The following is a 71607-nucleotide window of genomic DNA, read 5'->3' on the forward strand; positions in this document are numbered from 1 at the left end:
GTTGCAAAAACCTCAGAGAGGTGGTATATCAAGTCCCCTTTCTCTTTCCCCTTATGACATCACAATATCAGAAGTGAGCCAAGTATCGGGCATTCAAGCCATTGTGACATCACTGATGAGGTTGGCTCTTATTGGTGGAATGAGTGGAGGAGTAGCCTAGTGGTTATTGCAGTGGACTCTGATCCTGGGGAACTGAGTTCAATTCCCACTGCAGCTCCTTGTGACTCTGGGCAAGTCACTTAACCCTCCGTTGCCCCTGGTACAAAATAAGTACCTGAATATATGTAAACCGCTTTGAATGTAGTTGCAAAAAACCTCAGAAAGGCGGTATATATCAAGTCCCATTAATATAAAATTAAGCAGTGTAACTCATTTATAGGGGGGGGAGGGGACATTTTCTCCTTAATACAAAGTGATACATTGTAACTGAACTGGAACTAAAGTATGGAGGAGGGTAGTAACAACAGGAGCAGATATTTTATCCTGAATATAGTTACAAAGTATGTTTTGCAGAAGACGAGACACTTTACCTTTAAGGTCAAAAACTTAGCATGAGCTGCCACAGAACAGGACATATAATGTCAATAATTACCCCAGCTCGGCACCCAGCTGCCTTGCAGAGACACGTTTCCGCTGCTGGTTCTGCTTAATTGGGTTGTTTTCTTTCCTGCTAGTTTCCCTCCTCCCTAGCCCTCTGTAGGATACAGTCATTAAAGAAAAATTGTTTGAGCTGCGTCCCATTTGCAGGCTGTGCTCTAGGGAAAGTACTGAATGACTCCTCCCAATGCAGCAATTTCAAGATTGCTGTGGTGTTAATTGGCTAAGTTGGGAAGCTGGACCCAGCTGCTGCAGACACATTCCCCTGAGCTGGGAAAATGAGAGGCACAAAGTGAGCAGCAGCCCGAGGCCCAGCATGAGAAAAAAGGGCTTTGCTGGGCGAACTGGCTGCATTCCCATGTCAATGTTCTCACTCACCGTCAGGTTTCCACTCTGCACAGTCTGACGACACATCTGTCCCACAGTATGAAGGATGCCTAATATTCAGCATGCCTATCTGGCGACCCTAAAGATGCTCCCAATTTAACATACCTGTCCCGTGGAGTCCAGACGAGGGAGCACTCATCCTGAAGTCTGAAGAACACCCCATATTCAGGACACCTCTCCCATACAATTCAAAGGAGACCTATATTCAACTTGCTTGTCCCATAGAATCTAGAGGAGTGTCTAAATTCAATACATCAGCTCTTTAGAGTCCATAGGAGGCCCACGTTCAGCACAGCTGTCCCATAGAGTCTGAAGAATGACCACATTCTACACATCTGTTCTAGAGAGTTTGACGATGGGCCAACATTCTACACCATTGTTCCATAGAGTCTGAGAAAGGGCCCACCTTCTGCACACCTGCTCCTTAGAATCTAAGACCTACTTTCTGCACACCTGTCCCTTAGATTCTGAAGAATGACCACATTCTACACATCTGTCCTACAGAGTTTGAAGATGGGCCAACATTCTACACACTTGTTCCATAGAGTCTGAAGGACGGTCCACATTCTACACACATGTCCCTGTAGAGTCCAAGGAAGGACTCCCCTTCTGCACAACTGTTCCTTAGAATCTAAGCCCCCCCCCCCCCCTTTCACAATCGCCCAATAGATTCTGAAGAGTAACCTCATTCTATACTTATCCCATAGAGTATGAGAAAGGGCCAACCTTATAAATACTTGCTCCTTAGATTCTGAATGAAGACATCATTCTACTTATCTGTTCCATAGAGTCTGAGGAAGGATGCACCTTCTGGACACCTGTCCCTTAGAACAAGGATCCTCAAATCCAGTCCCCAAGGTCCACAACCTAGCCTGGCCTTCAGCATTTCTACAATGAATATGTATGAGATCAATTTGCATGCAATGGAAGCCATGAATGCAAATGGATCTCATACATATTCATAGTGGAAATCCTGAAAATCAGGCTGGGTTGTGGACCTCGAGGACTGGATTTGAGGACCCCTGCCTTAGAATATGAGGCCTACTTTCTGCACAACTGTTCCTTAGATTCTGAAAGGAGACTTCATTCAACACACCTGCCCCATAGAGTCTTAGGAAGGACCAACCTTTTGCACATTTAGCCCTTAGAATCTGAGACCCACATTTGTCACACCTGTCCCCTAGATCCTGAAGGAGGGCCCACATTAGGTACACCTGCCCCATAGATTCTGAAAGAGGGCTCACATTTGGCACACCTGTCCCATGAAGTCTGAGGAAGGGGCAACCTTCTGCACGCCTAACCCTTAAAATATGAGGCCACATTTGACACGCTTATCTCATAGATTCTGAAGGAGGGCCCACATTCTTCACACCTGTCCCATAGAATCTGAAAAAGGGCTCCCCTTCTGCACACCTGCTCCTTAGAATCTGAGGGCCACTTTCTGCACATCTGTCGCTTAGAATCTGAAGAGAGACCACATTCTACACACCTGTCCCATAGACTTTAAGAGGGCCCAAGAGGGTTCACCTGTCTAATGGCTTTTGAAGGATGTTCCATGGAGAAAGGGAAAAGGAGTACTATAAATAAAAATAATACTAATGCAACAGAACTTTTCACGGAGAGAGTAGTGGATGCTTGGAATGCCCTCCCGCGGGAGGTGGTGGAAATGAAAACGGTAACGGAATTCAAACATGCGTGGGATAAGCATAAAGGAATCCTGTGCCGAAGGAATGGATCCTCAGGAGCTTAGTCAAGATCGGGAGGCGGGGCTGGTGGTTGGGAGGCGGGGATAGTGCTGGGCAGACTTATACGATCTGTGCCCTGAAGAGCACAGGTACAAATCAAAGTAGGGTATACACAAAAAGCAGCAAATATGAGTTATCTTGTTGGGCAGACTGGATGGACCGTGCAGGTCTTTTTCTGCCGTCATCTACTATGTTACTATGAGGTAAAGAAGAGGCATGTGGGTTGATCTATAAAGAGGGGATAAAACATCAGTGTGAAGTGCAAATTGTCTTTACAAGCAGAAAAAAATGGATAGATATTGTTTTGACTAGGAATCCTCAGGGCTGTACCAAGGGCTAGGGAATGGTGAGGTGGCACAGGGCACAAGGGAGGCAAGGGCACCAAAACTGTTCTTCATCCATATTTCATTTTCTTGGCCATGACGTAGTAGGCAAGGGGGGGAACCAGGGGGAGTGTCCTACAGGGCATGATGCCAGTTTGGTATGGCCCTGGGGATCCTGGATTCTTGACAGAGAGAACTGTTCTAGCAACTGGAAAGGAAACATCGAGGGGTGTAGTACTGGACCTGGCAATTATGTGCACAGAGTGACTGATGTCATGTTGAGTGATCAACACAGTAAAATAGTAGATGACGGCAGAGAAAGCCACACACGGTCCATCCAGTCTGCCCAACAAGATAAACTCATATGTGCTACTTTATGTGTATACCTGACCTTGATTTGTATCTGCCATTTCAGGGCACAGACCGTAGAAGTCTGCCCAGCACTAGCCCCGCCTCCCACCACCAGCTCTGCCACCCAATCTCCGCTAAGCTTCTGAGGATCCATTCCTTCTGAACAGCATTCCTTTACATTTACCCCACGCATTTTTTAATTCCATTACCGTTTTCATCTCCACCACCACCCGCGGGAGGGCATTCCAAGAATCCACCACTCTCTCCGTGAAAAAATACTTCCTGACATTTTTCTTGAGTCTGCCCCCCTTCAATCTCATTTCATGTCCTCTCGTTCTACCACCTTCCCAGCTCCGGAAAAGATTTGTTTGCGGATTAATACCTTTCAAATATTTGAACGTCTGTATCTTATCACCCCTGTTTCTCCTTTCCTCCAGGGTATACATGTTCAGGTCAGCAGATGAAGTGGTTCAGCACAAGTGGAGATGTTCATTCATAGGAGAGGTGCCTAGACTTCAGGAAAACTATGCTAAGATGGAGATGTGGAAGAGCAGAACAGTGGTTAGAGCAGCAGACTACAAACCAGGGTTCAAATCCCACTGAATATTCTTGTCAGTACAAAGATTGTGAGCCCTCCAGGGACAGGGAAATAGCTCCTGCTCCTAAATGTAAGTTACCTTGAATCACTAATGAAAAGGTGTGAGCTAAACCAAAACAAATAAATACCCAAAGGAATATGGGAAAATGCAAAAGACAAGGAAGAGATGTGATATTTCTTTGCAGAAAGGGTAGTGGACGTGTGGAAGAGATTCTAGTGAAGATGGTGGAAGCAAAGTCCATCTCAGTGTGGGACAATGCCGGGGATCTCCGCTAGGGAGGAAGAAATTGTGGAAGCTCAGCTGTTGATTTGGACTGCAGCTTGGAGATGCCAGCTGATCTCTTTTGCTATCCTTTTCTATGAGGGCAATATTAAACCCACGATAGTCAGAGTGTTTAAACACTGTCTGCCACAGTTTTCTCTGTTCCCAGATATCCAGGCACTGACCTCACTGGTCTGGAAACTTCTCTGGAGCCCAGTGGTGAATATCAGCCATAGCAGAATAGCTTCTGGATCCGCCCCCAGACCGGCCCCAGAACTACCTGGATACCACTTTATCTCTTATTCCGAATATGAACTCCTTATACTTGACTGCTTAATCTACCACGTCAATCATGACCTTAATGTAATAACACCTGTATCTCTCACTCCGGAATTGGCGATCGCCATGACGGAACAATGTAAGCCACATTGAGCCTGCAAATAGGTGGGAAAATGTGGGACACAAATGCAACAAATAAATAAATAAATAATGATGCTGAAATGGTCAGACTGGAATTCCAGAAGAAAGACTAAGGAGGCTAGGGCTGTTCAGCTTGGAGAAGAGACGGCTGAGGGGAGACATGATAGAGGTATATAAAATAATGTGTGGAGTGGAACAGGTGGATGTGAAGCGTCTGTTCACGCTTTCCAAAAATACTAGGACTAGGGGGCATGCGATGAAACTACAGTGTAGTAAATTTAAAACAAATCGGAGAAAATTTTTCTTCACCCAACGCGTAATTAAACTCTGGAGTTCGTTGCCGGAGAACGTGGTGAAGGCGGTTAGCTTGGCAGAGTTTAAAAGGGGGTTAGACGGTTTCCTAAAGGACAAGTCCATAAACCACTACTAAATGGACTAAAACCCACAATTCCGGGAATAACATGTATATAATGTTTGTACGTTTGGGAAGCTTGCCAGGTGCCCTTGGCCTGGATTGGCCGCGATGCTGGGCTCGATGGACCCTTGGTCTTTTCCCAGTATGGCATTACCTAATGTACACTGAAAATCCAGTTACGACCCACTGAACAGGATTTATCCAGGTAGGTGCCTTTCCTATCCTGATGCATCCTGCAGAATATTGGGCCCTGTGCTTCTGAGTTGCCCGTTCAGCACACCTGCCCCCCCACCCCAGTCTGAAGGAGGCCTTCCAGCCAGCATGACTGTCTCAAAGAAACCCAGAGAAAGGTCCTGTGTTTCTCACTCCTAGAGCACAGGCTCCAAGAGACACTCCAGACTTTGATGGTCCGGGAGGAACAAAGTTATGTGGCATGAAATTTGTGTTCTAGATATATTCTTGATTGCTTGGAATGCCCATGACCCTGGTGGCAGGGCCCTGCAATGCCCACAAAATACGTATTGTCACGAAAGAATTTCCAAATAAGTTGATGCCGCTGTTTCTGACACGGCTTTAATCCCATTTTGGAAAATGGATGGGCCGGTGCTGCGCTAGACCAGCATGTGCTGTTCTGCAACGCATTGTGCAAAACATTGCTCAATATTGTATCTGTATATAAACAATTAATCCCTAACTAGCTGTCTTTGCCGTGGTTCTATTGTAATCTCCGCCTGTGTATGAACTCGGAACAGTCACTGTAGCTTCTTGGACTTCAGTGCTACTCTGTGGTTCTGTCTCTAGCTCTGTGTGCCACCTCAGGGGCATCATTTTAACTCCCTCTGCTTCAGCTCTAATCCCTGTGTTTGTGACCTCAGTCACTTTTAGCTCTGTTTCCCAACTTGGTCACTGGTTCTGTGTATCACCTTGAGGGAAGTCACTTTTTCCCCTGTGCTTCAGTTCTAATCCACTCATCTTTCGGTCACTCATCTCTCGGTGCCTCAGTTCTAATCCCCAGCTCTGCCAGTGACTCTCTCAGTTTCTTTCCTTAACGTAGCAAATCAGTTTTCCTCTGCTCTTCTTTTCTTTTCTCTCAAATCATTGTTTTGATTGCATGGATCATTGTTATTCCTATCCCTGTACAATCAGCCTTGTGGAAAATGAAGCCCCTAAACAACACCAATTAATCAATTACTTTATAATTGCCACTGCAGGGTGGCAGCTGCATTGGTAAAGCGAGCTGTTCTGCTGCTCCCCAGCCCTTCCCTTGCTGCACTTCTCTGAGGTTTGTTTATATTTTGCCAGGGATCCTCTCTTGGGTCTGCCACTAACCTCATGCTCTGCCATTGAATCTCTGCCGCAGATTAATCCCAGCAGGGACCAGGGTAGGGATGCCTCAAATGAGGCCCGAATGCTTCTCTGAGCCCTTGCCAGGCATCACAGTCCTGCAGAATCCAGCCAAAGGCTCAGCTGTGGGAAGAGAACCTACTGCTTCAGGGACCTGGTACCCTTGGACAGAGGGGAATGTCTTACAGTACTCAGAATCGCAAGGCATTGAAATGTTATGTCAAATTAAAAGTCAATTGTTCCGCAGGGAACATAGGAATGGGAAAGGGAAGTATTTATTTATTTAGGAACATTTATACCCCACTTTTTTCCACATAAAGCAGACTCAAAGTGGCTTACAATGTACAGATTAATCAATTACATTGGATAGAGGGAAGGAACAGGGTAAGAAGGAAAAGGGAAGAGAGACTAAGATGGACGGTGGAAATCCAGATGCGGAGATGGCCCAGAGTGTTTCGAACAGTTCACGGCAAGGCAACCCACAATTGGGAGCTGTAGCCATACCCAGTAAGCGCAGGCGAAGCGCAGAAGAAACAGCAATATGCGGCCAGGAGAGCGGCAGTGGTCACCAGAGGCAGACAACAGCAGCTGGAGGCGGACAATGCCGGCGGGGATATACTGCCTTTCTGTGGTTAAAATCAAAGTGGATCACATATTAAAAACAGGTCCTAGTTTGTGTCTGGGGCAATGAAGGGTTAAGTGACTTGCCTAAAGACACAAGGAGCTGCAGTGGGAATTAAATCCAGCCCCCCTTGGTTCTCAGACCACTGCACTAACCACTAGGCTACTCCTCCACTCTTGAACTAACATTCCCAGAAACACTTGCTGATTGTCTATATACCCTGCAGCATGAAATACAGTGAGTTACGAGGGACAGAAAGGCTGGGACTGGTCTGTATTTGTCATACATTGAGATAAAGAGGTAAATTCTGAAAAGGACGCATAAAGTTAGGTGCAGGGACAGAACGCACTAAGCGGGAATTCTATAAGCGTATTTGCAAGAACGAATGCCTTCATAGGATACTGGGGAAAGTGTGCATTAATACATCTAAATTAAGGTGCTCCCCTTACATCTGCTCTAGGGCAGGCTTAAACGGGAGCGCCTGATACCAGTTGGACGCAAAGGTTAGCATTCTGTAAAGTCTACGTGCTAATCCCACGCACACCCCTGACCCACTCATTCCCCCTCCCACCTTGCCATTGTGCATGTCGGATTTAGTGTGTGCACTTTTTAGAATAACTAAGGGCATTCATGCAGGCAAATGCCAACTGGTGAAAATTAGTGGCAATTAACCGCAATAACTGGCAATTCATTTGCACACACAAATGCCCTCATTCTGTAACATATCACCTCAATAAATCTCCTATATAGAATAACTATACCCATAACCTTAAGCTGACATAGAGGCATATTTTCAAAGCACTTTGGGAGGCTAAGTTCCATATGTTTCTATGGAACTTTGGGAGGCTAAGTGCTTTGAAAATGAGCCTCTATATAGAATACTAGTGCAAAGCTGCATGGCTGTGCTGAAAAGTAGGCGTGGGCCATTCATGACAGGTCAACGGCTGGCATGTCAGCATGTTTAAGTGCACCACGCAACACATGTAACCGATAGAATCTAGCCCAAAATTTATAGAATGTTATCAAACATATAAAAGGCAAGTGACCGTACTCACTTGCAAATGCGCAGTAGAGACTTCCCTCTCTGTCCCGCCCCCCTCCCCCCGTCTTGACGCGGGGGCGGGACAGAGAGGGAAACTGCGCGGAAGGGGAGGGAGGGAACCGCTGACGTCGCTACCGCTCCCCCCCCCCGGAGTCGCCACCACCCCCCCTTCACCTGGCCCGGGCCCTCTCTTCGTTATTCAACTTACAGCAGCGCCGAAACAGCAGCAAGCAGCTCAGCTTCAGCTCCCGTCGGCCTTCCTTCCCTGCCTGTGCCCCGCCCTCGCCGACGTGACGTCACACGAGGGCGAGGCACAGGCAGTAAAGGAAGGCCAACGGGAGCTGCAGCTTGCTGCTGTTTTGGCGCTGCTGTAAGTTGAATAACGAAGAGAGGGCCCGGGCCGGGTGAAGGGGGGGAGGGGGCGACTTTGGGGTGGGGGGGGGGCGGTAGCGGCTACCTTGGGGGGGGGGAGGGGACATGGGAGGTCTCAGAAGGGGGGGGGCCTTGGAGCTGGGAGGGCTGGACTGAAGGGGGCCTTCCAGCTGGCTGGGAAGAAGGCACAGGGGGGGGGGGGCAAGGGGCCTTGGAACTGGGAGGGAGGGAATGGGGCCCCTTACAGTTGTGAGGGAGAGCAGGGGGCCTTGGAAGCTGGGGGGGAGGGCCTGGGGCCTTGGAACTGGGAGGGAGGGAGGGCGGGCAGGGGGCCTTGCAGCTGGGAAGGGGGGAGGACTGGAGCCTTGGAGCTGGGATGGAGGGACAGAGGGGGCCTTGCAGCTGGCAGGGAAGGAGGATGGCAGGGGACCTTGCAGCTGCAACAGGAGGGGGGCCTTGGGAAAAAAAAACATTCCAATACGCGCCCGTTTTAACGGGCTTAACGGCTAGTATATATATATATCACACCTAAAAAATAATTGGCGCCAATAAAAAAGTACGCCTAGGCATATTATATAAACTGCAACTAAATTTAGTTGTGGCCATTTATGCCAATGAAAACCTGGTGAAAACACCGACGCCTAAATTATGTCCAGAACATGCATATTCTATAACTACGCGTATCAATTCCAGGAACACCTACGACCCACCCATGGCCACATCCCCCTTTCAGATCCTCAACATAGAATATACACGCATCACTTTATAGCATACTAATAAAAAAAAAAAAAAAGCCCATTTCTCATTGAAATGAAACGGGCGCTAGCAAGGTAGTCACCTTCTGCCATTAATGTTTTTAAGGGAAGTTCCAGCGTCCCCCCTCCCTCCCTCCCAATTCAATGAGAAATGGGCTTTTTTTTTACTAGTATAATGGTCTATGGACTTCTCCTTTAGGAAGCCGTCCAAACCTTTTTAAAACTCCGCTAAGCTAACCGCCTTTACCACCATTCTCTGGCAACAAATTCCAGAGTTTAATTACACGTTGAGTGAAGAAACATTTTCTCTGGTTCATTTTAAATTTACTACATTGTAGCTTCATCGCACGCCCCCTAGTCCTAGTATTTTTGGAAAGCGTAAACAGACGCATAACATCTACCCGTTCCACTCCACTCATTATTTTATAGACCTCTATCATATCTCCCCTAAGCCATCTCTTCGCCAACCTGAAGAGCCCTAGACGCTTCAGCCTTTCCTCATAGGGAAGTTGTCCCATCCCCTTTTCGCTGCCCTTCTCTGCACCTTTTCTAATTCCACTATATCTTTTTTTTGAGAAGCGGCGTCCAGAATTAAACTTCCCTGCTGTTGCTCTTCCCCCCTTCGTCCCTCCATATACACAGAGAAACCGACTCCATGGTTCAACATTTTATTACTCGAAGCATTAACAAATCAGCCAGTTGAGAGATAAATAAATATTAGTTAATAAAATATTACATCCAGTCATTCTTCCATCATTTCTCAGAAATGCAGAGGGTGATACTCTTTAAGCAGAGTATAAATGTTTTGCAGTAGGGAAGGAACTCCAGATGACAGAGAGATTCTTAGAGAATCAGACCTAGTATTATGTCATACTGTGATGAGGGAGGGTTCTGAGGTTGTTCCCATCTGATAAACATTGGTCAGGCAATTCTGTGAGAGCCAAGAGGGCCTGACAAAGAAAGGAGGCATGGTGAGGATTTCTTAAACAGCACAGGGAAAAGTATGAAAGAGGCCAAGATTTTTTTTTTTTTTTTTGCTTTAAGCCCAAGATGAAAGTGAATCTCATTCATAACACCATGCAAATGTTCTCCAGATGATTTCTGAGAAAACAGTCATCGGTTCAAACACAGCTGCAAAGAGGGGTAGTTCAGTACCACAGCTAAGTGGGCCACATGCCCTGGAAATATGCCATGTGATCAGAGGTCTGGCTTTGGCTGCAGAGAATGATCTTGTCTCCAAGCTTCTGGGAAGGGTGCAGCATATACCAAGATCTGGAACAAAGCACCTAATCTTCTGTGAAGTTTCTCAGATCACAGGGCCAGGGGATCTCACAGCTGCTCCAGTCTCCACTGTTCCTGCCCTTACATAATGTAACAGTTCATCAGTGCCAGGTCTCGAAGCTCTTTGGGATCAATGGCTTGTGGAAAAAAAAAAAATAAGCATGTTGTCAACACAAAACTATGCAAGCAAACAAGCTTAGACAAAACAGTGCTTCAATAAGCAGGGCTAGACTCTTAAAATAACCCCACAACCCTGCCAGAACAGAGGCCCTGGGGCTCAAAAGCAAACGAGGGCGCTGCAGGTCATTAACACCAGACTAGTGTCTGCGTTTTCCAGCGCACAATGATCGGAGCCGGCGAGCATGTGAAACAACGGCTCTGAACACTACTTGCATGCAAATGCATGCAAAAGAGGGTCTCCCGCATTCCTCTCTAATGCTCAACGTCAGCGTGCCAAAAAAGGGCGCTGCTCCTAAGGCAAATCCTACACCAGCTCAGAGCTGGCATTAGGGTTTACCAAGGCATTGGGAAGAATGGGGATACCCCCAAAGATGTGAGGGCCCGGAGGTCCAGTGGACCCCCAGACCCCTTATCCCCCCACCTAAAATACATAGAACCTTGGTGGTCCAGTGGGACCCTTGCCAGGCCCAACCTGCCCCATACCAAAGGCTAGCCCTGGTGGTCTGGCAGTGGTCCCCCCCCCAAACCCCCTCATACCTTAGAGAAGGAGGAGGAACTAACACTCCTTCCCTCCTCCTACGTATGGTGCCTCAAAATGTTGGTGCCCTGCCCTGCCTGGTGCATCCTGGGATGCACTGGGCGGGATTAACAACTCCCTTATATGGTTGTTAAGCCCCACCTAGTGCATGCACTGGGCAGGGCACCGTTATTTTGCGGCAGCGCCCACAGGAGGATGTAAGAAGTGCTAGTCCCTCCTCCTTCTCCAAGGTACAAGGGGGCCAGGGGGGACCACTGCTAGACCACTAGGGCTATCCTTCACCCTGGACCACCAGGGTTCTATGTATTTTGTTGGAAGGGGTTTATGTGTTTGGGGGGGGGGGGGTCTGAGGGTCTACCTCCAGGCTCTTATACATTTCGACAGTGGCACAGCCGCCGAGAGGGGGGGGGGGGAGACAAAATTCCCCAGGCCTCCAAGGGGGGCCCGGCGCCGCAGTCCCACCCGCCCTCCGTCGTCAACCGTCTGCCACAGGGCCGGACCCCCTGCATTGAAATCACAGCACCTCTCATCTCCGTGTGAAAGCACTGCAGACAGCAAGGCAGCAGATTGCCTCCCTTCGGGCCTCCTTCCCTCGTGTCCCGCCCTCGCGGAAGTTACGCCAGACGAGGGTTGGACACGGAGGGAAGGAAGCCCGAAGGGAGGCAATCTGCTGCCCTGCAGCGCTTTCAAAGGGAGGTGAGAGGCGCTGTGATTTCAATGCAGGTGGGGGCCCGGGGACGGCCTTGCCCCAGGTCCAGCCCAGTCTCTCGGCAGCCCTGGACAGTGGGGGGGACCTGAGGTCCATCGGATCAGATCTTCTGTAGAATTGTGCCTGCGCTCTTCAGCGCTTGCCCAGGCACAATTCTCCCACAGAACTGGAAACAGCACCCTAATGATCAGCACTGACACTGCACCTAAATTTTTTCATGTCATTAGTGCTGAACTTTAGGAAGCTGTTCGGAACAGCGCCAGAGTTTTGAACATCTGCCTGAAAATGATTCAACTCTCCATCCACTCTCAGGGATATAATGGGAGCTCCACTCTGGATACAACAGATCAACCTTTTAAATAACTCCACAAATGTCCTCCTTCCCCTGCCACCATTAAATGACAACCCCCACCCCAAAAGCTTCTCAAATCTGTCCTTGGATCCTCGGCTGACAGATTTTCAGGACATCTGTAATTAATATGCATTGAATAAATCTGCAATGTAATGGGTCTCTGATGAATGCAGGTTCATCTCATGCATATTCATTGTGAATACCTTGAAAACTCAACTGGCTGAAGGGGGTCCAGAGAGAAGAATTCAGAAACCCTGCTTCAGCCTTTCTTCCTCCTCCAGCCCAAACTTGATAGATCAATCAGCCCATAGAAAAATCCACCCAGCGCCATTCCCACCTCACTCAGGATACAATGGCTCAGCCTCTAAACTCAGCCTGAGATATGATAGATGAGCTCCTATAATATCTATAATCGCCTCAGTTTACAAAGAATCCATAGAATAACTCTCTCCAACTGTCCCGTCCCCATCAGACACAATGATTGATGCCATACCACATCTGTTCCCCCTGTAGGGATTCAATGATTCAGCTCCTAGTACACTTCCCCATAAAATAAATTAACCCCTAGAGCAGTGGATTCCAAACCTGTCTTGGAGAACCCCCAGTCAGTCAGGATATTCCAAATTAATTAGCATGAGAGATATTTGCATGCAATGAAAATACTATATGCAAATGTGCCTAATGAATATTTACTATGGATTTCCTGAAAACCTGAGGGTTTGGGAACTGGTTCCCTAGAATACCCCTACCTGTCTCTCACACCACATTCAGTGATTCAGCCCCCTATAATAACCCCCTCTCCCCCATCAATCAATCAATCAATCACAATCCTCCCGGGATACAATGCATATCACCTTCCCTCCCCCCTTGTGAAGGTTGGAGTCCTGTCTCAACGCCACCTGAAATTAAATATGACCAAAACCGAGCTTCTCATTTTCCCCCCCAAACCCACCTCCCCGCTCCCCCCGTTTTCTATTTCTGTTGATGGCTCTCTCATTCTCCCTGTCTCCTCAGCCCGAAACCTTGGGGTCATCTTTGACTCTTCTCTCTCCTTCTCTGCTCAAATCCAGCAGATTGCCAAGACCTGTCGTTTCTTTCTTTACAACATTCGTAAAATCCGCCCCTTTCTTTCCGAGCACTCTACCAAAACCCTCATCCACACCCTTGTCACCTCTCGTTTAGACTACTGCAATCTGCTTCTTGCTGGCCTCCCACTTAGTCACCTCTCCCCTCTCCAGTCGGTTCAAAACTCTGCTGCCCGTCTCGTCTTCCGCCAGGGTCGCTTTACCCATACTACCCCTCTCCTCAAGACCCTTCCACTGGCTCCCTATTCGTTTTCGCATCCTGTTCAAACTTCTTCTACTAACCTATAAATGTACTCACTCTGCTGCTCCCCAGTATCTCTCCACACTCGTCCTTCCCTACACCCCTTCCCGTGCACTCCGCTCCATGGATAAATCCTTCTTATCTGTTCCCTTCTCCACTACTGCCAACTCCAGACTTCGCGCCTTCTGTCTCGCTGCACCCTATGCCCGGAATAAACTTCCTGAGCCCCTATGTCTTGCCCACATCCTTGGCCACCTTTAAATCTAGACTAAAAGCCCACCTCTTTAACATTGCTTTTGACTCGTAAACCACTCGCCTCCACCTACCCTCCTCTCTTCCTTCCTGTACACATTAATTGATTTGATTTGCTTACTTTATTTATTTTTTGTCTATTAGATTGTAAGCTCTTTGAGCAGGGACTGTCTTTCTTCTATGTTTGTGCAGCGCTGCGTATGCCTTGTAGCGCTATAGAAATGCTAAATAGTAGTAGTAGTAGTATTCCGGGAAGGACTGTGGAAGAGAGGAGAGCTACTAAGATTGTTGATACTTTCTTATTTATCCACAGATTAAAAAAAAACCCAAACATAATAGGGCATATTTTCCCCCTCTAGGGTTGTATTTTATACTCCTGGACATTTTAACAGGGTGAATTAGGATTCCTTGGTGTAGTAGAAATCACCTATTGTTGGGGTTGGAAGGGTGGTGGTGGGAAGGAGGGTTATTATACCTGCTCACTGTTAGTATTGTTCTCGATTTGTAATTTATACACAACAGTTGCACAGCATATTGTTCCTTTTTATATTTTAAAGATTTAAATATAAAATCATAAGTGTTCGAGGCTTCTGCAGATGAGGACAGAGCCCACGGGGACGGCTGGCCCCGCCCTTTTGTTTTGACTCTCCCTTCCCTATGGCAAACAAGAGCACGCGACGCCGAGGACCTTCCCTCCCTCCTCCGCCCAATCACTGTCGCCTCGCAGCTGGTTGTTGACGGTTACCTGGGCGACGGGTGCTGCGCGCAGGCGCACACAGAGCCTTTCGCCACAGCCCCCTAGCTGCCTTCCAAAAACTCCGCTTGGAAGCCACGCTCTTTCCCCGGTCTGTTGTGTCCTTATCGCAACCGCCGTCCTCCTCCTCCTCCTTCTCGGCCGCCAGCCGCTCCCAGATGCCAAGGTCCAGCGGCAGTGCAGTCACGCCACCGGCGGGCAGCGGCGCGGGCGCTCGGCAGAAGGGGCACGCGACCACCGCCGGCCAGCGTGCCGCCAACTCCTGCAGGCAGCGCGTGCAGAGCGCGTGCGGGCACAGACAGCGCCCGAGACGACGGGGCGCGCGGCTTTGACGGTCAAAAGACCGGTAACAAACGGGGCATTCGCTGTCCTCGACTTCCATCGTTTCTTCTGCTACTGGACCTCACGCGCCTTCCTTATTCTTATACACGGCCTTCTCCTCCTCCTCGGTCTGAGGCAGCCCCTCTGAAGGCGGGGCTGGAAAGTTGACTCACCTTGTGGGCGTGGCCAAAGGTGGTGTTCCTATACACGGCCTCCTCCTCCTCGGTCTGAGGCAGCCCCTCTGAAGGCGGGGCTGGAAAGTTGACTCACCTTGTGGGCGTGGCCAAAGGTGGTGTTCCTATACACGGCCTCCTCCTCCTCGGTCTGAGGCAGCCCCTCTGAAGGCGGGGCTGGAACGTTGACGCACCTTGTGGGCGTGGCCAAAGGTGGTGTTCCTATACACGGCCTCCTCCTCCTCGGTCTGAGGCAGCCCCTCTGAAGGCGGGGCTGGAAAGTTGACGCACCTTGTGGGCGTGGCCAAAGGTGGTGTTCCTATACACGGCCTCCTCGGTCTGAGGCAGCCCCTCTGAAGGCGGGGCTGGAAAGTTGACGCACCTTGTGGGCGTGGCCAAAGGTGGTGTTCCTATACATGGCCTCCTCCTCCTCGGTCTGAGGCAGCCCCTCTGAAGGCGGGGCTGGAAAGTTGACGCACCCTATGGGCGTGGCCAACTGTGGTGTTCCTATACACGGCTTCCTCCTCCTCGGTCTGAGGCAGCCCCTCTGAAGGCGGGGCTGGAAAGTTGACGCACCTTATGGGCGTGGCCAAAGGAGGGTGTTCTGCCGGGTCCTAAAGCTTCCAAATGGGCGTGTCTTCATGATTTCACTACTTCCAGCTTAAAATGATTTGGACAAGTTTGTGAAAGACTGAAAGTCCCCAATTAAATTTTTGTTGCTTTTCCCTTCTCCAAATGAGTGCAATGGAACAGAATCTTCCACGGTGGAAAACAGGAAATCCATAGTAATTATTCGTTTAGGCACATTTGCATAAAGTACTTGCATTGAATGCACACTTCCACTTGATCTGAAAGCTATACAAGACCTAATCAACTTTCGAAAATCACTAAAAACTTTTCTTTTTACCAAGGCTTACCATAATAATCAACTATAGGAATTCCAATACAACACTCTTTATTTAATAGTCTGACTGGTTTCTGATTTACTGAATTGACTACTCCAATAAGTTACACTTGTTTTTTCTGTATGTAACCAATTGTTTATCTACACTTAAATGGCGCTTGCCATGATGCACTATTGTAAGCCACATTGAGTCTGCAAATAGGTGGGAAAATGTGGGATACAAATGCAACAAATAAATAAATAGCTCTCATACTAATTAATTTAGAATATCCTGACTGGTTGAGGGTACTCCAGGTTTGGAATCCACTGCTCTAGGGGTTAATTTATTTTATAGAGAAATGTACTAGGAGCTGAATACTTCCTAGTGATCCAAACTGGTCACTGTCGCGGACAGGATGCTGGGGTCAACGGAACACTGGCCACAAACTCGTATGGCACCTTATGTTCTTTATAAGGGTCAGTGCTCCGTATTTATCCTTTGCAACTTCCCAAAGAGACTGATTTCCTCGACAGGAACTGCAGAGCTCCCCGTGCTTCTTCTGTGATGTCACAGCCAATGTGGAACAAAATACCTTAGCAGTGAGTGTGTGTAAGGTCACTAGGGTTGTATAGTCAATGTGGACTGGACCCATAGGGTGCGAGGTGCATATGATCTCATTTGTTATGTCAAAGTCAAAGTGGATCAGTAGGCTGTAAAAAAAAAAGCATGAAATGATGTCATGTACATGATGCCACAGACAAGGTGGACCAGTGCGATGTGGGACGTATGAGATGGCATGGTGATAATGGCAACGTAAAACAATCATGCTAAGCTCAGCAATAACATAGTAAATGAGGACAGAAAAAGACCAGCATGGCCCATCTAGTCTGCCCAGTAAGGTAGATAGAATTGTAACTGCTGCTTCATGGAGGTTTTTATGAAATCTGACAGTCGTTAGGTTTTGCTTTGAGTGTTTATACATTAATTCCATCCTCTTTGTAAATAACAATCCACTGTGTTTATCCCATTCCATGTTGAGTTCTACCACTATTTTTGTCCCACCGGAAGAGCATTCCAAGCATCCACCACCCTTTCCATGAAAAAAAAAAAATGTTTCCTGATGTTTTTAAATGTTCTCCTTTCAGCTTTATTCTCACATCCTCTGGTTATACAGTTTTCCCATCTTTGGAAAAGGGTTCTTTGTTCTTTAATACCTTGTATGTATTTAAAGGTCTGTGTACCATATTTCTCCTGTCACTCCTCTCATCTTGTCTCTGGGAAGCGTCTGCACTGAATTAGCTATTTCCAGTGCTGGTACAAGAGTATTAGACACCCTAGGCGAACTTTCAGGTTTACACCCTCTTTAATGCTCGTAAGCTCCACCTGAAATTTCATAATTAAACTCACCAATTACTTATCTCAACATCACCTATCCCAGAGTAATCCTGTACAAAATGCATAGATGGCCATCACACGTTTAAATATTAAAGTTTGTGTTGAATGTACATTCCTAATGAGGGCAATTTACAAAAGCCGTTTATCCGAATCAATGACTGTTTCCTTGGGTAAATAATATATGAAAAGTGCCCACCCTCCCTGCAGGTGGAGGTATGAATTGATGGCTTGCGTGACTGTCAGGACCTGTTTTTGCTCTCTCTCTCTCGATTTTTTCAGTCCTCCTAGGTAGCCACTTAGGGGTCCGATGCTCAAAACTAACCCTAGCACTAAAACAGGGTTAGTGCTGGGTTTGTGTCTAATGGCTTCTGCGCAGGCGCTGAAACCATTAGCACAGATTGCATTTAAATGCGGTCAGTAGGTACCCCGCAGCAATGCCCGAAAAAAGGTTTCCCAAGCACCTTTAGCGCATCTACGACGAATTTGATCATCAGATATTGTTTCGCTTGTTCTGCAGCTGCGTTTCACTGTCCCTAAGAAACTGCCACCTTAGTCAACTATCTTATCTGCTTACTGATTAAGCCAACTCATAAAAAAAAAATCTCCAAACCGCTCAAAATACAGCAGCCAGGCTGATATTCAGCAAACCACGCTTAGAAAGTGCCAAACCCCTCCGAGAAAGTTGCATTGGCTCCCAATCAAAGAACGGGACTCTGCCATGGCATTCCAAAGCTGGACCAAAGAACGGATCATCTTCAAAATCTGCACCTTAGTCCACAAAATCATGTACGGCGTAGTCCCAGGATACATGACAGACCTTATAGACTTACCAATAAGATTCTTAACTATGTGTGATATATAGGATACTTAATGCAGTTTTAGTACTGTGAATGGATGGTTTTACCTTTGCATTAATTTATTAATTTTGCTAATTATTTTATTGCATTTTATACCATGGATATCACGTGGAGCCTTTGGGTGAAGCAATTGGTAAATGGATTAAATAACTAAAGAAGATTATGTGATGTGGGGTTACGGTGTGGACATCACCATCCACCACAGGCTGTGGAAGGTAAGACTGCGAAAGGCTCCACAGACCCTCCTGTATCCTTTAACACCCTCTCCCCGCCCCACAGCTGAAGGTAACTTCTCTCCATAACTGTTCTCTGCGTTCCTTTCCGTGTCAACACATCTCTCTCCTAAAGGCCAAAAGACTCTCTCACTGCTGATTCACCAGGTTCAAAACCCCCTAGCCCCTTCCCTCCCCCATCCCCCGTCCCCATCAGTTGACCGATACCAATGAGCTCATGCTGGGAAAAACAGGGGAAATACTTTACTTTTGAGAACTATAGTCTTGCACAGACATTGGGTCTTCTGCCAAGTGCCCTTCTGAGCTCTGCTGCACAGTGTACGCTTAGAGCGCTATTAATATCAGCTGATCCACTGAATCTGATGTCATGTAAAGAATACACACAAACTGGTCTGCTGGGTCAGACCAGTGGGCCATAGGCCCAGCATCCTGTTTCTGACATTTACCAACATGCATCACTTCCTTCTTTCTTTCTTTCTTTCTTTCTCCACTGATCCAAATCACCTTATACTCAGTCCTGGACAGTAAATAGGCCTAAATCGGTTTGTATAGAGTAAGGCACACATATTCCTATTGCTCATGCCCAAATATAAGAAATAGCCTTGTCTTCCAGAAACATGTCCTAAAATCAGTGGATATTTTATTCTTGAGATTGTGTCTCCAAGTGGGTTACTTTTTGCTTATACCATGACAGAAATTAACCTCAGTCTTGTGTAGGGTATGTTGGGGATTATCTCAGATTTTTCCTGTGCAGTCACTAAGAATTGCAATAAAGGTATTTTATCCACTTTTAAGGATGACATCCTCTATGTCCCTGTGCCCACATCCTGATCCACACACACCTAAAGGTGACCAGACTCTGTGTCCTGTGCCCACATCTTGAGCAACCCAGTCATAAAAGTGACAGGGTTGTGTCGCTGTTCCCGTATTCTGAGCCAACCACTCATAAAGGTGACAAGTAGTTCTGTGTCCCTGTGCTCACACCCTGATCCACCCAGTCCTAAAGGTGACAGGGTTGTGTCCCTGTTCCCACATCCTGAGCCACCCACTCCTAAAGTGGCAGGTTCATGACCCTGTGCCCATATCCTGAGCCACCCACTCCTAAAGGTGACAGGCTCTGTGTCCCTGTGATCATATCCTGGACCACCCACTCCTAAGGGCTGCGTGTCCCTGTCACCATCACCTCTGAGTCATTCCTTGCTGGAAATGATAGACTCTGTTTCTATGCCCCAGCCTCCAGTTCTAGGGGTAACAGAATATATAATAAATAAATAAAATATACACCTATGTAGTATAAAACACACAGTTTTATTATTTGGGCCCCCAGTCACCTCCTTCCTCTTTTGTGCTTCCAGATGAATTGGAACCCAGCATCTACTAGGTTAAAATGCCTTTAACCTCTATACACAATTTCCTAGGGGTTTCTCCCAGTTTATAACAATCTTGTGCCCTCCTCACAAAGACAATTCTCAGCCAGGGCTCACAGGTCATGACTCCCTCTAGAACCTGGTACACATGTGTTCTGAATTTCTTGTGAAGACACTAGGAGTCCCTATCCCCTGGTGCTCTTAACATTCCTCTGCAGTACCCCAACCCGCATGGTAAATGTCACACTGCCAGCACCAGAAAATCCAGTTTTGTGTTTGCATGTGATTTTGCATTACAGTTCTTTATGCCTCTTTTTATTTAATGCACATTTTACAGCTGGGCTAGCAGGCATCTGATCATTCAGCCTTGTACCCTTCTTCCCAACAATCCGCACTTTCTTCCTCCTTTCTTCCCTTCATGAGTAAGAGCTCTGAGAATTCACAGAAAAACATCTGAGTTTGAAAGTTGATGCTACAACCAGCTGCAGAGGACTGTTTCAACACAAACAAGTGCAGAGAACCAGACCTGCACCTGCTCTAAAAGTCACTTCTCAGAACCACTCAGATTGCTGCTATCAGTTGGCTAGATCAGAGTAAAATCGAGCAGACGTGCAGATCGTAGAGTTACAGAAACCTAGCAGAGCGGAGGACGTAGGAGGTTTCTCTCTCCAGTCCAGTGACTCACCGGCACACTTATGGCACGGGCCCAGTGCCAGCTCTCCAGCACTGACATCACCTTGGCTTTCTGTCCATACATGGTTGTGCTTCCTGCAACCGTCAGACCATGCCCAGGAAGAGAGAATGAAAAAAAATCCTCATTCTTTTCGTTGTCCCCTCTGTAGAGGAATCAAACCTACAGGTGTTGCCCATGTGTTGCTGTTGTTGCTTGCTCCTTGCTCCTGATTTCTGCTTCATGGCTGTATGAGAGTGGGGTCTGAAAATGCAAAATACAGAGAGCACAGGGCTAAATGCTTGAGGAGACTTCAGAAAAACAAGAGAGTGTGGAGTTGAAAATGCCAGAGGGAAACTACAGAGAACATGAGATTGAAAATGTCAGAGGCAAAATATAGAGAATATGGTCTGAAATGCTAGAGGCAAAATAGAGTGCAAGGCTGAAAATGCCAGAGGCAAAATGCAAAGAGCATGGGGCTGAAAGTGCCACAGGGAAAATACAAAGAATGTGGGGTTGAAAATGCCAGAGGCAAAGTACAGAGAGCACAGGGCTAAAAACGCTTGAGGAAACTCTGGCAAAATAGAGAGCGTGTGGGGCTGGAAATGGCTTAGAAGCAGTGGCGTAGCCAAGGGTGGGCCTGGATGGGCCCAGGCCCACCCACTTTGGGCTCAGGCCCACCCAGTGGCAGTACACCTATGATGTGGCTTTCAGGGATCCCTAAGCCTCACCAGCCAAAAACTCCCAACGACTGTCCCTCCTGCATACCTTGTAAATAGCAGATCTTCGCCTGCAGTGAGCAGCGACTGATACATACTATTCGCACCAGCCCCACAGCCTTCCCTCTGATGTATTCCCTTCTATGCGGAAACAGGAAGTTGCATCAGAGGGAAGGCTGTGGGGCCAACATGAGCAGTGTGTATTAGTTGCTGCTTGCCAGGGAGGGAGGATATTTGAGAGACCAAATGGCATGCAGGCGAGAGAGGGAGAGACCAAATCACTTCTGGGACAGGGCAAAGTTATTCTGCCCACCCATCCTGGGCCCAGGCCCACTCAAAATTGGGTATCTGACTAAGCCCCTGCTTAGAGGTCTTGGGCAAAATACAGAGAGGTCAGGGCTGAACATGTCAGAGGCAAAAAAGAGAGAACATGGGGCTGAAAATGCTTGAGAAGACTTGGGCAAAAAAAAAAAAAAAATACAGAGTAAGCCAGCAAAATGCATGGAATGTAGGGGCTTTAAAACCCAGGAGGAGAGAGCGTGGGGCCCTGGGGGTAGCACCTTGTGCCCGCCACCTCCCCCCCCCCCCCCCCTTCTGGTCTCCTGGCTGACTTCCCACAGTTACTGGAATAGTCTTTTGTTGCTGCTGCCTCAGCTGATCTTGAGTAATCTTGCTGCCTATTTTCTATGAGTTTTTGTCCTGACAGGAGTTAGGAAGTGAGTCAGCAGGCCCTGGGGGAGACTGGTCTGGAGCTCATGTCCCTCAGCGAGTGGTAAAAGGTAACAATCCACAGGTCTTGTAACTGGATATTGTGCTGTGGTCTGGGAGAAACATGACTCAAATAGTTTCTCAAATGACTCACATGCACCCAAAGAAATAGTTAAAGCTTCACAAGTGTCACCAGTTTTGGACTTGGCACAATTCCTTCCTGTTGAAAATGCTTGAGAAGAGACCCAAGCCTGCTCTATGGCCAACATAAAAATGAGTTTGGGGTCATGGGTTGGTTAATCACTGGTATCAATTTTAATATTGCACAATAGTTATATAAAAAAGCCCAGTGTTAATGAGTTGAAATCAAACAATAAATTCCAGAAAGTATTCACTACTGAGAGAAAAAAAGACCTCAGAGACCTTGAGGCCATACTAAAAGCATATTGTCAACTTTTTGCTTTCGGAACACAGGACAATTTTCTTGCATTGGTGTTAAAGAAAACTCCCATGCTTTTCTGTGAAATTGCAAAATACAAATGGCCCTGTTTACTAAGGTGTATCAAATATGCAACGTGAAGGAGAACGCCATCATACTGCGTAGATGATGTGTCTTTTTACTGAACCTCTCAGGATTTGTTTGAAGGAATCTGGTGACCCCTGTCGAAAGCAAAGCTGAAGCTTGGCCAAGTTCGGTCCCTCTTCAATAAATTTGTTTTGGCGAACCCATCTGGTCCTCATTCCTTTGCTGTCTTTGCTGTTTGTGTGTTACTGCAGAAAAAGACTTGCATGGTCCATCCAGTCTGCCCAACAAGATAAACTCATATGTGCTACCTTTTGTGTATATCTTACCTTGATTTGTAACTGTCATTTTCAGGGCACAGACCGTAGAAGTCTGCCCAGCACTAGCCCCGCCTCCCAACCACCAGCCCCGCCTCCCACCACTGGCTCTGGCTCAGACCGTATAAGTCTGCCCAGCACTATCCCCGCCCCCCAACCACCAGCCCCACCTCCCACCACCAGCTCTGCCACCCAATCTCGGCTAAGTAATGTCAGGAAGTATTTTTTCACGGAAAGGGTGATAGATACGTGGAATGCCCTCGCACGGGACGTGGAGGAGATTAAAACGGTAATGGAATACAAACGTGCGTTGATAAACACAAAGGAATCCTGTTTAGAAGAATTGGATCTATGGAATCTTAGCAGAGATTGGGTGGCAATTCCGGTAATTGGGAAGCAAAACCGGTGCAGGGCAGACTTCTACGGTCTGCGCCCTGATCGTAACTGGATATGGAAAGTTCAAGAACAGTGCTGGGCAGACTTTTACGGTCTGTGCCCTGAGAAAGGCAAGGAAAATTCAAACTCGGGTATACATACAAAGTATCACATACCATGTAAAATGAGTTTATCATATTGGGCAGATTGGATGGGCCGTACAGGTCTTTATCTGCCGTCATTTACCATGTTACTTGTTATAGAGTGGGAGCTAGGCCCCTGAACTTAATATACAGTGGGAGTTCAGTCCTTGCCCTCATTATGCAATGGAAGCCTAGCCCCTACATCAAGTGTAGACTGGGAAGTTGTACTTAATGTATGAGATCAGATATGCTGAGACAGCAGTTCATGGCTACTAGCTGTGACTTGTTAATCCCTATTTTAAAGCTGTTCCCTGGGATCCTCCTTCTTTACCTGCACCTGTGCTGGGTCCCTGAAGCAATCACTGACTCCTGGAACCTCACCTGTCTGCTGGCATCTTGACATGCTCTGACTGAATCTTATCTCTGATCCTGGCTCCTGGAATGCCCAGAATGTCTGTTATGTGGCGTAATCCTGGCTTTCCTGCGGGGATTTCTTTTTTTCCTTTTTTTAGAAACAGTTACAGGAAGGCTCGACTATGGACTTCCTGGTGCAGTTCAAAAAGGGAGAAAAGATGTGGGCAGGATAGTGGCATCGTAGGGGGCAACGTTAGATGGACAGGGGCTAAACCAGCAGCAGTGGTACTTGGTTTTCAGTAATTTGGCAAATACAATCTGACTCAGCAAGATCGAGAGGACTTGGTTGAGCTGTGTGTGAGGGTCTCAGTACTAGAACAGCAGGGAGTGCTGCAGGGAAGGAGTAAAGTACATTGAAAAAAAAACTGTGTGTGAGGAATAGCAGAGGGTGCTATAGGGCAGGAGCGAGGTACATTTATTTGATTTTGCTCACACCTTTTTCAGTAGTAGCTCAAGGTGAGTTACATTCAAGTACACTGGATATTGACAGACCTGTGCATGAGGGTCTCAATGTAACATAGTAACATAGTAGATGACAGCAGAAAAAGACCTGCACAGTCCATCCAGTCTGCCCAAGAAGATAAATTCATATGTGCTACTTTTTTTATTTGTACTGTCCTCAGTGCACAGACCGTATAAGTCTGGCCAGCCCTATCCCCGCCTCCCAACCACCAACCCTGCCTCCCAACCACCAGCTCTGGCACAGACCGTATAAGTCTGCCCAGCACTATCCCTGCCTCCCACCACCGGCTCTGGCACAGACCGTATAAGTCTGCCCAGCACTATCCCCGCCGCCCAACCACCAGCCCTGGCACAGACCGTATAAGTCTGCCCAGCATTAGTCCCGCCTCCCAAGCACCAGCTCTGCCACCCATTCTAGGCTAAGCTCCTGAGGATCCCTTCCTTCTGGCACAGGATTCCTTTATGTTTATCCCACGCAATGCTGGAATAGCAGGCGGCGCTGTAGGGCAGGAGTGAGGTACATTGAAAAAGATGTGTGTGAGGAACAGTAGGAAGTGCTCTAGGGCAGGAGTGAGGTATATTGTGAGTCTCAATACTGGAATAGCAGGGCAGGAATGAGGCATATTGGCAGATCTGTATGTGGGGGAGTTTCTAGATTGGAATAGTAGGAGTTGCTGCTGGCAGGAATGAGGTGCATTGATAGACCTTTGTGTGACGGACTCAGTACTGGAATAGAAGTGCACACCTGTCAGAACTGGTTTTAGATATGGCTGTGGCCTGTGAGAAAAACCTCCCTCATTGGCCTTCAGTCTCCAGCATAACTATAGTAAATCTCCAAGGTTGGGATGGGCAACTCTTGGCATCCCTGTTTTTGCGTTAGTTTGTACCTGCATTTCCTGTCAATATTTGATTCTTTACACTCTGCTGCCCTCTAGTGTCCATATTCCAAAATTGTTTCCCGTTTTGTCAGCAGCAAAAAATATTTGAGGCCCCGTTTAATAAAGCACAGTATGATTTTGCAGTTACCACAGCCACAAGGGTGGTAGTCAACGCGCTGCCTTATCGTTGATTGCAAATTTTTAAACAGAAACTGACTACCACCCTTGATGGTTTGGATTTTTTAACTCTTGACACAGGCATCACTGCCTAAACAGTGTGTGTAGAATCTGATCCTTGTTGCCGTTGTGTATTTGAGTGCAAGCTGTTTGATTTTATTTTTGGGCTTTATCCAATAAAGGTTTCTTTTAGAGTACAACGTTCTTGTGTTCTTTGTCTCCTTGGGTATATTTCCTCACTATTCTGTTTACCAGAAGACCTTATTCATTTTTTTTCTTTTTCTTTTCGTACCTTTAAATGAACCAGGAAAGGAATTATCCAGAGGTAACATTGTAGAAGAACTTTTGAAACTGCACTGGTCCCTTAGAATGAAGTTGTGGCATTAACATAGTAGTAACATAATAAGTGACGGCAGATAAAGATCTGTACGATCCATCCAGTCTGCCCAACAAGATAAACTCATTTACATGGTATGTGATACTTTATACCTCAGTTTGATTTGTCCCTGCCATTCTCAGGGCACAGACCGTAGAAGTCTACCCAGCACTGTTCTTTTACTAAGTTCTGAAGCTAACGTCAAAACCCCTTAAAATTTACACTCCAGCTCATCCATATCTATTCAGTCACGATCAGGGCGTAGACCGTAGAAGTCTGCCCAGCACTTTTCTTGTACTAAAAGTTCAGAAGCTAACATCGAAGCCCCTTAAAATTTACACTCAAGCCCATCCATATCTATTCAGTCATCATCAGGGCGTAGACCGTAGAAGTCTGCCCAGCTCCCGCTTTATTTCCCAATTACCGGCGTCGCCACCCAATCTCCACTAAGATTCTGCAGAACCATTCCTTCTAAACAGGATTCCTTTGTGTTTATCCCAAGCATGTTTGAATTCCATTACCGATTTCATCTCCATCACCTCCCGCAAGAGGGCATTCCACATATCCATTAAGGACATCCATTGAATAGAACAGGTAGAGTGATGTTCCTGTTTGCACAGGAAGGAATATGGTGGGCGAGTGTGTGTGGGGGATTGACTGCCTCTAAGGTACAGTGTGTGTTTTTATAGAGATTGGAGAGATCTGGGCATAGGGGGTGTGTTGTAGGGTCTACATGTCATCGCTCCGGTATTTCTTTCCTTTGACATGTCCAATCAGAGACCGTCAGTGTACACCAGTTGCTTTTTGCAGCTTCTCACTTGACAACTGTGCTTTTTCTTCCAGTTTTTAGCAAGCTGTCCGTGCATACCTTCTCGATTTAAATGCAGTGTTTGTGGCCTAAAAGTAACAGAACATTTTCTCCTTTTTGTCTTCAGGAATCCCCTTGAATACAGTTAAGCCTCTTAACTATTTCCTTCATTTCTCTGGTCTGTCTGCTGTTACAGTGGATCCATGAACAGGAGCTGGTTATCTTTACCCTGAAGAATCTGCATTACCATTTCACTAAGGAGGGGTAAGGTGCAGACAGTATGACTATCTCTTTTCCCCTTCCTGCCATACATCCATTGTAGGGGTTGCCTTGCTGAAGATTTGCACAGATGTTAGACAGTGAAGGTACTTGTTGATAAAAAAAAATGACCCCTTTACCCTCTCTTCAGTAGAGAGGTGTGGTAGCCGTGTTAGTCCACTCTTAAAGGTTATCAATAGATATCAAACAAAATAAAACATGGAAAAGAAAATAAGATGATACCTTTTTTATTGGACATAACTTAATACATTTCTTGATTAGCTTTCGAAGGTTGCCCTTCTTCGTCAGATCCGGATCTGACGAAGAAGGGCAACCTTCGAAAGCTAATCAAGAAATGTATTAAGTTATGTCCAATAAAAAAGGTACCATCTTATTTTCTTTTCCATGTTTTATTTTGTTTGATTTCTATTGATAACCCTCTCTTCAAAAATGAACAGCAATTCAGCTCTGCAGACCTGCTTGTGTCTGTTGGCGGTGCTGGATGTAGAATGTATTGGGCCATGTGGGAGGGATGCATACAAGGTGAATTGTGGTCAAAGAATGGCCACTGGGGAGAGAGGAGGGGTATTTCTCCCTGTCTCCGAACCACTCAACCGTGCCTCAGTCTCCCTGACTATCTGTGACTGAATCTATACAGTTAGGGTGGGAGACAAGGGGTTAAAAGAGGAGGCTTGCTTGGTAGCAGCACTGCCATACAGAGGATCCCCAGATCAGGTGTTTTGTACTTGGGGTGTGGGATGCTGGGGAAGTAGGGAGGCAGCCTTCACTGTCCCTGGCAGGGGAGGGAGTCCTGGCCCTTCTCACTTTACAGCTGGATATGGGGCTCCTGGTGGCTAAAGCTCTGCACAACAGATTTCTCTCCCCACACTGCCTACCTGGTCTACGTACCCGCTTGCTAAATTAACATTTCTCCTTTTGCCACAAGTGTATTATCAGTTGTGTGCTTCTGCTTCACAGCTGGTTCATTTTTTCCAACCCCATCTTCTTCTTCTTTTTTGTTTTTCTCGTATTTATGAAGAGGATCAACACACCCAAATTAAAGGACACTTCCAGGCCCAGCTGCATTTCCAGTTGGAAAAAAGCAAACCGTTCCTTTTAAGGTTGCCAACTGGATTCAGCTGCATTCGACAGAGTTGATCTAGACCTGGGTTTCCCCTATGGCCCAGCTGACCGACCCATGGAGCAGAGGGTGAGGAATGACTTATCCCTTCCCAGTCCACTCATGTGTGTGTATTAGAGTCTGGCTGAATTTCAGTTTCGGTCCACATTCAGCCTTGTTTCAGTTTTGGCTGAAAATGGCAATGCATTTTCAACTGAAACCAAAACTTTTTTAGCTATGTCCCATGGCTGCTACCTCCCACCCCCAATAGAAGAAGGCCCCTTCTCGGACTCACCCATAGGAACCCCTCTCATGTCTACTATAATGGCTAGTTGGGGCAGCTCCAATCCCAAAATGACTCCAGCGGCAATCTCTTAAGACTTGAAGTTGAGGCAGCCATTTTGACTGCGAAGATGGCATGGGCAGGAACCACTGGGGATTGCTCCTGCTCTGACTAGTCACTAGAGCACCAGGGCAATACAGTAGAGTTGGCTATGGGTGGGTTCGAGAGGAGAGGTTTCTTTTATTCAGGAGGAAGGAAAGAACTGAGAGTTCCTTCAGTTCAGGGGGAAGGGCAGTAGAAGAAAGCAGGGGCAGTTTCGGCTTCAGTTGTGTCCGAAACTAAATGGCGAATTTCAGCCAAAAAAAAAAAAAAGGTTTTTGTCGCCCTCTAGTGTGTATGTAAAGGTATTGTGTTTTTTTTTTTTTAAATAAGAAATTCCGGCCTCCTGTGGTATTCCACTAGTACATGCAGCAGACAGCTCACACCATTCCAATACATTTCACCACAGCAGAGAAAGGAGAGTTCCTTTACTAAGTTTACAGAAGGAAAGGCTACAGGCAGGTTGGTTCTTCACCCCAGTAACCTCCCCCCAAAAAACAACCCCAGCGTGCGTCTACTGGCAGTGGCTAAGCATGATACAGCTCAAAATAAAAGGAGGTTTCCGAATCTTTCCGCTAAAGGGAAGGGGAGAGCAACCCTTTGGCTTGTGCTGAATCAGAGCATCTTCTTGTAAGTGAAAGAGAGGTACTGTGTCCTGATTTCCACTCTGTTACCAAGGACAGAGGCCTGCAAGAAGACCCTCTCCCCAAATTGTTGCATAGGGCAGAATCCTGTTACAGGGAGCAGAGGCCTTGTAGGCTCTGTTTATGACTGCCCCAAGCCCTCTTACAGGGAGGAAGAAGTTTCACAGCTAACCCTACCCTAGGCTTGGCTGCCCTTTGAACTGCAGCTCTGTCCTTGCTCGTGGGGGGTTTACACTGTGTTTTTTTTTAATTTCCCCGTGCTTGGCTATCATTGCATAGAGAGGAGATGGCTGTGACGTGGCCACTGAGAATGCGGGGTCGGACTTCAAATCTAGACAATGTTGCATTCCTTAATGAAAAACTAAAAGCAGCCAAAATGCTATTTACAGGAAGACTTCAGCAACTCCTTCTCCTGCACACTCTGCATGCATCTGATTATGAATGTATGTTGTGTGTGTGTGTGTGTGTATTTTACTAGAAGACTGTATGTGTTTGGATCTGGGTGTGTGTTCTACCTTGTATTTTCCTTTCCCTGTTCCAATGTGTGCTTGTGTTGAAGGATCACTTAGTGTTGGCCTGTGTGTGGCCTATGTGTCTCAGTCTCTGTGATGCGTTTGTGTCAGTTTTCCCTGGATGCCTATGTGTATTTCTCTAGACACGAGTGTGCGTGTGGCCCTCCATCCATGTGCACACCCCAGCCCCACCCGATCTCTCTGTCCATGGGAAGCGTGATGAGGCAAGGCTGTCCTGATCTTTCTACCCCTATCATGTACAGCATGGGTAAGGGGAAGAGGGGGGATATTGCTTTGTCATCATGCTACAAGCAGGCCCCTGGGTGGGGGTTCAGATTGTGGGTCCAGCAGCATTTTAGCTAATGTTCCAGCTAGAACAGGGTGGGGGGTGGAGGAGAGAGAGTAGAAGTATGCCCAAGGACTGCAAAGTCCATCCGTAACGTGCAGAGTTGTCCAGACAGATGTGGGGGCAGGGACGGACTTCAGCCTCCTAAGCCCGAGGCTCCTTCTTAGTAGGCTTGTTGCCAAGAATCGTGTCGATTTCGCCAACGGTCTGTGGGGTCAGCTGAGCCAGCACCTGTGCAGGACAAAAAACAGACATTCCGTTCCAAAACACAATTTAGTTCCAGTTTAGGGGACTTTCTGCCTTTGTCTTCATTTCTTTAAGTCAGCTTCAATAGGCCCACATGAATATCTCAATTGCAATAGACGGGGTGGGGGTGGGGGGGCAGAATAAACAGATGACAGTCTCATAAAGCCCAGCAGATACATAGAAAAGGATGGCAGATAGAGATGGGGAGTCTCTGATCCAATCTTGTGAACCCTCCCACTCCCAGGAACAGAGCAGTGGGCTGAGAACCAGAGAAGCCCAGTTCAAATACCACTGAAGCTTTTACTGATTTATTTATTTTTGTTTGTTACATTTGTACCCCGCGCTTTCCCACTCATGGCAGGCTCAATGCGGCTTACATGTGGCAATGGAGGGTTAAGTGACTTGCCCAGAGTCACAAGGAGCTGCCTGAGCCTGAAGTGGGAATCAAACTCAGTTCCTCAGGACCAAAGTCCACCACCCTAACCACTAGGCCACTCCTCCACTTGAGGTTCTACATGGAATGTTGCTATTCCACTAGCAACATTCCATGTAGAAGTCGGCCCTTGCAGATCACCAATGTGGCCGCGCAGGCTTCTGCTTCTGTGAGTCTGACGTCCTGCACATACGTGCAGGACGTCAGACTCACAGAAACAGAAGCCTGCGCAGCCTTCTACATGGAATGTTGCTAGTGGAATAGCAACATTCCATGTAGAATCTCCAATAGTAGCAACAGAATCTCCAATAGTAGCAACATTCCATGTAGAATCTCCAATAGTAGCAACAGAATCTCCAATAGTAGCAACATTCCATGTAGAATCTCCAATAGTAGCAACAGAATCTCCAATAGTAGCAACATTCCATGTAGAATCTCCAATAGTATCTATTTAATTTTTGTTACATTTGTACCCTGCGCTTTCCCACTCATGGCAGGCTCAATGCGGCTTACATGTGGCAATGGAGGGTTAAGTGACTTGCCCAGAGTCACAAGGAGCTGCCTGAGCCTGAAGTGGGAATCCAACTCAGTTCCTCAGGACCAAAGTCCACCACCCTAACCACTAGGCCACTCCTCCACTTGAGGTTCTACATGGAATGTTGCTATTCCACTAGCAACATTCCATGTAGAAGTCGGCCCTTGCAGATCACCAATGTGGCCGCGCAGGCTTCTGCTTCTGTGAGTCTGACGGTCTGCACGTACGTGCAGGACGTCAGACTCACAGAAACAGAAGCCTGCGCAGCCTTCTACATGGAATGTTGCTAGTGGAATAGCAACATTCCATGTAGAATCTCCAATAGTAGCAACATTCCATGTAGAATCTCCAATGGTATCTATTTTATTTTTGTTACATTTGTACCCTGCGCTTTCCCACTCATGGCAGGCTCAATGCGGCTTATATGTGGCAATGGAGGGTTAAGTGACTTGCCCAGAGTCACAAGGAGCTGCCTGTGCCTGAAGTGGGAATCCAACTCAGTTCCTCAGGACCGAAGTCCACCACCCTAACCACTAGGCCACTCCTCCACTCTGATCCTGGGCAAGTCACACCGGGGGTCTTTTACAAAGGCACGTTATCATTTGTAGTCTGCGCTAAACGCTAGAGACGCCCATAGAAATATATGGACGTCTCTAACGTTTAGCGCATGCTAAAAAGGCTAGCGCACCTTTGTAAAAGGACTCCTCAGTCCTTCATTGCCTCAGGTACAGACTCAGATTGTGAGTCCTCCAAAGACAAAAAAAAAAAACACCCACTGTACCTGAATGTACATTGCTTCAATGCTTTTTCAGGTGAGGTATATCCATACGGCCCTGAATAATTAAACCTCTCTAGTTATTGCTTCCTTTCTTTGAATCTACAGGCCTTTACGGAGCTTATGATCGGCTGACAAGATGCTTTTGGACATTCCTTCATTTGGCTCCCAATCAAAGAACGGATCATCTTCAAAATCTGCACCTTAGTCCACAAAATCATGTACGGCAAAGTCCCAGGATACATGACAGACCTTATAGACTTACCAATAAGAAACAAAGTCAGATCGTCAAGATCCTACCTAAACCTACACTATCCAAATCGCAAAGGACTGAAATACAAAACAACTTACGCAGCCGGCTTCTCCTACATAAGCGCACAACTATGGAATGGGCTCCCAAAAGCTGTGAAAACAATCCACGACGAACTTCAGGAAATCACTAAAAACCAACCTCTTCAAAAAGGTCTACCCCAATGACCCTACATAAACCTCTTCACCAAGCAACACAGCTTGACTAATGATCATACTGGACAACACACAATCTTCATCCCTTCCGACCCTCCAAATATACCTCATTCGATCACTATACAACCTTGCATTTGCTATCAACCGACTGGGGCCTTGACGGTACTATGTAAGCCACATTGAGCCTGCAAATAGGTGGGAAAATGTGGGGTACAAATGCAACAAATAAATAAATAAATTAAACATATCAGATTGGATGTATATTGTTCTGCTATTGTCTACATTGAAGGCGCTAGACTGTGGAACACTTTACCTGTTGAACTAAGGAACACAGGCAGCATTACCTTCAAAATATGCTCATTGGCTCACAAGATAATATATGGGGAAGCCCCTGCTTACATGCTAGATTTAATTGATCTGCCATCCAGAAATTCTTCGATAACTGCTCAATCCTACCTTAATCTACACTATCCAAGCTGCAAGTCAGTTAAATATAAACTGCTTTTTTTCATCATCTTTCTCCTACGTCAGCCCAAAGTCTTGGACTGTTCTACCAAGGCATCTATAGGAGATTGACGATCACCAGCTATACAAGAAAACTTTAAAATCATTTTTCTTCGAGGAAGCTCATCCCACCAATTAACGCTTAATCCCCGCCTACCTCGATTTGTCTATACCCATTTACTACTCCAACCTACTCAAGCATCCTTGTATAATCCTCCTGGACTTTCCCGTCTTTCTGACTTGTCATGTCATTAACCTCATTGCATTGTAACCTTTCCTTTTGTAACATTGTAAGCCACGTTGTGCTCGCTCCAGTGGGAAAATGTGGGGTATAAATGTACCACAAATAAATAAATAACACATTTCAGACAGCAACTGAAAGTCTTTTTAATTTAATGGCTCAGTTTGATTGATTCTGCAGAGGGCTCAGTAGACTTTTAAGTTTATTATTTTGTTTTTTATAATTATGTCTGTGTTGTATATTGTGTATTGTTTTATTTGTTGCCTGTCTAGAATAGAAAGATAGTGCGGGCTAGAAGTATTTTAAATATATAAATATATATAAGAAATGAAAAATAAAATATATATGGATAAGAAATGAAAAATAAAATATCTTCAAACCCAAGGATCATCTAACCCTGTAGTGACAGGTATTGCAGAGGAGTCACCACTAAGCTTTCCCCACAAGATCCAGGTTGAATGTGCTTTTTTTCACTCCTGTGTGATAGAAATGGATCTAAGGTTTCCAACTGGATCCAGATTTGCCTGACAGGGTTGATCCAGTCCTGGCTTTTACCATAATTTCCAACTCCTCTTATTCTCTTACCGATCGGTGGGGTCCTTTTACTTAGGTTCGCCGAAAAATGGCCTGCGCTGGTGTAGTACACGCGTGTATTGTGCGCACGTAGGTCCATTTTTCAGCGTACCTGCAAAAAAGGCCTCTTTTTTTGGGGGCCAAAAATGGGCGTGTGGCGAAATGAAAATTGTCTCGCGTCCTGAGACCTTACTGCCACCCGTTGACCTAGTGCTAAAAGGTCTCACGCGTTAACCAGGCGGTAATCGTCAGCATGCGTACAATGCCAATTACCACCCGGTTAGCGCCGCATGTGGGAAAATAAAAAAGAGACACTAAGCTCTTTGAGCAGGCACTGTAATTTTGTGTACGGTGCACAGCGCTGCGTATGCCTTGTAGCGCTATAGCAGTGATACCATTAATGTAGCCACACCTAGAGAATGACACGGGGACAAAATTTGTCCCCGTCCCCGCAGGCCCCGTCTCCGTCCCCACCCCATCTCATCCCTGCAGGCCCTGTCCCCGTCCCCACAGGTTCTGTCCCCGTCCCCACCCCATCCCCGTGGGCTCTGTTCTCATCTGCAGAAGCCTCAAACGCTAATGGTTTTACATTTAAATCTTTTTATTAAAGTATAAAAAGGAAAAATATGTTGTGCAACTATTGTGTATAAATTACAAATAGAAAACAATAAAAACAACTAGCAGCTATAATAAACGCAGTGGAGGAGTGGCCTAGTGGTTAGGGTGGTGGACTTTGGTCCTGGGGAACTGAGGAACTGAGTTGGATTCCCACTTCTGTCACAGGCAGCTCCTTGTGACTCTGGGCAAGTCACTTAATCCTCCATTGCCCCATGTAAGCCGCATTGAGCCTGCCATGAGTGGGAAAGCGCGGGGTACAAATGTAACAAAAATAAAATAGATACTATTGGAGATTCTACATGGAATGTTGCTACTATTGGACATTCTACATGGAATGTTGCTACTATTGGACATTCTACATGGAATATTGGAGATTCTACATGGAATGTTGCTATTCCACTAGCAACATTCTATGTAGAAGGCTGCGCAGGCTTCTGTTTCTGTGAGTCTGATGTCCTGCACGTACGTGCAGGACGTCAGACTCACAGAAGCAGAAGCCTGCGTGGCCACATTGGTGATCTGCAAGGGCCAACTTCTAGGGGAATAGCAACATTCCATGTAGAATCTCAAATAGTAGCAACAGTGGAGGAGTGGCCTAGTTGTTAGGGTGGTGGACCTTGGTCCTGAGGAACTGAGTTCGATTCCCAGCACAGGCAGCTCCTTGTGACTCTGGGCAAGTCACTTAACCCTCCATTGCCTGCCGCATTGAGCCTGCCATGAGTGGGAAAGCGCGGGGTACAAACGTAACAAAAAAAAAAAACACCTTCCCACCACCACCACCCTCTACCCTTCCAACCCCAACAATAGCTGACTTCTACTACCCCAAGGAATCCTAATCCACCCTTTCTGTATGCCCCAGAGGGGAAAAATATGCCCTATGAAACATTGTTATGATTTTTTAAGTCATCAACAATCTCAGGATTCAGTCTAGCTCTCCTGTCTTCCACAGTCCCTCCTGCAATAGAAGATGTCTTCTTAGAAGATGTGCTGGTAGCGGGATGTACAGGATCCCCCCCATGCAAATTTTTCTAGATGTGGCTGTTTTTCCAAAATATAAAAAATATTGTCTTCTGCATCAAACAAACATAAACAACAGTCCAGTTCATTAACAGGCTTCAAAGTAGAAAGTGACACGGGGACAGTTTGTCCCCATCCTTCGGGCTCTGTCTCCATCCCCACCCCGTCCCCGTGGGATCTGTCCCCTTCCCCACCCCGTCCCCGTGGGATCTGTCCCCTTCCCCACCCCGTCCCCGAGGGCTCTGTCCCCTTCCCCACCCCGTCCCCGTGGGATCTGTCCCCTTCCCCACCCCGTCCCCGAGGGCTCTGTCCTCTTCCCCACCCCGTCCCCGTGGGATCTGTCCCCTTCCCCACCCCGTCCCCGAGGGCTCTGTCCCCTTCCCCACCCCGTCCCCGTGGGATCTGTCCCCTTCCCCACCCCGTCCCCGAGGGCTCTGTCCCCTTCCCCACCCGGTCCCCGTGGGATCTGTCCCCTTCCCCACCCCGTCCCCGAGGGCTCTGTCCCCTTCCCCACCCCGTCCCCGTGGGATCTGTCCCCTTCCCCACCCCGTCCCCGAGGGCTCTGTCTCTGTCCTATCCCCGTGGGCTCTGTCCCCATCCCCATCCCTGTGGTTACTGTGGGTCCCTGCCCCCGTGTCATTCTCTAGCCACACCCCAAGGTCAGACTTTTCAACCTGAAGTTACCAGCCTCCTCTTACCTCCGCGTTTGGAACAACGTTCTCTTTGTCATATTTCTAGCACGATTCGCCCTTAAGAGGTGATGTGCTTGTGCGTCTCTGCTCTGACACATATTACATAGCATTCTGAGATTCCTGGTTCTGATGTCGATTTAGTCATCAGGAAAGTTTGGAAGTCATGGGGCAGATAATGGCAGTTTAGGTTCCGCCGCCCTTTAGCATGCAATCGGTCGGCAAGCCTTGAAAGATTCAGGGCAGATCTGAGTCAGGGCGTGAGCTCTCACCTGGATGGATGCTAAGTTCTCGTGCAGCTGTTCCAAGTTGGAGACCCCAAGAAGGACAGAGCTGACCCCCTCACTCCGAAGGCACCAGGCTAGGGGAAAGACACAAAGAACAGAGAGAAAGAGAGAGGTTCCAATCCCAAGCAGCGTTGCCAGCAGCCTCACTGTAAGACCCCATGCCAGGAGGATAGAATCGTAATATCTGGAGGCAGAGCTGTGGCAAAAGGTGGACCACTGCCTGCCCAGGGTGTCAAGACTGCCCTTTTGAGTCAGTCTATGAGTCTGCAAGCAGAAAAGGGATGTGGGACACTGAAAGCAACCCTTGCCGTGGTTGCTGTTCTCTTCAGCGACTGCCCTTTCTACAGAATCATGCTCCAATCCTATGTGATCCATGCATAACCAAAGGCTAATCCCACTGCTGACACCAGTGTTACTGTGTGAGTCTCTTTAGCACATTACCGTTCCTTCAGCTGTGGACCCTGTTAACATTTGATGTGATGTGGTTAGTGAAAGTGATAACTGTCCTCAATCTAGTGAGAGCCAAACTCACCAATTGCCAGCTGGGCCACAGTACAACCCATCTTGTCGGCGATCGGCTGCAGTTCTCTGATCTTGGCGTGTTGCTTCTTTCCCTCTTCATTGGTGGCCTTTTCCTTTAGCCAGTGGTAACCCTGCAGAGACAGGTATTGCAGAGGAGTCACCATTAAGTTTTCACCACAGGGGCCAGGTAGAATATGCTTTTTTCACTCCTGTTCACAAGCTGTTCCCCCCCCCCCCCCACCCCAGGATCAGGTCATGATGGGAGGACACAGCCCGAGTTTTGCAGTTTCCAGGAGGCATAGATGTCACCTGCCGCCTCAAGACACCCAGGAGGAAGGGAATGAAGAGACCCAAGGGTCCTGCTGTAAGGATGCTCACAGTGACATCAGTATTATAATCAGGGGAGGAGTCTAGTTTTGGAGGAAACCTGCCAGGGATATAAAACCCTGTGTTCAATTCAAATCTTTGTCTTTGGCTCCTTGCCTCCTCAGCCAATGACCTGCATGTGAGGGGAGAGCCATCCAACCCAAAGGCCCTAATCATCTAAGCCCAAGTTAGTCAGGCCAATCTGTAAGGAGAAACGGCACAACCAACGGTGAAAGCTTAAGCTCTGTGCTGTGAACAGGACAGTGGGAACAAGGGACCTGCTGCCCCTCTCCTGGGACCAAGGAGTAAAGGAGAAGTTGGGCATGGTTGTATATTTCCAGCAGGACAACCAGGCTGCCTACCACCTACATAGGATCCTGAAACAGCACCACTTACAACTACAGATCTCCTGAGGAACACCAAGATATCTAAATTGAGATTGGGTGGCAGAGTCGGTGGTGGGAGGCGGGGCTGGTGGTTGGGAGGCGGGGATAGTGCTGGGCAGACTTATACGGTCTGTGCCCTGAAAATGGCAGATACAAATCAAGGTAAGGTATACACAAAAAGTAGCACATATGAGTTTATCTTGTTGGGCAGACTGGCAGGTCTTTTTCTGCCATCATCTACTGGTATGTTACTCACGTTACTAAAGTGCTAGATCAGAACCTCAGTCCCTGAGCTTCTCAGCACCCAAGCATAGGAACATAAGGTCAAAAGTCACAGTAAGGTTAAGAGACACCATGAAAGCAGCATGTCCTGAATCAAAGGCAGAATGTAATCATGCGTTCTATGCTATGGCCTGGCACATACTCATTGATAACCTGAATGATAGTATAAAGGATTCCCAAATTCATTAAAAATGTTTCTGTTTTGGGGAATCTTCTCTTTCTATCAATTACTCCATGTTTGACATTTCCACAAAGGTTTTATCTGGAGGATAGTCAAAACATTTATTTTTGTTATGAACATGAAAATTCGCACTCGTGATTTTTTTCACTAGCTGGATCATTATTGTGGGACAAATTGCCTGATTATCTTGACTTTGCACTGCTGTTGCTCAGTTTAAGAAAAATCTGAAAACTTTTTGGTTTGGGCATGCATGCTCTGGTTGAAGAAATTATTACGATTGCTAACGTTTCAGTCATAGTTGAGGTACAGTGTAATAAATTGCTAAAGCGACTTTAAGGTAAATTAGTTGGTTCAGAACATCAGTCCTGTAGTGGTGTGATTTATTGACTGTGTGAAGCATGAAGAGTGTATGGAAAAACTGCCTATGGCCTCCCGGTAATTGTTAGTCCCGGCCTTGGCCCCAAACCAATAAATTTGTTATGTAAAGTGCTTCCCTACATAGTACCCAGGCTTACTCTGGGATTTCCTCTCTCCCCCTCCCCCCCTTACAAGAGGTACAGGAGAACCCTAGATGTGGGATTCCTGGGGGAGGGGTCAAGCTTACCTTGATGGATGCCCTAGAGTTATCTGGCACCCTCCCCTCATATTTGCCAGTGATAAGGCCACAGGCAAGGGGGGACCATGTCATGGAGCCCACACCTGAGGGATGAGAGACACAATCAGTGACACCAGATAACCCCCACTCCTCCTACTCTCTCCCCATCCAGGTTCTCCTCCTTCTGCTCCATCTCCAGTCACCCCAGCTCTAATACTCCTGCTGTCCCCCGTCCACCCTATTTCTCCTTCCCCTGGCCTCTCCCTGCTCATCCCAGCTCTCTTCCCCTCCCCAGGTCAGCACCTTCTCTTTCTGCTCTCTCTCCCTGCTCACCTCAGGGGTCTTCCTGCTGTCTCTCCCCACCGTCACCTTGGCACTCCTCTGCACTTTCTCTCTGTTCACCCTGGCTCTCCTTCTGCTCTCTCCCCATTCTCTCACACCTGAGGAGAGATATTATCACTGCCAGTGGGGGGGAAAAAACACCCACCCAACTCTCCTCACTTCTGATCTTTCGGTTCATTTACTTTTCTCTCACTTCTCCCCATCCTATTTTCTCACCTATCTCTCCTCTTCCTATTCTCTGCCACTCCTCTCTCGCTTCTCTTTACTGCTCTGCTCCCTGTTCTCCCTCCCCCTTCCAGTCCTCTCCGTGCTGTTCCCCACTCTGCTCACCGATCTTGTGGTAGAGCTCCGGCAGCTGCGTTTCCACCTTCTCTCGCTGAAAAAGGTGATACTCTGCTTGCTCACACACAGGCGGGATGAGATTAAATTGACGGGCCACGGAGTAGGCTTCCTTGTAGAGGCAAGCAGAAGCAGGATTAATGATTCTCCAGTGACAAAGCCCCTGCCCTGTGCCCTCTCTCATTCCTGTCACTCCCTACTATCTCTGCCACCCCCCCCCCTTTTTCTCCACCCTACACCCCATGATCTCCTCTGTTCCCCACCACTCCCCATGATCTTCCCACCACTCCAAACTCCCCTACCCTTCACCCTCCATACCACTTCCCATAATCACAACCAATTCCCTTCCCCCACCACTTTTAATGATCCCCCTCCTCTCCCTCTACCCACAGCTTCCCCCCCCCTTTATTCCCACCACTTACCATGATCTCCATGGCGCTCCAGCGAGATGTCCCCCAGTACATCGCCATGCTTTGGTTAATCACATAAGTCATAGCACGCACGATCTCTGCAATCGGGATGGGAAATAAGGGGTTAAAAAAATGATTCTCGCTCAATGGTAACACTGCCATATAGAGGATCAGAGTTGGTCAAACTAGGGTTCCTGCAGTTACAGTGTTCACAACCCCTGCTCATCAGTAAGGGTGACATCTGGTGGCCAAATTTAGAGCTCACTATGCAGAGCTCCAGGAAGTGATGCTGGCTGGAAATGACGGTTTCTTTTTACGTTATATTTTCAATTATGTTAACTGGATATCATATTTTTTTTTTACCATTTTATGTGCTCTGAAATTATTATTAGCTGCTGTTGTATACCGTAGATTTATTATTGTTTTATGATGTAAACCACTCAGGCAACCTGATCCGATGAGCGGTATATCGAATAAACTGGATACTTGATACTTGTTCTGGTGCATTGGCTGTCAACCTCAGGATCATCGCTACTTAGCCAGGCTAGAAAGAGGGACAATTGGGTAGTTCATGGCACGGGAAACCAGCCCTGGTTCCAAATCAGATTTTTAAAAAAGAGGGGATGAACAACTAGACCAAGCAAATGTGAAAAAAGGCTGGATGCATTACACAAGTGGGGGCACATTTATTTACAGTACATTGTCCATGTATCTGCTGGCCTTGTGTGCACCTGGATCTCTGCATGCATGTTTCCATCTGTGTATTTGTGTGCATCTGCACCTGTAGAAGGATGTGTATGTGTGTGTACACGTGTGCACATGTGTGACTGGATTTCTGCATGCATGTTTCAATCTGTGTATTTGTGTGCATCTGCACCTGTAGAAGGATGTGTATGTGTGTGTACATGTGTGCACATGTGTGACTGGATTTCTGCATATGTGTGGACCCCCCAGCACATACTCCCCTCCTGATGCCCCTCTTGTGTTCATACCCCTCACAAGGAATCCCCCCCTCCCTTCCAATGTCTCCCCACCATCTGATCTTCCTGCGGATGTCTCTCTAGCTGCTCCCCCCCGGCATCTGATCCCCCACCTCCCAGGGGCTGTTGTCTTCTCCCAGACCCCCCGTCCTCCTGTGACCCCCTCCAGAGGCCTGCTTTGGGGGATCTCTGGGGTCAGGTGGGGTCAGGACAGGAGTGGTGCCCAGCTGCTTCTGCCCTGCAGGTTCAAAATGAATCTGGTAACGTGGTGAAGGCGGTTAGCTTAGCAGAGTTTTAAAAAGGGTTAGATGGTTTCCTAAAGGACAAGTCTATAAACCACTACTAAATGGACTTGGGAAAAATCCACAATTCCAGGAATAACTTGTATAGAATGTTTGTACGTTTGGGAAGTTTGCCAGGTGCCCTTGGCCTGGATTGGCCACTGTCGTGGACAGGATGCTGGGCTCGATGGACCCTTGGTCTTTCCCAGTGTGGCATTACTTATGTACATTGCAATGGTTGTGTGTGTATGTGTGTGCACTCATGTTTATATGTTTGTGTGTGCGCGCACACATGTGTATGTGTGTGTTACAAGATTTCTGAGCACATATGTGACTGGATCCCTGCATGTGTGTGTGTGTGTGTGTGTGTTGGGGGAGTGCATGTGTGTGCCTGTATAAATTATATATCTGTATGTCTCTATAAAGAGATATGTAAATATGTGTGTGCATGTATGTGTGTGTGTGTGTGGGGGGGGGGGTGTTTATATGTCTGTAGGTATGTGAGAGGCTGGGTTTCTGCATGTCTTTGCATGAGTTTTTCTGTGTCTGTGTATGGACAGGGTCGTGGCATAGTTACTATAAATAGTACTTACTATTTCTGGCCTCACCGTTCATCTCTGTCTGCCGAAGCAGGCAGGGAAGAAGGTTTTTGGGCTAATCTGATGATTTCAGCAAAAAGAAAAAAGTGATAAAGAAGTGGCTGGCAGCCTGTGCTAACCTCAATCTGTCAGGACAACTCACTGGGCAACGTGAAAGATGGAGTGAGAGTGTTGAATACACAGTCCCAAAACCTTCCCCCCCCCCCCCCCCCCATAAAACCAACCAAACTTAGTAACAGCATGACTCTTGGCTCTCATCAGGGACCATTTCTATGGCAGGCTGTCATCAGGGACCCTGTTTAGCTCAGGCTGCTGCCCACAGTACGGGAGGGAGAATCAAGCACTGCTCTGACACTGACATCTTGTGGCCAGCTGCGGAACAGTGGTTAGGGTGGTGGACTTTGGTCCTGAGGAACTGAGTTCAAGTCCCACTTCAGGCACAGGCAGCTTCTTGTGACTCTGGGCAAGTCACAACCCTCCATTGCTCCATTTAAGCTGCATTGAGCTGGCCATGAGTGGGGAAGCACGGGGTACAAATGTAACAAAAATAAAATAGATACTATTGGAGATTCTACATGGAATGTTGTTGCTATTCCACTAGCAACATTCCATGTAGAAGGCTGCGCAGGCTTCTGTTTCTGTGAGTCTGAATAGCATGTGGATCTCAGGCAGGGATGGCCCAGGCGGTAAAAGAATAGGAATGGACAGCTAGAAAATGTTCTTTTTTTTTCCCTTTCTTTTTGTTTTGAAATGAATATCGTTAAGAGTTGTTGCACTATTTGCATATTCTATGTGCTTTTCTTAAAGAGAGTGCGCTGTATTCACTTAGTGCGTACTCTATCCCAATACTGCACACTTGCAAACGTGCAATGCACACACGATCAGAAAAGTACGCACTAACCCTTGCATTCTATAAACAGTGTCCAAGTATCCACAATCAAATTTGGGTGCGATCTCAAGATGCAGGCGCAAACTAATTGATTGACGAGCCAATTGACATCAATAACTGGATGCTAACGATCAATTATTGATGTTAATTGCCAGCAGTTAGGGGTTGTGCGCACAGTTGGCTGTGTGCTATTCTATGATCCTGGCTGCTCAAATCCCATAGCACCCAACCCAAAAAGTGGCGTAGCCATGGGAGGGGCATGGTGGGTCAGGGATGCGGGCACAGGAGGGGCATGGGCAGTCAGGGTGTAACCATGGGAGGGGCGTGGGCAGGTCACAGGAGTGGCCATGGGAGGGGCATAGGCAGGTCAGGGCTATGGGTGGGTCAGGGGAGTGGCCATGGGAGGAGCATATGCAGGTCAGGGACATGGGTGGGTTAGGGGAGTGGCCATGGGAGGGGCATATGCAGGTCAGAGACATGGGTAGGTCAGAGAACTGGCCATGGGAGGGGCATGGGCAGGTTAGAGGAGTGGTCACTGGAGGGGCATGGGCAGGTCAGGGCCATGAGTGGATCAGGGGAGTGGCCATGGGAGGAGCATAGGCAGATCAGGGCCATGGGTGGGTCAGGGGAGTGGCCATGGGAGGGGCATAGGCAGGTCAGGGCCATGGGTGGGTCAGGGGAGTAGCCATGGGAGGGGCATGGGCAGGTCAGGGGCATCAGCCCTAACAAGATTCTATAAAGGGTGCACACCCTTTATAGAATCTCGCTTGACGCTTGGCACCAATTTTTCCCAGGGCTCATTTATAGAATCCACTCACTATGTATATAAATGTATTCAGTCCACAGATTGCCAAATATTTGCATAAGTATCACCACATTGTGCCCACACTGCACAGGAGAGTTCACTCAATTGCATAATTAGGAGAATGAAGAGTAAATGCAGGGAGGTTGAGGTCACAGAGTGACAGGCTTGGGGTTCTGCAAGACGGCAGCTCTGTGCAATGACCTTTGGCCTGGCACCCTGAGATTCTTCTCAGGCATGTGTATAAATACTAGTACCAAGAAGGATTCCTTTTATGATATAAAAGACATAGCCTCAGGCTCTCTGTGAGAAAGAAGTAAGAAGCTTGTTCATGCCAGCATAGGCATCTGCTTTTTACCTGGCTCAAAAAGCCTGAGCAAGGCAATGTTGGGAAAAGGAAAAGAGGCAGGGCCAGATGGCTGTTTGATGTGCTTGGAAGGTTTAGCGTAGCCAGCCCTTGGTTCTGGGTTTTAGTGCTGCAGGATGCAGTCAAAAGGACATTGCAGGGTTCTGTAGCATGCAAACCACCTTCTCCCACCTTCACTCACCTTCCATGGGGCTATTGGCATCCATCCTGTTAGCAAAAACAATGTCCACATATTCTAACTGCAGCCGCTCCAAGGAGCCCTTCAGCCCTGAGAGAGGGACAGAGCAGTTACGGTCTCACAGGAATCCTGATCATAACCCCTGATCCCCAACCCTAATCCCTGACTCTCTGCAGGAGGCAGTAACGTTCCCTCTAAGATGTGGAGGGGTCCCCTGCACACACCTGCCAGCAGGGCGGTGCAACAGTATTGTGTTTTCAATCATGAGGGGCAGGCAGGTCCCTCTTGAGTGCTACTTACTTGCCCTGCATGACTGAAAATGCGATATTGCTGCTCCACCTTTTATGGCAGAAATGCGGGCAGAAGATCCTCGAACACGTCAGTGGGAAGGGGTACCAGGAAGCCCTCAATTCTGGAGAAGGGATTGTGTGGTTGTAGTCTTATAGAGACGTGAACCACATACCTGACCCAGTCTAGGGAACCCACATCCTTAGGGGGAGGGGGAAGTAATCTCACATAGAGACCCCTAGAATGACCCTTGACCCTCTCTAGGAAACACTGCAGTTACAATCTCTCAAAGACTCCAGGGAGCCCTCAGTTCTGAAGATACAGTTAAGGGAGGCAGAGATACCTCTCCATGGAGTACCTGAGCCCTAGGAATGGGAGGCTGTGGTTACAGAGCTGCCGAGTTACCTGGTTCCAGAAGGGAAATGTTTTGGACTTACATCCCAAGCCAGTAGTCCCTTATTCTACCCATTGAAATCGGTGCTGCAGGTCCCATAATGCATCATGAGAGGCATGTCAGAAAGTCAGGACTAGCCTAAAATCTCCCTCTTGGAACTGGGAAACTTGGCAGCTCTTCAGTTAGCCAATGGACGAAGGAAAAGAGAGAGAGACTGGTCCCTTACCTCAGCCTGTCTTCATACCCCTTACCATCTCTTATCTGTCTTCCACACTCCTCTCTCAACCCTTCCTGGTTTCTGAGACCCCTCCTTTCCTCCATAGCTTAAATGCAAGGTATTTTTTCCCAATAGATCTTCCACAGTATCATGATCCAGAGCCCCCCCCCCCCAACCACCACAACCTCACTGTGCAGAATCTCCCCTCCCCACAACCTTCTAGCCTCTGCCCCCATACCTTCAATGATGTGCTTCCTGGACAGCCCTCGCTCTGTTTCTGCTCTGCAATTAGAATAAAGAAACCAGAGCACATAACAGTTCACACTCTGTGTGCATTTGAGAACAGATATAGTGGAATTAGAAAAGGTACAGAGAAGGATGACGAAAATGATAAAGGGGATGGGATGACTTCCTTATGAGGAAAGGCTAGAGCGGCTAGGGCTCTTCAGCTTGGAGAAGAGAGGGCTGAGGGGAGATAGGATAGAGGTCTATAAAATATTGAATGGAATGGAATGTGTAGACGTGCAATGCATGTTTACTGTTTCCAAAAATACTAGGACTAGAGGGCATGCAATGAAGCTACTAAGTAGTAAATTGAAAACAAACTGGAGAAAATATTTCTTCACTTAAACTCTGGAATTCGTTGCCAGAGAATGTGGTAAAAAGCATTCAGCTTATCGGAGTTTTAAAAAAGGTTTGGATACTTTCCTGCAAGAAAAGTCCATAAGCCATTATTAAGATGGACTTGGGAAAATCCACTGCTTCGTTCTAGCATGAGCAGCATAAAACTTGTTTTACCGTTCTGGGATCTTGCCAGGTACTTGTGACCTGGATTGGCCACTGTTGGAAACAAGATACTGGGCTTGATGGACCTTGGATCTGTCTCAGTATGGCAACGCTTATGTTCTGCCGCACGACTAATATTTCGCCAAAGTCGTTATGCCCATATCAGCCCTCTCCTGAAATCACTTCACTGGCTCCCTATCCATTTCCGTATACAATTCAAGCTCCTCTTGTTGACCTATAAGTGCATTCACTCTGCAGCCCCTCACTACCTCACTACCTCTCCACCCTCATCTCTCCCTACACTCCTTCCCTAGAACTCCGTTCACTAGGCAAATCTCTCCTAATTGCACCCTTCTCCTCCATCGCTAACTCCAGACTCCGCTCCTTCTATCTTGCCGCACCTTATGCCTGGAATAGGTTTCCTGAGCCATTACGTCTAGCTCCATCCCTGGCTGCCTTCAAATCCGGGCTAAAGGCCTACCTGTTTGATGCTGATTTCCACTCCTGACTTGTAACTTTTATCTTATCCTTATGTGTCCTTCTGTCTGTCCTTCCCTTCTCCTTTTTGGTCCTGTCTGTTTGTCCTGATTTAGATTGTAAGCTCTTTTGAGCGGGGACTGTCTTCTTCATGTTCAATTGTAAAGCACTGCGTACGACTGGTAGCGCTATAGAAGTTATTTATAGTAGTAGTAGTAGTATGTTCTAAGAAAGCACAGAGCGGTGACGGTCATATGGAGGGAAGAGAGTTCCTTTATTGTAATGGGGGGGATCACAATTCTAGTGCACAGAGATGAAAAGCACAGCTGGGAAGCAGCTCACGTGCAGGTGGTGACTCCAGGTGCCAGATACTTACTGCCCTCCCCAGAAAAGTTTGGTGGTGACAACATAGCTGGAACGTCTGCAGGGAGACACAAGGATTAAAGCTGTTTCCCAAGGGCAACAGGACAACATATAAAGATAAAGGGTCATGGATTTGATATATTGCCTTTCTGTGGTACCATCAAAGCAGTTTACATATATTATTTGCAGGTACAATACCATAAAACACTGGGGAGCAGAGGGTACTGGTCTGTATCTAGGCCAGGGGTTCAAAACCCAGTCCACGGGACACACCTACCAAGTTAAAGGGCGACGAAAATGATAAAGGGGATGGGACGACTTCCCTATGAGGAAAGGCTAAAGCGGCTACGGCTCTTCAGCTTGGAGAAAAGACGGCTGAGGGGAGATAGGATAGAGGTCTATAAGATAATGAGTGAATGGGTAGATGTGAAGTGTCTGCTCACGCTTTCCAAAAATAGTAGGACTAGGGGGCATGCGATGAAGCTACAATGTAGTAAATTTAAAACGAATCGGAGATAATATTTCTTCACTCAACGTGTAATTAAACTCTGGAATTCGTTGCCAGAGAATGTGGTAAAGGCGGTTAGCTTAGCGGAGTTTAAAAAAGGTTTGGATGGCTTCCTAAAGGAAAAGTCCATAGACCGTTATTAAATGGACTTGGGGAAAATCCACTATTTCTGGGATAAGCAGTATAAAATGTTTTGTACATTTTTGGGATCTTGAGGGGTATTTGTGACCTAGATTGGCCACTGTTGGAAACAGGATGCTGGGCTCGATGGACCTTTGGCTTTTACCAGTATGGCAATACTTATGTACTTATGTAGATTTTCAGCATATCCACAATGAATATGCATGAGATAAATTTGTATGCACTATTTCCATTCTATGTAAATCTGTTTCATGCATATTCATTGTGGATATCCTGAAAACCTGACTGGCTGGGGTGCCTCCAGGACCAGGTTTGGGAATCACCGCTGTAAGCAATATACCCGTTCCTGGTTGGTTAAATAGTGCTGAATATTGGGTGGACAGGGTTCTCATCTGATCTAGGTTAACCCGAACAGACTCTGTCATTCCTGTGTTTAACCCCATTGCATCGTGGGATTTGTATTCCCTGCCTGCTGTAGAAAAGTTAGAGCTGTAAGTCCATGAATGCAATGGGCGAAGAAGCCAGAACTCTCAAGGTTAACCTGGATCGGGTGACACCCCCAGAGATACAGAAGCAGACAAGAGGAACACACTCACCTCCACTCTTTTTTCTTCAGGATGTTCCCCAGGATCATTTCTGCCCTAAACACGAAAAAAGGAGGAAAGAGAGTGAGGATGGGGAAGACAGAAGGACGGCAAGTAGAGACAAATAGGAGGAAATACTTTTTCACTCAAAGAATACTTAAGTTCTGGAACTCACTGCCGGAGGACGTGGTAACAGCGGTTAGTGTGTCTGGGTTTTAAGAAGTTTTGGACAAGTTTCTGGAGGAAAAGTCCATAGTCTGTTATTGAGATGGACATGGGGAAGCCACTGTTTGCCCCGGGATTGGTAGCATGGATAAGGACAGGCTTTTGCACCTCTTTCTTAGGTCTTCTGAAGTTTTTTTTTTCTCTTTATCTATCTCTATCTTTCCGGACATTTCTAAGTGGACTCAAACAAAATAAAACATGGAAAAGAAAATAAGATGATACCTTTTTTATTGGACATAACTTAATACATTTCTTGATTAGCTTTCGAAGGTTGCCCTTCTTTGTCAGATCAGGTTCTACATGGAACGTTGCTACTCTTTGAGATTCTGATGTGGAATCTTGTCACTCTTTAGCATTCCGGAATCTTGCTGTTCTTTCGGGTTCTACATGGAACGTTGCTACTCTTTGAGATTCTGCGTGGAATCTTGTCACTCTTTAGCATTCCGGAATCTTGCTATTCTTTGGGGTTCTACATGTAGAGAGGTGTGGTAGCCGTGTTAGTCCACTCTTAAAGGTTATCAATAGAAATCAAACAAAATAAAACATGGAAAAGAAAATAAGATGATACCTTTTTTATTGGACATAACTTAATACATTTCTTGATTAGCTTTCGAAGGTTGCCCTTCTTCGTCAGATCGGAAATAAGCAGATGTGCTAGCTGACAGTGTATATAAGTGAAAACATTCAAGCATTACTATGACAGTCTGACAGGGTGGGAGGATGGGGATGGGTAGGAGGTATGCATGGGGACATCAAAGGGCAACCTTCCTGTTAGAATATCAATGCTTGAATGTTTTCACTTATATGTACTATCAGCTACCACATTTGCTTATTTCCGATCTGACAAAGAAGGGCGACCTTCGAAAGCTAATCAAGAAATGTATTAAGTTATGTCCAATAAAAAAGGTATCATCTTATTTTCTTTTCCATGTTTTATTTTGTTTGATTTCTATTGATAACCTTTAAGAGTGGACTAACACGGCTACCACACTCCTCTACCTAAGTGGACTCAAAATAGGAGGAAGACATTTTTGCCTTTTAAACAGCGTGTTATTGCTTCGGGGGGGGGGGGGGGGGGGGGGCAAATTTCAATTAAAGAACCCGTTTGGTCTATTTGGACCAACATTCTTATGGTTTCTGTGACCCCGTACACCTACAGTTTTTTTTCCTTGAAGGTAGAGGAGTAACGGGGTTGTGATAGATATAAGTGGGTTTCTCTATTTTCAGTTCGGTCACGTTTGTTATAGAGGGCTGTCAACTGTGCATCTTATGAATGAATTCCTTCAAAAAGGCGGTAAATAAATCCCGGCCAAAAGTATCTGGTAGAATCCCAACAGCAGCAAGATTTGTCTGGAGCTGTTTGGTTTTTCAGATCAGTCAGCTTTGTATAACATTCCCTTTTCTGAGCTAGCTTGTGTCTTGGTTTTCTCACAGACCATAGACAGGCTTGCTTAGCCCTAGTAACGGGCCATAAACTTTAACAAGTGTCTGTCTGATTATTTCAAACAGGTTCTGAATTAACACAGGGACGTTTTCAGTGAAGGAAAGATATTCGTGGAGATTTGGAGTTACAAAGGGCAAATGATGAATATTTGAGAAAAATACCAAAGAAACAGAATTATGTGAAGGTGACCTTAGAGGTCAGAGTTGAAGAATACCAGATAAGTAAGAGAGAAAATATAAGGCATTAAGTGATTGGACAATATTAAGATTCAGTAGTCTGTCAGCTTCCGAAGGAAAAACACAGAGAGAAAGAGAGAGATTTTATTTTCCTTATACTGAAATTTGGATTGATATAAATAGTAATTCAATTGTCTGTAATACTGGGATAAAGAATTTTTATTGTAACCATTTATTTACTCTAATAAATTTTAGCATTATTATAAAAGAGACAAACTGAACTCTAAACTGTTTTTCCTTTGCCAGAAGGGCTTGCTTTTTTTTTTTAGTCTCTTCTGTTCAGCTTCCTTTTAGAGGCAAGAAGGGACTGCCCTATATACAGATTGCATTCTACCGATCCCAGGGATAAGCAGTGGCTTTCTACCTTAATAACAGTTTATGGACTTTTCCTCCAGGAATTTGTCCAAACCTTTCTAAAATCCAACTACATTAACCAGTGGTGAAGCTACGTGGGGCCACGGGGGCCTGGGCCCCCCAGATTTGGCCCTGGCCCCCGCCGACCCTTTCGACCCCCCCTTCCCGCCGCTAACCCTCCCCCGCCGCTGCCATCAGGTACCTCTGCCGGCGGAGGTCCCCAACCCCCGTCAGCCGAAGTCCTCTTCAGCCGGTCTCCGGGCCGGCGCGTTGCCGCAGCTGATGTGGAAGCCTAGGATTCTGTTTCTGTGTGAATTGTCCTGATGTCCTGCACGTTCAACATGCAGGATGACTCACACAGAAGAAACAGAATCCTAGGCTTCCACATCAGCTGAAGCACTCAGGAGGCCTTCGGCTGGCGGGGGTTGGGGATCCCCGCCAGCACAGGCACCTGACGGCGGCAGGGGACTCGGGGGAGGGTTGGCGGCGGCGGGAAGGGGGGGATCAAAAGGGGAGGGGCGCCAGAGGGGGGGGGTCAAAGGTGGCAGGGGGGTCCGCTGTGCCGGGGGGGGGGGCTAAAATGTGCCCCCTCACCTCGGGCTCTGGCCCCCCTCCCGCCGAAGTCTGGCTACGCCCCTGACATTAACTACTTTCAGTACATCCTCCGGCAACGAGTTCCAGAGCTTGACTGAAAATCCTGTGTGTTTTAAATGTGCTACCACGTAACTTCATGGAGTGTCCCCTAGCCTTTTGAAAAAGTAGACATTTGATTCACATTTACCTGTTCCACTCCACTCATTACTTTATAAATCTCTATCATATCTCCCCCAACCTCTTAAGCTTTTATTCACATGAGAATTGTCCCATCTCTTAATCGTTTTTGGTTGCCCTTCTCTGTACCTTGTTCAGTTCGACTGCATCTTTTTTTGAAATGCAGGAAACTCAAACTGTATACAATATCTTCTCCAAACTGAAGAGCCCTAACCTCTTTAGCCTGAGGAGAGTTCTTCCGTCCCCCAAATCAATTTGGTTTCCCTTCTCTGTACCTTTCCAAGTTTCACTATATATTCTTGAGATGCGAAGGCCGGAATTGTACATAATACTCAGTGTGTTTTTTTTCTAGCAAAAAAGGTGCCGGTACTCAAATGCCAGGCCACCCTTCAGGGGTGGGGTGATCACTGAGGGACCCAACCCCACAATAGCCAGGCCCCCTGCAACAAGTCACAGAATCTATGACAAGGCAGAATTGGTGTGTAGAGCCTGAGCTCTTTCACTAAAACTTGGACCATGGGTCAATTTTAGCAGACAATGGAAAAGGTGTTGGTACTCAGTACCCCCAAGTACCCCCTCAAAAAAAGCCCTGGCCATCATCAGCCTACTCCTTTATAAGGACCGGGGGAGCTTTCCTACGTTGCCTTTGCAAGGGGTCTCTTAGTTTGCCTCTGTGTTACCTGTATACAGTGCAATTTTTCTAGCAAAAAAGGGGCCGGTACTCAGTACCCCCGAGTACCCCCTCAAAAAAAGCCCTGGACATCATCAGCCTACTCCTTTATAAGGACCTAGGGGGCTTTCCTACGTTGCCTTTGCAAGGGGTCTCTTAGTTTGCCTCTGTGTTACCTGTATACAGTGCAATTTTTCTAGCAAAAAAGGGGCCGGTACTCAGTACCCCCGAGTACCCCCTCAAAAAAAAGCCCTGGACATCATCAGCCTACTCCTTTATAAGGACCTAGGGGGCTTTCCTACGTTGCCTTTGCAAGGGGTCTCTTAGTTTGCCTCTGTGTTACCTGTATACAGTGCAATTTTTCTAGCAAAAAAGGGGCCGGTACTCAGTACCCCCGAGTACCCCCTCAAAAAAAGCCCTGGCCATCATCAGCCTACTCCTTTATAAGGACCTGGGGAGCTTTCCTACGTTGCCTTTGCAAGGGGTCTCTTAGTTTGCCTCTGTGTTACCTGTATACAGTGCAATTTTTCTAGCAAAAAAGGGGCCTGTACTCAGTACCCCCCGAGTACCCCCTCAAAAAAAGCCCTGGACATCATCAGCCTACTCCTTTATAAGGACCTAGGGAGCTTTCCTACGTTGCCTTTGCAAGGGGTCTCTTAGTTTGCCTCTGTGTTACCTGTATACAGTGCAATTTTTCTAGCAAAAAAAGGGGCCGGTACTCAAATGCAGGGCCACCCTTCAGGGATGGGGTGATCACTGAGGGACCCACCCCACAATAGCCAGGCCCCCTGCAACTAGTCACAGAATTTATGACAAGGCAGAATTGGTTTGTAGAGCCTGAGCTCTTTCATTAAAACTTGGACCATGGGTCAATTTTAGCAGACAGTGGAAAAGGTGTCGGTACTCAGTACCCCCTCAAAAAAAGCCCTGATAATACTCAAGGTGAGGTCTCACCACAGAGCGATACAGAGGCATTATGATATTGGGTCATTCCATGTCAAGTGGTCTGGTGGTCATACCATAGAAGGCTGCAGTATGGGGTCAAACAGATTACTATATCTCAGCAAGTATTGCATCGGCGAACGTAAAACTTTACCAATGTTCATTGGGGACATGTATGAATGTTCACAGAAATTTCATCGAGATCCGTGATGGTCGTGCAGGGACCACAAGACCACTTGACATGGAATGACCCTATTCTTCATTTTATTCTCCATTCCTTTCGTAACAATTTCTAACATTCTGCATGCTTTCCTTCTCCCTCATACAATCTTTTCTTTTAATCCCTTCTTCCACTTTCTCTCTTGCTCCGGGTCCCCATTTCTCTCCTGTTTCTTCCCTCCCTACGCTCAGCACCGGTGCAGAACTGACAAACCGTACTTTCCCGAAGCGTACACCTCAGCTGTGTCGAAGAGGTTCACCCCGTTCTCATAGGCGACTGTCATCAGGTTTTCTGCCATCTGGTCCAAGAAGATAGAAAGACAGAACCATTATGAAAAGCCAGCGGGGCTGAGCAGTGAAAGGAGGGGGGCCAAAGCAGGGCAATCGAGAAGAAACAGTAATTGAAGGGCACAGAAAAGGGGGTGCAGAAAGAAAGAGGCAGAGTGAGCTGGTACGGGGAAGAGGAGAAACTGAAACCACGGGATAAGGTGAGCCAAGGGAGACGAAGCAGAAACTGAGGGTCAAACTCAGTCAGGATATGGGAGGCAGAAACCAAGGAGCAGGGTGAATCAGGGGTGGGGGGAAGGGGGGAGAGAGGGGCAAGGAGAAAAAGAGACCACAGGATAGGGTGAACCAGGGGAGAGGGAGAGCAAAACCCATGATGCAGAATGAGCTGAAATATGAGAAACAGAAACCGAGGGGCAGGGTGAACTGGCAGGATGGGGAAAGGAGAAACAGAAACCAAGGAGTAAGGTGAATCTAAGGTGCCAGATGCCACAAGGGCAGGGAAAGTAGAAACTAAGGGACAGGTGGAGAGAAAGTGGTCACGGAGTTATTACAGTGGGCAGGTTTATAAAGCTGGCACTTGGTGATTACACGTGTACATGAACAGAATGCCAGCATATGTGCCAGATACATGCTATTCTGTAAAGATGTGGATATCTTCCAGAGCGTTTTGTTTGCAGGTGGGCAGGACACATATCTCTCACAGCGGCTGGCATAAACGCATACACACATATCTACCCAGTTACGTAAGTAGATGTCTAGTTTTCATTATAAAATTGTTCCTATCAGGTGCCCTCTGGTGCACAGCTGTAGAATAACACCCTTAGATTGCACGCTGTTTGAGAGAGGAATATATTGATCCTGAACACTTATCAGCAAAGCACTATAAAAACGACAAGGATTAGAAGAGTGGTCAGGAATTAGAGACCCAAAGGAAATCAACCACACAGAGGGGAGGGGTGGGAAAGAATTGACAGGCACTGGGCAAAGAGAGACAAAATGGAGGGGCAGGGTGAACTGGGGTGGGAAGGCAGGAGCTAGAGAACCCAGGTACAAGAACAGGTGGACAGGAGACCCACTTACTTCATTGGAGATCTGAGATCCAAACGTTACCCAGGTACCTTTAGGGACAGAGACAAAGGAGAAGCCGTTAGACCAGAGTCTTCAGGACCTGGGCAGGGGGAGGTGCTCACAGGGGCAGGAAGAAATGTTTACCATTTTTACATGATTTATTTTGCTGTATTGAATTTGTTATTTGATGTTGTATATTGTAAGTTTTATTTTGCTTTATTTTTTTAATGTAAACCACTCAAACTGATTTGATGAGCAGTATATCAAATAAACTGGATACGTGATACTTGACAGTCCTCATGATTAGCGATTGAGAGGTGAAAGGGTGTAGTGATCTTCCCTTTCTATTAATGCAGGGGATAATTGTGATAATAGTGAGTATAGTGAAAACACTGATATTGAAAATTGCTATGATACTCACCAAGGCCGAGGCAGGACACACGCAGCCCAGACTTGCCCAGGTTCCTGGGAGAAAACAGAAGAGATGAGGTCAGTGCCCCCTTGGCTTTATTGACTAGGTCAGTGGTTCCCAAACCTGGTCCTGGAGGCACCACAGCCAGTCAGGTTTTCAAGATACCCACAATGAATATTCATGAGATTGATTTGCATGCAGTGGAGGCAGTGCATGCAAATCTATCTCATTAATATTCATTATGGGTAGGCTGGGGTGCCTCCAGGACCAGGTTTGGGAGCCACTGGACTAAGGGTTGGGGATGCTTTCTGCCATCTTCCAAAGGATGTAGCTTCTGACCTCTGACCTAAGCTCTTTATAAGGACTACAGGAGCAAGGAGGGTGTTAATGTAATCCCCCTAGTGGTGGAGTAGTGTTTTACACTTGCATTTATAGACCTGGCCCGGTCCAAGCAGGTTCCTCAAATAAACTCCACTCAACCAAGGGATTTGACAAGGAGAAAATGTGTTATTTATTATGGAATAATAAGTTTAATACATAAATATAAAAATAAAACATAGCACATGTGTCCTAACTAGATAATGGATGTTAAAATTCCAGCTAGTGTCCAAAAATGCTTGAGTATTCTTAAGGATGACACAGTAACAAATGTCACACAGTCAAGGTAGACCTTCACACACTATTACTCTTAATTAAGCTCTACTCGTGAAATATAGCTCAAACTTATACTTCAATGACAGATGACGTGCTTTATTATTGTTAGTCTGTGTGAGCACACAATGTAGTACTTATCTTCGCTAGCTTGCCGCTCTCTTGCATTGGGTACCTTTGGTGATTGGTCTCTTCTTGAAGGTAATCAGCTCTTTTGTGCAGGAACCTACTACACTAACTCAACAAACTCAATAAAAGGAAATCCCTGCCTCTCTCTTCTCATGTGTGCACTCTAGTCTTAGTCAATATCTTCTTTTGGCGGAGAAAGCCGTGTATAGCTAACTAGATTTAAATTTTAAAAATAAGCAAGGAAATCCATATCTACCCCTCCCCCATGCACATGTCTCTTTCTTCTTGTTCCTTTATGCATGAACCTCTAAACCCCACAACTCACATTGATAGGCACTTAAGTTAGGCTCCTAGGGGGCAGGCACTTAAGGCAAGCTTCTCATAGACAGGCACTTATATACTGGCACTCAGACTGGGTCTCTCTTTCAAAGCAGGCTTTTTCTCTTCAGGGCAGGCACTCATAGTCAGGCTCTTGGGAGCTGATACTCACGGTCAGCCTTCTCTCTCAGGGTTTAGGCTTCTTCCATGGATTTGGGTCCTGGCTGCATGCCTCCCTCCAGCTTCTATCTAGCCCAGCATGCCCTGCTTCAGTCTGCCCAGCTCAGACTGGCCCTATCTCTCTCTTCTCTGTGCCTGACTCCCCCTCTCTCTCTGCACCGTCTGCTGTCTCCCCTCCAGGTCCTGTCCACTACTACTACTACTACTATAAATCAGCACTCTTCAGCCCTGCCCAGCTCACACACATCAGCCTCTTCTCTTCCTGGCCATGCCCCAGGACTCAATGACTCTCCAGGCTCGCTTGCAGCCCTTCTCAGGCTCATCCACAGCTCGCTCTTTCCAAGGGATCCAGCCCACAGCTTTCTCTTTTCTTCTGCCCAGGGGACGTAGCTGCTGTCCTCTCCTCTCTTCTCTGCCTGGCTTCTCCTGCTCCATCCCTTGGGCTTGCCTACCAGCAACCTCCTCCTGGCCCTGCTTGGGCTTCTGCTCTCCTGCTGCTGCCCCTTTCAGCCCAGGACTCTGATTGGAGACTTCTCCTGGGCTTGCATGCAGCCCTCTCTCTGCCTGTACTCACTTGGATCTGCAGCCTGGGCCGCTTGAACTGGCCAGCATGGACCCAGGCCCTCCTGGGGCTGTTCCTTTGTTCAGGCCCCGTGATTGGGGTGATTTTTGCGCCAATCTGGGGGCTCCTGCCTCCTCTGTTTTCCTATTGGCTCTCCTGTCTTCTTCCCATTCACGCTCGCTATTCACATATGCATGGCTGCTGGCACCAACCGCAGCATTTTTAGTGCCGCAGCTTTCCCCTGCTAGCCCATCTCCCACCTTCCCCGCAGCACCAGCAAGTGCCACGGGTCACCCTGTGGCTCCTTTTTTTTAATTATTATTTTTTTCTCTTCACTGTGGCACCAAAGAGCGCTGCATCCCCCTTCTGCTGCCTGCCTGCCCTTTCTCCCCATGGCCCGGAATGCAGCCGTGACTCACGGTTCAAAGCACTTCCAGGTTGGCAGGGGCAGCTGCCCTCTCCTCCCAGACCCGGCAGCCTGCATAATAGGGCTACACAGCGCCTCCTCTTCCCCCAAGATCTCCAACACTCTCCCAATGCCAACAGCTCCCCCCTCCCCGGAAGGGGGGAAGATAATTTAAATGTTTCCTAAATTTACATTAAACAGGTGAATAGGACTTTACGGCCCTGTGAGATGGCACAACTTCTGGTTCTTATAAAAGGGGGGGATCTTATAGAGGACTGTGGCTGCTGGTGAACTCTTTTCTGCCCTCTTCCCCTCTCCTCCTCGCTCGTATTTTCTCTTTCTTCTCTCTTCCCATCCTTTCTCACTTCACTATCCCTCCTCAATATTTCTTCCCCTCTCAGTCCTCCTGTCCCCCTTCTTCTCTGCTATTTCCTCCTTCTCACATCCTGTCTCGGTCTTTCCTGCCTTCTGTCTTCCTCATCCTCTCTCCCTTCCCCATCTCTGAGCGATGCAGTTCTCGGAGCTGCTGTTGTTCATGTGTGCGAAATGCAGGAAGTCAGTGTGTGTGTGTGTGAGACTGATTGGAAGGGCGCAGACAGAAGAAATAAGACAGAAAAATGCTGTGTTGAGCAACATTTCTCCTGTGTGAGTGAAGCATCAGACACAGTTTCTCTGCCTTTATCTGTCAGTGTCTCCTGCCTCTAGAAAAAGCAGGTTTGCTGCCGATATTGTTGCATGGGAACCAAACTCTTTCTCATAAGCCCGTATTGCCAGCTGCAAGGAACTTCTCTCCCCCACCATCCTAAACACAGGCTAGGATTTAAAATCTTGAATGCCCCCCCCCCCCCAGCAACAGAGCATTCTCACAGGAATGCCGCACGATACTGTGCTAAAATCCTGCACGTTCTCACAGAATAAGGACGCGCACTGGGATGTCTTTTACAAAGACGTGCTCGCAGTTTTAGCGCAAGCTAAAGATAAGCGCGTGCTAAATGCTAGAGATGCCTGTATATTTCTATGGGTGTCTCTAGCATTTGGCGCTCGCTAACCATTAGCGCGCACTAAAAACACTAACGAGCCTTTGTAAAAGCATCCCTGGGTTTGGCAACATTCCTTAATCAATTCAGGGACCCTTTTACTAAAGGTTAGCACGCGTTAATGGACATTAGCCTTGCGCTAAGCGTTACGTGGCCCATACTTATAAAATAACATGCACAACATTCAGCACACGCCGATGTCCGTTAGCGCACGTTATGCTTTAGTGAAAGGACCCCGTTGTGTGCGTAAAATCAATTGAACCAACGCTAACCTCCAGATTAACATGAGTAAAGTCAAACTGTGCATTTTAAAAGTTCTAACGCTTTGAATATTTTCTGTTAAAACTTCTGAAGTGAGCCACAAAAACAAGTCCCCCAAAATGGACCAAAAGTGTTTTGCCTGTGATGTCCCTATGACTATTTAATGGATTACCAACTAGGTACTGGGCATTCCTACCTGTACTTCATCCCTGTGGCTCTGCCTGTGGACTCCCGGATCAGCGCAGGAAACCGTGGCAAGTTGAGGTGTGCATTAGGGGTCACCCCTGCCGGTGCCCGGTACTTGGTTTGGTGGCCCATGCCAGTTCCATTTTGCCCAGCAGCAGGACGGATTCCACAGAGTCTTTCTTCAATGCTCCGACTCCTTAGTGTCTGCTCGGTACAGGCGATGGACACCTGCATGGTGGAGAAGGGAACACCGGGCTTGGGGGAGAGGGGGGGGGATCCCAGGAATGGAATTAAAGCACCCAGGCACTCATAGCCGTCTTTCCTTCTCTACCCTCTCCTCCTAATTCCCATCAAGAGGTGAGATAGGGAGGACTGGAGGATGCTAGCACTGCAGCAGTGGGAAGCAGACAGCACTTTTTGCAGGATACGCTAATACCTCTCTCCTTTTATTCTACAGAGCATCCCACCAGCCTGAGCCCACTGCTGTTATGAGATCCCGCCCCCCTCCCTTCATTCACCAGCTGCAAATATTGCCCCACTGGGGAGACTCCCCTCCTCCAACCCCTGCTTTTCTTTAACCACTTCCCTTCTGTGTGCCCCGGTGCCAGGAAAGGGGACAGAGAGCGACTGAGAGAGATCCTGCAGTCTCAGCATCCGATGCAGAGTCAGTGAGTGGCAGCAAGAAGCGTCTTAAAGAGACACTGCCTGCTCCACTGCGGAACGAGTCCACCAGTGCTCCAGACACTGTTTCACCACAGAACACGTACCACACAGGCAGCTGCAGTGCACGCTTTACAAATGTGCGCACACACACAGCCCTGCTAAAGCACAGGTATGAAACAAACAGCAGCAATACAAGCTTCACCCATGCACGCTGCCCCACCACAGAACAGGTATGACACACACAGCAGCAGTTCAAGACACACACACTGCTCCATTATAGAACAGCTACAGCACACACAATAGCAATGCAAGCTACACACACACACACACAGCCCCACTATGGAACAAATATGACACACACAATAGCAGTGCAAGCTTCACACTCACACACACACCCCTCTATTATAGAACAGCTACAGCACAAACAACAGCAATGCTAGCTTCTAACACACACACACACTGCTTCACTATGGAATATGACACAAACAACAGCAGTGCAAGCTTCACACTCACACACACACACACCCCTCTATTATAGAACAGCTACAGCACAAACAACAGCAATGCAAGCTTCTCACACACACACACACACTGCTTCACTATGGAATATGACATAAACAACAGCAGTGCAAGCTTCACACTCACACACACACACACACACACACACACACACACACACACACACCCCTCCATTATAGAACAGCTAGAGCACACACAACAGCAATGCAAGCTTCTCACACACACACACACAGTGGAACTTTCATGTGCAGACACACATAGTCTCACCACAAAACAGAAAAGTCCTCTGGGGAAAAACAACTGTTTTTCAACTCGGATGTAGGATTGTCTTTGCAGCTGTGCATCCCTTGAGCCCCGCCTGTGCCTGCTGAAGCCCCTCTTGAACATGCCATTGTTGGCATGCCAACCTGTACGACCATCTTTGCAACACTGCTGTGCTTTTTCATACTTCTCCCGGTACAGCTGGTCTCTGATAGATTGCTTACACATTCACTAGTGACCTTTGTGTAGACCAGCTTGATGTCTCCAAGGCCTGTGTGACATGGATTGGCCGCTGTCGGGGACAGGATGCTGGGCTCGATGGACCTTTGGTCTTTTCCCAGTATGGCATTACTTATGTACTTACCCAAGTCCATTTTAATAATGGTCTACGGACTTTTTCTTTAGGAAGCCGTCCAAACCTTTTTTAAACCCCACGAAGCTAACCGCCTTTACCACATTCTCTGGCAACAAATTCCAGAGTTTAATTACACATTGAGTGAAGAAACATTTTCTCCGATTCATATTAAATTTACTACTTTGTAGCTTCATCGCATGCCCCCTAGTCCTAGTATTTTTGGAAAGAGTAAACAGATGCTTCACGTCTACCCGTTCCGTTCCACTCCACTCATTATTTTATAGACCTCTATCATATCTCCCCTCAGCCACCTTTTCTCCAAGCTGAAGATCCCTAGCCGCTTTAGCCTTTCCTCATAGGGAAGTCGTCCCATCTCCTTTGTCATTTTTATCAGCCTTCTCTGCACCTTTTCTAATTCCTTTAGGTGACCCTTGAAAAGACCTGCACATGAATTCCATGAATCCTCTAAGGATATTATTCAAACAAGGGCAACCCTGCTGGTGACCTTCAATATGAAGCAGGAAAAGGTGAAAGTATTGAAGCTTTATTTTGCTAAAGAAAAGAGGTTTCCTTTTGTGGTCAATCCATTCAAGTTTTTCTGGATGTGCCCAGAGCTACTCAGCAACTTAGGAAGCAGTTTTTAGCTCTTAGGGGGTGAGTTTTGGGTCTGGGATCATTTATTCTCCTTTGATATCCTTGTCACTGTTTTATTACCTTTCAAGCACAGAGATATGTTTACCTTGACCCTTCTCAGTTGGAATCATTTTTATTGTTAAGAGAAAAGGCAAAGGTGGAAAATAAGGTCAGCAATTAATGGAGTGGAGGAGTGGTCTAGTGGTTAGGGTGGTGGACTTTGGTCCTGGGGAACTGAGGAACTGAATTCGATTCCCACTTCAGGCACAGGCAGCTCCTTGTGACTCTAGGCAAGTCACTTAACCCTCCATTGCCCCATGTAAGCCGCATTGAGCCTGCCATGAGTGGGAAAGCGCAGGGTACAAATGTAACAAAAATAAAATAGATACTATTGGAGATTCTACATGGAATATTGGAGATTCTACATGGAATGTTGCTACTATTGGAGATTCTACATGGAATGTTGCTATTCCACTAGCAACATTCCATGTAGAAGGCTGCGCAGGCTTCTGTTTCTGTGAGTCTGACGTCCTGCACGTATGTGCAGGACGTCAGACTCACAGAAGCAGAAGCCTGCGTGGCCACATTGGTGATCTGCAAGGGCCGACTTCTACATGGAATAGCAACATTCCATGTAGAATCTCAAATAGTAGCAACAGTGGAGGAGTGGCCTAGTGGTTAGGGTGGTGGACTTTGGTCCTGAGGAACTGAGTTTGATTCCCACTTCAGCCTGCCATGAGTGGGAAAGCGCGGGGTACAAATGTAACAACAAAAAAAAATGGACCAGATGTATTGGATATTGTTATAATCTTCAAACCCCTGTCAAACATAAAATATAATTTGATAAAGATCTTACCACGGTTGCTTTCATCCACAGCTAAACTGAATGATGGCATCAAAAACTCTCTTTCAAATTAAATTTCCTTACATGAAGAGAAATGACTAGACAGATTACCCCGAGAATGTAATAATTTATTATAAGATGAGATACTTAGCAATGCACACATATAAGCTGGGTAAGCCCATTCAATATTTACTTATGATATTTTGTTTTTTTGACCTTTGTTTAGGTTACAAAGGTATTGTTCATTTGTGTCTATTTTATTGGGGTTACCCAACGGCCACTCAGAGGGTCTATCATCAGCATAGCTCAGGTCCGCCTGCACCTGCTGCTTTTGCTCTACACTAGCACCCTCCTCGTACTGACTGGGTCACAATCACCTCTGGGCAAGTCTCCCACTCCCAAATTATCCCCAGTGATTTCTAGGTTACTAGAGGCCACACTCCCAGTGGTCCCTCAGTTCTCAGAAAAGCACTCACAGACCCAACACATAAACCACCAGAATTCATTAGCAGTCCAGACAGGCAGAACGAACAACTGTGTTTATTCTCATAAAAATATTGAACAGTGGAACAAAAATGTGCAAATAGCAAACATAACAAGTAACTGAAAAATGGATCAATTAGAAAACTAACATCTATATACTGCCTAAACAGTACCTGAGAAGATCAGGTCATATAATTGTTCACAGAGCCTTAGCAAAGAGATCTGTCTCCCTCTTCTTCCAGGCTAAGACTGAAGCAACAGCCAGCAAAAACTGTTGGGTAATTTCAAAACTCCAAGCCAATCAGAGCCCAGAACAGTCAAGTTTTAAATAAAAACTGGTTACATCACTACAGGCCCTTCCTATTATCTGTGTGCCAAATAAAAGAAAGAGAATTCAGTCCACTGTAACAGTTTTAAGCATAAACATGCACCATCTGCTGACCAAATAGGAGAACTACAACAGGAAAATATCCAGTACATTTTACAGGCTTGAAACATACTGTTTCGTCACAACCACAATGGCTGTATCTAGAGACAATGGTTAGGAGATAACCCATCCAGAGCTTTGACAGCTAGATCCCTTCTGAACTGATTGTTCTGCTCTGCCACCATCTCCTCCAAAGAGACCCCTCAGCTCCTGCTGGTATGTCTCCAGCCCACACCGGTCTGCCAGCCGCTTCCACATACCTGTCATGACACTATTCTCATGTTGTTCCCTACTCAGCTGCTGGCCCCTGTACTTCACCTCCAGTCTTTCCTTTGGTTTCTTGGTGTCGTTCAGGCCATATAACTCCGAAAGCGTCCACCGAAGCGTCCACCTGAATGGGGCCATGCCACCGCAGGCCAAGTTGGAGAGCATTTCAAAGCTGCCACCTGGAAAATGCTACTGAGTGTTAAATTGGTTTACTCTCTGATGAGAGTGTTGTAACGTTTGGGAAGGGATGGCTGTACCTAATTCTTTGGCTAGAGCCTAACTCTTGCCTCTGAGTGTCACATTCAGCCTGGAGGCTACTGATTCTCTGGCTCCACGCTGATCAGTGGTGTTCTGTAAATCTGGAGCATCTCCTTGGGGCTCCTGACTCCTTTCCTCTGGCTCTTCCTCTCCAGACACCTGTCTGGGCCACAGCCTTATTTATTCCCCGGTGTGTGGCCTGTATGGTAAACTGTCCTGTCAGAGAAATTTGAGTATAACATCGCTTCCCACCTCTCTCACTGTCTCCTGCCTCTCACTCTCTCTACTTTTTGACTCTCTCAGAGATAAATGAACAGTCCTTTCACAGAACAACAGCTTAGATAAAAAGCTTTAAGCTGCCTATGGCTCTTATCCAAGCTGGTGGAACACATGCTCACACACACTACCACTGGGTATTTAAGAGGGACACGGCTATAGCCGAGATGCCAACCAGAACCTGAATGAGTCTGACCATCCTTTAAAGGTAGTTGTAGAAAAGGGCCATTTATCTGAAGACTAATGATCCCTCTAAGGCAGTCAGTTGGGTTTTTAGGATAGCCACAATGAAACTGCACAGGCTGAAAGGTGCACAGGTCCACTGCTCATGCTCCTACTATCAGGATTATGCAGCAACATTGCAGTTTCAATCACGAGGAGCAGGCAGATCCCCTAGGACAGTGCTTCTCAAACCAGCCCTTGGGATATGTCCAGCCACTCAGGTTTTCAGGATATCCACAATTCATATCCATGAGATAGATTTGCATACTGAGGAGGTAGTGCATACAAATCTACCTCATGCATATTCAATGTGGAGATCCTGAAAACCTGACTGGCTGGATGTGTCCGAAGGACTGGGTTAAGAACCCCCATCCTGGAGGTCCTGCAGGACTGGCTGCCTATCAGGATTAAAGCTATCAGCCTCAATGGTGAATTTCCACATACCTGAGAGGGAATGTTGCTGGAAACTCCTCCCCTAGTCCCATGAGGTTTGTGGCATCAGACTTCTCAATCCTGCTTCATGTCCCAATTTATTCAAGATAGGTCTTTACCGAGGACACAACATTGGGATCCTGTCCCTTCCTCTGTACATGCTGCTCCCCCTTTTGTCACAGGCACCTGGTACAGTTCCCTCTGTGTTACAGAGAACTGCATAACGTAGGAACATAGAAGATTTGGCCAGAAAAGGGAGCACCTGTACCACCCACTGTGTCCATTTGTACCTGCTTACTGTACTTTGGTCTGCTCTCTCCCTCTGCCACTAAGCTTTGTAACATAATCAGGACAGGCTGGGGCATGTGGGTGGCATAGCTGTCACTCCGTGACCTGTATACTGAGGGCAACAGAGCACTGTATGAGTGAGAACAGGCTGTACCGATAGCAGTTTTAAAATATCTGCATCCTCTCTCTTGAGGCTTTGCTGCTCTGGCACAGAAAGCTGTGTAGAATGTGTCTCCTTGAAGGCTCAATGCCAGGAACGGCCCCGTGGCTCGTAGGGTGCATCTCTGGAAATTTTTTTTTCTCCTTCCCCAAATCTTTTAGCAACAGCCATTTCAGTGAGCCACAAGCTGATATGCAGCTTGACCAAAACTTAAATCTTGTTATTAATAAGAGCCAAAGCAATGGAGAAAGAAAGAGATTCAGGACGCAGGCAGAGAGAAAGAGAGAGAGAGAATGAAGGAGAGGAAATTAAAAGACAAAATTGTAAAAATCAGAAAGGAATGTAAGTCAGTCAAACGTGAAATTAAATCACTAGTCACAATTTTAATCCTAGAAAATGAAAGACACAGACACTCACAAATCTCAAGAGCATCAGAGACAGAGTGCGGACAGATGTAGCAGCGAGAAAAGTCAGGGACTGCGAAAAAAAAAAAAAAAGCTTCGAGCTCCATCCAGGAAAAATCGACAGGCAAGAAATCAGAAAGGACGCAAGAGAACGGGAAGCAGAGATAAGTGGAACCAGAAGAAGCGGAGCAAATCACTCAGTCTGAGGACACAAAACAGAGCCCAACTGAGCCCCAGAACACCCTGACAGGGCCACAACCTTTTAGTTGTATCTGTAAGCTGCATTCGGCAGGGACCATCTCTTTTATGTTTCTGTACAGCATAGGGCATATCTAGCAGCGCTTTGGAAATGATAAGTAGCTTTAGTGGTAGCACAAAGCCTTAACAAAGAGGTCCTGCCAGAGTGCAGCTACAAGACCATCTCACAAACAGCAACTGCTAATGCATTCAAACAGCAGGTAAATATTACCTGAGGGCCCTGGAGCATCAGTACACTTCCAATTAGGAGGTGAATACTGGAAAATAAAACCAGCCAGATAACTATTAATCCCAACACAGAACTGCCATGTTAGCAGAATCCCTCACCTCGGTCAAGTGAAGAGCCTGACCAAACCCCGATCTTCGGTTTCCGCTCGAAACGATATCTGCAACTGAAATCGGCCACTCGGTTTCAGAAGCAACCAAAACTGTAAATGAAACCGCCCCTCTCCCATTCCTTCCCCGATACCTGACCAAAAAGCCCTGCCTAACTCTCCCCCTCCCCCGCAATCTCTCCATGATCACTCTCCGACCCCCCCCAATCCTTTCCGACCCTGCCGTAAGAGGCGCTGGTGGTCTAGTGGCTTCTTTGGGGGCAGGAACGAACCTCACTCATTCCTGCCCCATGCTGCTGCTCTGATACAATGGCTGCCGAGATTTTCCCCAGCACGTGCTTGTTCCAATCGCAAAATGGCTGCCAGGACTTAGAAAAGGTGCAGAGAAGGGCGACGAAAATGATAAACAGAATGGAATGACTTCCCTATGAGGAAAGGCTGAGAAGGTTAGGGCTCTTCAGCTTGGAGAAAAGGCGGCTGAGGGGTGATATGATAGAAGTCTACAAAATAATGAACAGAGTAGAGCGGACAGATATGAAGCATTTGTTTACACTTTCAAACAATAATAGAACCAGGGGACACAAGATGAAGCTAGAATATGGTAGATTTAAAACAAATAGGAGAAAGTTTTTCTTTACTCAGCGTGTAGTTAGACTCTGGAACTCGTTGCCGGAGAACGTAGTGACAACAGCTGGCCTTACGGAATTTAAAGGGGGTTTGGACAGATTCCTGAGGGAAAAGTCCATTGAACATTATTTTTTTAAAAATTGGGGGGGGGGGGGGGGTTGCCGGGTTCTTGAAGCCTGGATTGGCCGCTGTCGGAGACAGGATGCTGGGCTTGATGGACCCTTGGTCTTTTCCCAGTATGGCGGTGCTTATGTACTTATGTAGGACCTCCCGCAGCAGTCTTGCAAGAATGCCATGGGAATTGTTGGCAGCCATTGAATCGGAGCAGTGGCACAGGGCAAGAACAAATGGGGTTCACTCCTGCCCCCGAAAAAGCCACTAAACTATCAGGGCTTCTTAAAGTAGGTCTGAAGAGGGACTACAGGTTGTCGGGTGAGAAGGAGAGTAATTGTGGGGGGTGGGGGGGCGGAAGTGAGTTACGGGTTTCAGCCGAAAATGCCTAGGCATTTTTGGCCAAAACCTGAGTTTCAGTCCTGTTTCAATGCCGACTCAGAAACTGAAATCTGGTTGACCTCTAGTCTCACGTGCAGAATACAGACCGACCTCCATCAAACTGAGAAAAAGATGTATTATGGTGATTTGTATTCTGTTGACATTTATCATATTTCTGTTACATGAATGCTCTAGTGTGCTGTTTTAATATGTTGTATATTTCTGATGGTTTATCATATCACTGCTGTTTTTTAAGTTTACCTCATTGATTGTATTTTATGCTTATTTTGGTCATTTTGTTTTTCTCATGCCCGTTAGATTTGTCAGATTTAAGTCAGTTTTCCAGTCCTCATTTGTTTTTGTGGGAATAAAACTCTGGAATGAGCTCCCGGCATTTTTAGATCTTTCAATAGTCACCTCTCCCCTCTCCAGTCGGTTCAAAACTCTGCTGCCCGTCTCATCTTCCGCCAGGGTCGCTTTACTCATACTACCCCTCTCCTCAAGACCCTTCACTGGCTCCCTATCCGTTTTCGCATCCTGTTCAAACTTCTTCTACTAACCTATAAATGTACTCACTCTGCTGCTCCCCAGTATCTCTCCACACTCGTCCTTCCCTACACCCCTTCCCGTGCACTCCGCTCCATGGATAAATCCTTCTTATCTGTTCCCTTCTCCACTACTGCCAACTCCAGACTTCGCGCCTTCTGTCTCGCTGCACCCTACGCCTGGAATAAACTTCCTGAGCCCCTACGTCTTGCCCCATCCTTGGCCACCTTTAAATCTAGACTGAAAGCCCACCTCTTTAACATTGCTTTTGACTCGTAACCACTTGTAACCACTCGCCTCCACCTGCCCTCCTCTCTTCCTTCCCGTTCACATTAATTGATTTGATTTGCTTACTTTATTTATTTTTTGTCTATTAGATTGTAAGCTCTTTGAGCAGGGACTGTCTTTCTTCTATGTTTGTGCAGCGCTGCGTACGCCTTGTAGCGCTATAGAAATGCTAAATAGTAGTAGTAGTAGTAGTCTCTTGTAACCAGAGCTAATATTGTGATGTCATAATGCCTCAGGCCACCAATAAGAGCCAACCTCATCAGTGATGTCACAATGGCTTGATTGTCCTATACTTGGCTCACTTTTATTACATAGCTCTTTGAGCAGGGACTGTCTTTCTTCTATGTTTGTGCAGCGCTGCGTATGCCTTGTAGCGCTATAGAAATGCTAAATAGTAGTAGTAGTAGTAGTCTCTTGTAACCAGAGCTAATATTGTGATGTCATAATGCCTCAGGCCACCAATAAGAGCCAACCTCATCAGTGATGTCACAATGGCTTGATTGTCCTATACTTGGCTCACTTTTATTACATAGCTCTTTGAGCAGGGACTGTCTTTCTTCTATGTTTGTGCAGCGCTGCGTATGCCTTGTAGCGCTATAGAAATGCTAAATAGTAGTAGTAGTAGTAGTCTCTTGTAACCAGAGCTAATATTGTGATGTCATAATGCCTCAGGCCACCAATAAGAGCCAACCTCATCAGTGATGTCACAATGGCTTGATTGTCCTATACTTGGCTCACTTTTATTACATAGCTCTTTGAGCAGGGACTGTCTTTCTTCTATGTTTGTGCAGCGCTGCGTATGCCTTGTAGCGCTATAGAAATGCTAAATAGTAGTAGTAGTAGAAAACCCCTTAAAACATGGTTATTGGAGAAATTTTTGAAATAAGTTTAATATTAGATTCTCTTTTTTATAATTTATTCGATTTTTTTACTTTTTTTTCTTGACTGTTACTTCCCAGGTATGCCTGGTTTCTTTTTGATGTGAACCACATTGAACTGGCAAGGTTGTGGTATAAAAGCACTGTTTAGTTTAGTTATTCATACAAGCTATACCTGCTGTACATCACCTTGGGTGAATCTCTTCATAAACATGGTTAATACATCCTAATAAAATAAGTAAATAGAAACATGCAGATAAAAACCGCTCTAAAAACCTCTGCACTGGAATAATGGAGAAACAGAAATATATTTCTTCCTGCATAAAACACAATGAAAATGTAAAAACATATTAGTAGTAGTTCAAACATATTGCCTATTACCATTAAGAGTTAATAATTTTTTGAGGGTCTCAGAAGATTTTCTCAATTATAATCCCACCTATCCACAGATTGCTGTTGCTGGTCATTTTCTGCCAAAGTCGCTATGCTCACATTAGCCCTCTCCTTAAGTCATTTCACTGGCTCCCTATCCGTTTCCGCATTCAATTCAAACTTCTCTTATTGACCTATAAGTGCATTCACTCTGCCGCTCCCCAGTACCCTCTCCACTCTTGTCTCTCCCTACGCCCCCCCCCCCCCCCCGGGTACTCCATTCTGTGGATAAATCTCTCGTCTGTCCCCTTCTCCTCTACTGCTAATTCCAGACTCCGTTCCTTTTATCTCGCTGCACCTCACACCTGGAATAGACTTCCCGAGCCTGTACGTCTAGCCCTGTCTTTGGCCGTTTTCAAGTCCAAACTTAAAGCCCACCTCTTTACCACTGCTTTTGACTCCTAACCACTACTCACTTGCCCTGTCCTTTTATCCTCACCTCTTTATTCCCTTACCCTTATTGTTCTGTCTACCTCTTATCTAGATTGTAAGCTCTTTGAGCAGGGACTGTCTTTTGTGTATGGTGTACAGCGCTGCATATGCCCTGTAGCGCTATAGAAATGATAAGTAGTAGCAGTAGTAGTAGTCATCCCAACACACATACACAGTATTCTTCAAGCAAGTGACAAGCAATCTTGCTGTTTGGTATTCCTTATCATAGTAGAGCTGTTCAAATTCATTGCAACTAATCAACATAACTTTCATTCAGTTCAAAAACTGTGGTACATTAGTTCTAAGGCAGACAATCTGAAGATTTAGGGATTGTCCCATCATTCAGCTCTCTCAAAAAGGGACATACCAAACTCAAAAAGGAACTGGCTGCAATTAAAGGATCTTCCATGGCTACACTGCATCCAACCACTTTAATATCCCTGCCAAAGAGAATAAAACAACCCAAGAATAGATGGGCAACAGTAGACTCCTGTGTCACAGAGGCATCCACTCTCCTAATTTCTGCCCCTACAGAAATAGAGTAACTCAGTACAAGATATCCCCAAAACACTGTCAAAATAGCTCAAAACAGAAACTTCTTGCTGCTAGCGGACTCCATTATCAGAGGTATTCAACTCAGGAACAGTCCATGGGTCCCAACAAAATGAAATGCCCTCCAGGCTCCTCAGCTAGGGTGAATGCCAACCACATGCTGAATGTGATCAGAGAACAGACTCAAAAGTTATTTTAGATCTAGCTTTCACCTAAATGAATGAATGAAATGAGGGCAGATAAAGACCTGTACGGTCCATCCAGTCTGCCCAACAAGATAAACTCATTTTACATGGTATGTGATACTTTATATGTATACCCGAGTTTGATTTGTCCATGCCTTTCTCAGGGCACAGACCGTAGAAGTCTGTCCAGCATTGTTCTTGTACTAAGTTCTGAAGCTAACACTGAAGCCCCTTAAAATTTACACTCCAGCCCATCCATATCTATTCAGTCACGATCAGGGCACAGACCATAGAAGTCTGGCCAGCTCCCGTTTTGTTTCCCAATTTCCGGCGTCGCCACCCAATCTCCGCTAAGATCCCACGGAACCATTCCTTCTAAAGAGGATTCCTTTGTGTTTATCCAACGCATGTTTGAATTCCATTACCATTTTCATCTCCACCACCTCCCGCGGGAGGGCATTCCACGTGTCCACCAACCTCTCTGTGAAATACTTCCTGACATTAGTCCTGAGTCCGCCCCCCCTTCAACCTCAATTCATGTCCTCTAGTTCTACCACCTTCCCGTCTCCGAAAAAGGTTCATTTGCAGATTAATACCTTTCAAATATTTGAACGCCTGTATCATGTCACCTGTTTCTCCTTTCCTCCAAGGTATACATGTTCAGGTCAGCAAGTCTCTCCTTGTACGGTCTGCAACGCAAATCCCATACCATTTTTGTAGCTTTTCTTTGTACTGTTTCAGTAGAGCTCTAGGTGAGTTTCATTCAGGTACCCTAGGCATTTTTTTCTGTTCCTGAAGGGCTTACAATCTAAGGGCCTCTTTCATCAAGTCACGCGTCAATGCCGACGAAGCCCATGCAAAGTGAATGCACTTTGTTGGCATTAACGCACAAGGGACCGCTAGCGTGGTTTGATTAAAGAGGCTCCAAGTTTTTACCTGAGACAATGAAGAGTTAAATGACTTGCCCAAAATCACAATGAGCAGCAACAGGACTGAATTGAGCTTCCTATGTTGTTAGCCTAGTGCTTTAACCACCTGGTGGCAAATTACCAGGCAAAAGAAGGCATACTCTTAGCAAAGAAAGCTTTCCAGAAGCTGGGAGAGGGGCTACTGCCTTTGGTATGAACCTCCAACAAAATGGAGAAGTGGGACAAAGATCTGGTTGTAGATATGCAAAAGATGACAACGATAGGGGAGGTGCTGTTGCAGGGAGGAATAGTGCAGGAAAGAGATATTGGATATTTTGGGGGCGGGGAGTAGATACGGAGATATATTGGATACCTCAGGGGGGGTTGAGAAGGAGTGAGATGCTAGACATCTCGCAGGGTGGGTAGGGAACGGGAAATGCTGGACTCCTCAGGAGGGTGAGCAGGTAAGAGGAGAGGATGGACACCTCTTGGAGAGAGGGAAGGAGAGAGATGCTGGACACCTCAAGGGGTGGGTAGGAAAGATGAAATGTTGGTAAATTAGCATGTGGCCATTAATTGAAGATATAGGAAATGCAACCATTTTACAGCAACACTAAAAGTGGCCTCAGCACCTGGGAAAACCCCGCACTATTGATACTGCATGTTACTCTTTTTGCAAGGTTTTTTCAGAAAATTGTAACAAAGACTTAATTTTTTTCTGGAAGAAGCAGATTTTTTTTGTCTTTTACAAATTCACCTACAAAATCCATGATTTCCTTATGGGTTACAGAATCTCTTTAATTACCAGCTCTGTTACTGACCCTTTATTTATTTAAAATCATTCATATCTTGCACCATCTCCAATTCTGGATGGGTAACAACAAAACATATACAGTAGATCTGATACAGGTCCGTGTACTTACATTGCACTAAAAGCAGCATGTCGAGTCTAAGGACATGGTCCCAGCTGCTGTGCAGGGAAGGGATCAGGTGTGAGAGGCATGGATCAAGTTCTACGAAAAGTTAACCCACACCGGGGGACTTTAACTAATGCTGAAATGGGAAGGGCTAAATACAGGAAACGTGAGATGAGGCTTCATCAAGCCTCGGAACAAGAGGGGAAAAACAAGGGATATAGGATCTAGCTCACACCCCTTTTTGCACTTGTAACTCAAAGCAAGTTCCATTCAGGCCTCAGCCCCTGGAGGGTTTACAGGCTAAGGCTGCACCTGAGGCGATGAAGAGCTGACTTGCCCAAGACCACAAGGAGCTGCAATGGGATTTGAATCCTGGCCTCTCTGGCTCTGCTCTAACCACTAGGGGAGAAGAGGCCAGGTAAACCCATATCAGAGCACCTGTCCACAGTTTTCAGCTTGAGCTGTTTGGATGCACCAAGACTCTCCCAGACTAATCCATTCATTAGGCATAGAAACGGAAGCAAACAGTGTAACTCATATACATATAAGATTAACCCTT

At 46.7% G+C, this 71607-nt stretch overlaps 2 protein-coding genes across 3 annotated transcripts; both read right to left on the minus strand.

Annotated features, from left to right (window-relative positions):
- Window positions 1-9887: 9887 nt before the first annotated feature.
- RNF227 (ring finger protein 227) lies at window positions 9888-15067 on the minus strand. Its single transcript, XM_030187328.1, has 2 exons — window positions 14617-15067; window positions 9888-10651 (listed from the first exon to the last, which is right to left on the minus strand). The coding sequence occupies exons 1-2, from the start codon at window positions 15005-15007 to the stop codon at window positions 10596-10598; spliced, it is 447 nt and encodes a 148-aa protein (XP_030043188.1). The 5' UTR covers window positions 15008-15067; the 3' UTR covers window positions 9888-10595.
- A 13450-nt stretch (window positions 15068-28517) lies between these two features.
- On the minus strand, window positions 28518-58107 carry KCNAB3 (potassium voltage-gated channel subfamily A regulatory beta subunit 3). 2 transcript variants are annotated; one of them, XM_030188233.1, is made up of 14 exons: window positions 57717-58107; window positions 53986-54029; window positions 53577-53614; window positions 52443-52507; window positions 47360-47404; window positions 46128-46172; window positions 44727-44770; window positions 43593-43679; window positions 39506-39591; window positions 39075-39195; window positions 38412-38506; window positions 36603-36723; window positions 36056-36144; window positions 28518-29918 (listed from the first exon to the last, which is right to left on the minus strand). In XM_030188233.1, exons 1-14 carry the CDS (start codon window positions 57938-57940, stop codon window positions 29832-29834), a joined length of 1191 nt encoding a protein of 396 aa, XP_030044093.1. In that variant the 5' UTR covers window positions 57941-58107; the 3' UTR covers window positions 28518-29831. The 2 variants fall into 2 exon arrangements, with proteins under 2 accessions (XP_030044093.1, XP_030044092.1); XM_030188232.1 differs by having other exon boundaries at window positions 52428-52507.
- Window positions 58108-71607: the final 13500 nt, after the last annotated feature.

This window comes from Microcaecilia unicolor, chromosome 14 (assembly GCF_901765095.1).
Source record: "Microcaecilia unicolor chromosome 14, aMicUni1.1, whole genome shotgun sequence".
Classification (NCBI taxonomy): Eukaryota; Metazoa; Chordata; class Amphibia; order Gymnophiona; family Siphonopidae; genus Microcaecilia; species Microcaecilia unicolor.

Bases quoted from the DNA above. Each gene is read 5' to 3' on its own strand.
- RNF227 (XM_030187328.1), bottom strand. From the start codon at position 15,007: ATGGAAGTCGAGGACAGCGAATGCCCCGTTTGTTACCGGTCTTTTGAC. The intron at 10,652-14,616 runs GTAACCGTCAAC...TTTTTCCACAAG, and splicing joins GCGCAGCACCCGTCGCCCAG to CCATTGATCCCAAAGAGCTT.
- KCNAB3 (XM_030188232.1), bottom strand. From the start codon at position 57,940: ATGCAGGTGTCCATCGCCTGTACCGAGCAGACACTAAGGAGTCGGAGC. The intron at 54,030-57,716 runs GTAGGAATGCCC...GTTTTCTCCCAG, and splicing joins GCCACAGGGATGAAGTACAG to GAACCTGGGCAAGTCTGGGC. The intron at 52,508-53,576 runs GTAAGTGGGTCT...TTCTTGGACCAG, and splicing joins GATCTCAGATCTCCAATGAA to ATGGCAGAAAACCTGATGAC.